At 41.9% G+C, this 68,397-nt stretch overlaps 2 protein-coding genes across 3 annotated transcripts; one reads left to right on the forward strand and one right to left on the reverse strand.

Moving 5' to 3' along the window:
* Positions 1-18,816: 18,816 nt before the first annotated feature.
* On the reverse strand, positions 18,817-47,352 carry IFTAP (intraflagellar transport associated protein). Of its 2 annotated transcripts, none has more exons than XM_086462702.1 (6): positions 47,217-47,352; positions 35,107-35,264; positions 33,622-33,693; positions 32,609-32,663; positions 25,960-26,087; positions 18,817-19,760 (listed from the first exon to the last, which is right to left on the reverse strand). In XM_086462702.1, exons 1-6 carry the CDS (start codon positions 47,317-47,319, stop codon positions 19,608-19,610), a joined length of 669 nt encoding a protein of 222 aa, XP_086318828.1. In that variant the 5' UTR covers positions 47,320-47,352; the 3' UTR covers positions 18,817-19,607. The 2 variants fall into 2 exon arrangements, with proteins under 2 accessions (XP_086318828.1, XP_086318827.1); XM_086462701.1 differs by having other exon boundaries at positions 25,960-26,090.
* Positions 47,353-55,936: 8,584 nt separating this feature from the next.
* RAG2 (recombination activating 2) lies at positions 55,937-60,725 on the forward strand. The gene is made up of 2 exons (XM_086462700.1): positions 55,937-55,972; positions 59,104-60,725. The coding sequence occupies exon 2, from the start codon at positions 59,118-59,120 to the stop codon at positions 60,723-60,725; it is 1,608 nt and encodes a 535-aa protein (XP_086318826.1). The 5' UTR covers positions 55,937-55,972; positions 59,104-59,117.
* Positions 60,726-68,397: the final 7,672 nt, after the last annotated feature.

The raw sequence follows: 68,397 nt of genomic DNA on the forward strand, positions 1-68,397 counted from the left end.
TAAGTATTTGTGTATTCGAACTCCGACATGAGCTATTAATTCACAGAAGTCCCTATATCAAATCCGTATGCTATATATGGTTTTCTGTCACTACAACGCCGCCTTCTTCTTCTGTTGCATTCATTTCCCTCTTTCATTAAGCTTGCTTTCCAGATAGTTGATTAAGTTAATGTCTTTGCATTTGGCTCATGCATTAATCTCTGCTAACTATATGGCATTTTGCATACTGCACACCTTGTCATAAATTATTACTTACTTCATAGTACGTATCACTCTGTATTTCTAACTGCTCTAAATAAAGGTAAAGCAACGCACCAGCTACTAGTGTCTCACAAAATAACGCTGACAGAAGGGAGCCATTCCCAAATAGAGAAATAATGAAGATTTCTTTTCAATCTAAGGGGCATTAGGGAAAATATTTGAAAGTTCAGCAAGTCCTTTGAATTTTAATATACAAGTTTACTAACACAACTCCTAGGGCTGGCCACAAATTCTAAGAAGGATAAGAAAATGTCACGGCGCTACGAGATAAGGAGTCACTTAATCTTCTCTGTCTTATTCCTTCCTTTGTTCAATTCTCTTTTATTAACACCAGAACAACACGTTTCTTTAGGTCTTGAAGTATGCTTATTTATTTCCCTTTGCTGAAGTTCAGTTCTGTAGCGAAAAACTAGCTGGGGGGTTGCACAGCATCTGCCATTCTCTGCGATATGAAACAAAACAAGGAGCTCTTAATGCATGCAGTGAGGAAGGTTAGCTAGGTTTCCTCAGCCTTTCAAACAGGAGGCACAGCACACTGCTTCCTGGATATAGATCACCCCGGTGTCACTGCTTATCCCTCTGGAGTTGTGGGACCTCACGGTTTGTCCTCATCAGGAAGATAAATTTTCTAGAATCGCAGTGTGCACGATGGGAAAAATAAATAAATCAACAAACACCATTTTCCTATCAGTCTGACTAATTAGACACCCTTTCATTATCAAGCAAACAGAAAATTGTATTCATCCTGGTAGTCTTTTATCCAGTGGTACAAGGCAAGAGTCGCCAGCAAAGATGTAAAGCCTTCAGGATACCAACAAAAGCCTTTTCCTCTCATCATAGTGAGAAATTTTCCTAATGTCCGAATGACCAGTCCCCTGTCTGCCTTCTCGTGTGTCATGCTTACATCACCACCTGAAGGCTGCTGTTGCTGTTCCCGTTTTGTTGAACTCCCACAAAGATGTGGTTGAACGAATGTAGCTCTGGCAGGAATCGGCAATTGTGAGCCCAGAGGTGCTCATGTAACTTCAAAGCAAATGATATATGTTTGGTAGGAGTGGTGCTCCATGCTTTAATTGTGGAATTTTCCTTGTATCAGTAACAAGGATACCCACTCAAGGCATCAGCTAGTAAAAGAATGTCACGCAAGACCCCCTGCTCTGCCATTTCAGGTGCAAGTTTGATGATGTTCACATCCACTGTATATTTTCAAGTCTTTTTTTTAACAACACCAGAGTCACATCCAGATGCAAGGCAGGTGTATTTAAACAGATGTGGCACAGAATGGTACCAGTAAGCTCAATACTTGAGCAGCAAAAGTCTAGTCCAAAAAAAATAAGTGCTAGTCAGTGCTTCCTGAGGGCAGAAGGCTTGCTGCAGAGCTAGAGAATGCTGCTTATCTGCTCTGGCTTCCTTGGTATCTGTCCTGCATTCTCTCTGATGCATTGATCTGATACAGCGCCTCGGTGAGGGATAAATCTGGCGTTGCCCTTGTTTCTCACAGGGATTGACACAGTGGCTTTTCTTATGCTTGCTTTCCTGAAGGAATGGCTGTCCTCAGGAAAGATCTATTTCCTCCTGTTCTTAGTTCAACTTAGGAATAAAATCAAAACTTTGTTTTATTCTGTGGATTCTCCCACATAAATTTCTTTTTATCTCATAAGTCAATTACATCAGTTAATCATAAAGGATCTGGCATCATTATGTGATGTATGTGTGGGGCAATATATAAACATCAAATCTTGTTGCTGCAGGCTAGAAGGGAAATGCTGCTTATGAAGTATGTTGTAGGAGCTGAAAAGGCCAGAGTATTTCTAGGCTGGAGTTTAGTAGCAACTTAAGTGTCCTCATCCCCCAAAGTCAGGCAACACATAAGCTGAAGCCAGAGTAGTGACATTTGCAATTATTTTCAAGCAAACACATGTGGCTTCAGGGATAACATTTAAAGAAAACAAAAACTTGGACAATAGACTTTTCTTTCCCTCTCTCTTTCAAATGTTTGGAACAGCAAAAAACTTCTGTTGCAAAGACATCAGTGAGCCATTAATAAACTAAACGTACAGGTACATGCTTTTATCATATCAGGGGGGAAAAAATTCATTCCTTATTATCATCCAAGATGTTACGTGCTAAGGAAGCCTACATTTTAAAGGGTTGGGATAGAAGTTTGGACTTGAAGCTGGGCTGAATTTCTGTTAGATTGATAACGTTAAGTCCCCTTCCCACTCTTCTTACTGGAAGTCTGGTGAGTTCCCAGGAGGGCTGGTTATTGGGAAATCCTTCCTCATGTGAATTTCCTTTCACTTTGTGGTACTGAATTTCATCTAATTCATGTTGCCTCTATTCTCAAGGGAAAACAATGCCCCCTGGGTGGTGTTCTCGCCCTTCTCTATATTGAAAGCACTTCCCAGCATTGCCACCAGTAGATTTTATTGGCAGATGTGTCCTTTTTGTATCACAGATATTAATGAAAGGAGAAATGGGATCATCATGCAGTGGGCAAGGAGTATGGCAGGGAGATCACAACTACTCTATTTATACCCCACAAACTAAAACCCAATCTTTGTTTTCAGCAGCAACAACAATGTTGAACATGAGGGAAAAAGCGTGATTGCTAATGGAACTGAGGGTCTCGAAAGCAGAATAATGGTGTCTGGGGAAGAAGCAAACCCCCAGTGATCTCAGTCAAGTGAACCAGATCCACTTCATCTCAGAACTGCAAGAAGCCAAACAAATGGAGTCATAAGCCAAGTAGGAAGGACTTTTAATATATTTTCAGTCTGGAAAATATTATGTGACTGGGAACAGAAAGATAATACCTTTATGGAAGGGGTAAAAATCAATGCACACTACTGCTGGTCCACTACTCTGACCTAAATAAAGCACGAGAACAGGTATGCGAGGTAAGGAAGAGGGGGGAAATTACGTTTGCATTTTATTTAATAGGAACTAATTTTCTAGATGATAGATTAATACAACTGGACAAAACATCTGTCACAGAATAGTATGGAAAATGTTGTCATATATTTTAAGCATCTTGCAGGAGCTCCCTTCTACTGCTGCAGATGTGCAGACCACCCAAAGCAAGCAGCTTCCAAAGTAGTAAAGCACGAAAAGAAAGTGACCCAAAGACAACGCAAGCTCCAATGGTGTTTGCTACAGAACAGATTGCCCAGCAATCACAAGATAGCAGAGAAGAACAAAGAGAAAGATAATGAGGAGAGCAGAGCCATGGTCTCCACTAGCCTGCGTCACTTTGTGTGAGAACAAACACAGTTTAGCTGTGAGGCAGGATGGGTAATTGTGTTTCTGTGGTCCTGTCTGAACCACTCGTTTTTAATTCCATCCACAGTTGCAGAACTGAATGGAGAATCTCACCCTCTGCCTCTGAAAGAGCTCATATTACACCTGAAACCCACCCAATAAATCCTTTCCATGTACTTCATGAAAACAGGATTGTTCACTCAGCATCTGTATGTGAAGTGCACACTTTCCGTGTGCCATTCCTGTGGAAGAGAAAATATATAATGTACGATGGATTTTGTTGTTTGTTACCATCAAACCTTGACCAAGCAAAACATTATCAGGGTAGAACAGTAAAGGTACGTCAGCTGTGAACTGGTGAAGAGCATTAAGAATCACAATTTCTGTAACTTTCTAGCCCTCCATCAGTGCTCTACAGCACCTGCCTTTACTAGCTATAGCTACTGTATTTCTCTGTAGTGTCTTTCCCTTGCTGAAATACTTCCAGCTGCTCAGTGGAAATGAAACTGCACACCAAGGAGACCTTGCTGGGCATCCCTAGGACTCATCCCTTAATGCCTCAACTGCGACGATGGCACTTGTACTGCCCTTAAAAAAGATTGGCAGAAGATGCTGCAGAAGATCATCGTGCCATTAATACAAGTGCCCAAAGCATTTTTATCCTAAGCAGTAATAGAGCAACTAAATGTTTGGGGGTTTTGCACTTGTTTGAGATGAGGGAACTACTATTTTACTTATGTGTGAGGGGAGAAAACAAGGAAAAGCCAGCAGGAATTGTCCTTTAAGATGTGTAAGTGTTTTGAAATTGATCTTCTTAATGTCCTTCTTTCTAAATTACAAATGTTTAGTTTAGCTGTTTTTCTGCACGTCACAGATGATAATTTTCACAAAAGGGATTTATCATTTTCTTACTAATAATGTTCGAGTTTGTTTCCTGTCAGTTCAAGCTCAGGTTTAAAATAAAACCAGAAAGATGCAGGTAAACCAAATCGCTTAGGCATAGGGGTGGTGCATTCCTCTGCCTTGTGATTGGAAGAAGCTGGGTCAAGGGTTCCTCATGAAATTCATCAGGATTGTTCATCTTCTGTAAAGCAACAAGTGTGGAAAAATCACACAAAGTATTACAATCCCCATGCGCTTTGGACAGAGGTGTTGGGCAAGGGGGTACTTGGCAGAGGGCAAATAGGGAGAAATGAAAGAAAAAAAGCACTGGCCGAAGGGCTACAGGAGCTGTGATAGCATTTCTGAGGGAGGGGAGGTGGCAAGTTGGAAGGAGCTTCACCAGCCTCACAGACAGGCTGCTTTTACAGTGGGAAATAGAACTGAAAGATTAGTAACCATGTCAGCCTGCCCCAGGGAGACGGTGGCACAGGAGGCAGGTCTTCTGGCTCACGTGCAGGGATTGAGTTGGGATCTCTACAGTTCCAGTGAATCGCTCAAGGATGACACATTTCAAGAAAATTCATTACCATGGGCATTTCTTCTCATTCATTTCACTTGCTAAAAATTACTGACAGTAGAAATAATGATTGTAATGTACGGGTTATGTTACGCACCTAAAAAATTTACAGCATTATGTGTCCCCCCTCAATACATTCTGGTCTTGGATGTAGGGAGAAGTAGGAACTACTGAGATACCGAACTCCTGATTAGCAGCTGTTGGCAAATTTCCGTTCCGATTTTTTTCACTACCGCTTCAGCTGTGCCTCCTGTGAATCAATAAAGACGTAGAATTGTAGGGCTGTTGGTCACGTACAGCTAAAAAGGACTTTAGGCATTGGAAAAACCCCACTTAATTTCTCTGCTATTGCTGTATCAGTTACTTCAACACAATTTCAGTGGGTTTAGCCAGCTTTTATTTACAGTAACCTTACCAGCAACATGATCCAAATTCTTGTTAGTTACTAATATTTATTTTTGCTGGCCTGTGTGAGTATGTGTCGCTCACAAAAATCAAGCTAAACCAACCGGTTTGAAAGTACTGATCTCCCAAGCATGAATCTAAGCAGTCGGTTGTGTGCGTCTTACTCAGAGTGCTTGCTCTCATGCTTTGGGATCTGTTGTTTTTTTTTTTTCCATTTTAGTTTACATTTGTGTCTGGTAGAATGGGGAGAGGGAAATAAAGACAGTACGGCCTTGCTTGCTAGCTGAAAAAACATGCATTTTCCTTCTTGCACTCTAAGAAGGTGTGTTGAGCCCTTGCAGCTTTGCTGTTCCCCTGCTTGGAGAGCAAGGTGCACTGTGGAAGGTAGTTTGGGAATACCTACTGCATGCATCGCTCCTGCTACCAAGATCTAGAGTTGAATTCAGACTCTCAGGCCTAGGGATGACAGAACGACCTAGCATGACAACATGTTTAGGCCTAAGAGGCTGAAAAACAGAAGGAAAAAAACTTCATTAATTTTGCGTTGGTGAAACAGAGATGAGATAAGCTGTTTGTCTGCCAGGGTATGGAGCTCAACAAAAGCAGAAGAAAAGCCAGGGAAGACTGTGGCTTGGGAACCAAGGCAGTGAAGCAACAACAGCACACCAAAAGCAGGGCAAATATGAAAGACGACAGCCCCAGAGACCCAAAATACTCGTCAGTTAGTGTTGTCTTAGTTGTGTCAGTCCTCTCCTACTCAGTGTGCCTCCTGTCAGACTGAACAGAGAAGGCAGCCACAGGTGCGTGAGCCCTTGTCTGCTCTGCTGCTGTCACCACCCGAAGGGCTCAGCCAAACCACACCGGCTCCAAGGGGGTTCGTGCCGAGAGGCGGCCACTGAACCCCGAAACTCACCCTTACGTGTGTCCGGAACTTTTCCTGCTAAGTTCTCCTGCAATGCCACCATCTCTTTGTGGACTCTAGGGAAGGTTGTATTTAGGCTAGAGAGCTTTCTGGAAGTGAGAGTCCACGGCCAGCTTGTTTGAACAGTGAAGCTTCTTTTGAGAGGGAGAAACCTTCACAGTTCCTGGTTTCTCTGTGTGTGATGGGTAGAGGTTTTATTATCCTAAGTGCTCCTCTAAGGCAGGTGTGTTTGGTTTTATGGAATAAAACTAATTAGTCATATCTTCTTCCAGTACCAGCTACATTATTTCTGCAAAACTTAAACCATATCAGTGCTTAGGATACATGCAAATAATATGAGTGGTAAAAAGAAAGGAAAAAACGTACCTTAATCTCTATTTTAATGGAAAACACAATCAGTGCTACCATGTACAAGCATAATATTCCCTGGGTAAAGCAGCACTCTACTGCCTCTACCTATTTATTGCTAAGTAAATGAATATTGGCTGGGTAAGTGCCGCACAACAGTTGTTCAGGAGCAATGCAACATTGCCACCATGTGCTCTGCACCAAGAATTGGTTTTACGGTGTCAATAATTACCCTCCTTTCCGTGTTATTTTAGAGAAATAAGAAAAAAAATCAAGAGTAACTAAGTAATTTCTCCCCAACAAAATATTTTTTTCATTGTGGACTCAGGTACTGGGAAACTGCTTAGAGCATTTTGGAACTCTTACGTGATGCTCAGCAAGCCCCTCATTGCTATTCTAATCCCATTTCCCAAACTGAATCACATATTTGCTCTCATCTCTTTAATTTTTCTTGTCCAAGAGCAAAACAATCTTTTTTGTTAGTGACCTTTTTCCTCTCCCTTTGTCAGCTTTCCCTTAAACCCTGTCCATCATCCATTAGTCTCTTAAGAGAGTCAGCCAGTTAGTAGCACCTTGAGAGCTTCTTACCAGTCTGCTGCTCTCATGGGGAACAACTTGGGTCAGGAATTAATGATCCCAGGCCTAAGTGGAAAATTCAAGAACTGAAATAGATGTTGGTTTTTTTTTTTCTGAAAATACTGTCTTTCTTTAATATTTTTGCTGAAACTGTCAAGCAGCATCTTACATAGAGTGACCCAGTGGAAATGATGTTCCAGTTACAGTGGGAATGATTAGCCATACCTGATTGCCTTTATGCATCAGTGACATTTTCAATCATCTCTGACACACTCTTCCCTCTGTTGGAGGGGTTAGGTCTTGGCTGATCCCAGCACCAACAGAGTTCCCAAACCATCTACCTTTGCCTTTCAACAAGACCAGAATGTATTTTTTACCTCTTCATCAAGAAGGCTAAACATTAAAAATAGAACCTTAATGCAATCAAAGCACAGCAGTGTGAATGCATAATATATTTTCGCTATTTTTCACTTGGGAGAACTAAAGAAGTATTTAATTGTATGACACCTGTGATGATACAAAAGACAACTTTAAATAACAAAAAAGGGTTTTTTTGCATAATCCCTGTTGATGGGCTACATTGGACCAGTCATGCCACAGATGCAAAAAGTAAGTATGTGTTTGTACCAGCAGTGTGGAAAACAAACACATTTGTTTTCTCAGACGTATTCACTGACTGCACTCAGTCAATTAAGCCTGATCATCACAGTCAAGGTCACTGAATCTACAGTCCCCAGTGGGTCCAAACGACTGGCACCAACCAGCTGGGGGCAGGGAGGGTCAGGCACTGAGTTAGCCCCTTCACCGCATCAGCTCCTTGCCTGAGCCACGACCAGATTTGAAACCGACCCTCCAGGAGGCCAATCTTTACGGAATGAAGTGGTGCAAACTGCCTCTCTCTGCCCAGTACCAGGTAGTGTCAGCAAAGCCATTCTGGTTACTGGCTTTGCCATTCTGGTCAGTGCTAACCACTTGTACTGGTACACAAGCCTAGAGAGCACATCTGGCAGTGCTCCTTGCATACTGATGTTTCCCAGCCCCATTCTGTCACAACTCAAAATACTAGTTATTAAATCTCAGATTTCTAATTAAATTAAATCCCTAAATAATACAGAACACACTAGCTCAGAACATACTAGTCCTCACACACCACGATCCTGCACCTCTCAAATTCATTTCTAGCACAGGTTCATGTTCATGCTGCTGCAAGAAAGCTTCCTCTCCCATCTCCAGACATTTTGCTAGCGTCCTTTTATGAACAGATCCCTCACCCATCGCCCCTTGTCTAAGAAACCAGAAAGAACAGAGAGCATGCAATGAGAGTATTGTTCCCCACTTGAGTAGGTTTTTATTTTATTTTTATTGTTTATGGCCTTGGGATATTAGAAAAATGTGTGATAATATTTTACCAGAGTTTATACAGCTATGAGCAAGTTCATGAGTGAGATTCTCTGGTGGTAGACCCTTTCCTTTATAATTCAGCTCTTGGATATTTGACTCTACAACTCACTGGGAAGGACCCAGCAGTATGGAAAGCACGGTGCTGGCCAATAAATTCCCAACAAGCAAGATCCACCAGGGAACGCAAAGTTGTGCTAGTTTGGCAAGACAAGTAATTGTACATTATCAACATGAGACAAATGAAGAAGTTTCTTAATATTATTTTCTTTCAACAACATAATGTAACATCATTAATGATACAAGAACACACATTAGCAGGGGTAAAAAAGTAAATAGAATATGTTGTTTCTTGTTACACTTAGAACATTGGAATTTAAAGTACCATTTAAAAATCCTTTTCTCAGCAAATACAACAAACGTAATTGTTTTAGGCTAAGAGCTTGTGGCAAAATCTGGTTTAAGCAGCAGCTAGTTCAGCAGCTGCTGTAGATGCTACCACAACCTGGCTGTCACTAGTCCACAGCTGCACAAGAGTTTGAGGTTCATCTGTCAGCACATGACAAAGAGACAATCACTTCCACTCCTCATTTCAGTCCAGGATCAATAGAAAATAGATCCGAAGCCTGAATATTCCCTAAGTAGGGGCTGTCTTAGGGTCTGGGGGTCCAGGCCAGTCCCCTGTAGGGGTACAGGCTCTGAAGTTTAGCTCAGACTTCTCCAAATTTTTGACCAGAGGAGACATTTCAGACTCTTTGCTGAAACTGGCTTTTTGTTTACTCCATTCAGCCTCTCTTCTATAGAAACAGCCCTAACAGCTTTTGTGTGACATGCTCCGCAATGAGTGGGTAATTGCGTCAACCCAGCAAGAGCATGACTCACTAAGTGAGCAATATCCATTTTCAACAGGGCAAAAATATCAGTGTAGGCCCGCTTAATTGTTCCATGATACAATTTAGCACTGCTATAGCATGTATTAAATTAATTAAAAGGCTTTCCTTCCCGTCAAAGGTATAATCAAGGCAATTTGCTTCCAAATATAATCAAGAAACTATGCAAGGAAAGCTGAGCAATATGAGCTATTTTTTCATGTGGAAAGTTAATTGATTTTCTATCATTTTTCCCCTCTGGGATTCAAATAAAGCTTCACAAAAGTTGTTGTTCTTTCATGTGTAATTGGTCCACTTGAACTTCTAGAGGTTACCTGAAACTAGGCCAGCAAAGTACTTTTTTCCTCCCCTTCCTCTGAGAGATTGTATCAACCATCATTTAAAAAAAAATGACCTAGAGGTCACCAAAAACTCCAGAGTGCTTAAAGCAATTAACATTTAAAACAGAAAAACTTCACTGTGAGGTAGTAATCAGCTTCCTTTCCTATCGAACACATCAGCAAACACCTTTTGCATGTTAATAAGATGGAAGCGGTTTGAAAAAACATACAGTTCTGTTTCCTCAGTGCTTGGCGCCAGAAGTGAAATTCCATCCGGAGAAGAAAGGTTAGGGAAGGTGAACTGGAACGTGGAGACAAACACTCAATTAAACCAACAAGTGGTGATAGGGCTGGGCAAAGGAGTTCTCAGCTAGCAGCCCTCTGGGGAGAGTAGGGTGAGGCAGGGTTACATGGCAGCAGGTGCTGGAACAGAAAATAAAGAACTATGTTCTTCTCTGGGGAGCCTCGTGGTAAGCTGCAGCTCCCTGAAAGTGTCCTGGAGAACTGGCAGCATTATACATGGTGGCAGTAAGAGGACGTGCATTTGTGAAGTTGATTCTGATAGAGCTACAGCGGGGAATTAAGAGGTTTGATATTGACGGTACGTTGGGATTCTGGAAAAAAATTAACTTCCCATATTCCACAGTAAGGTCAAATGTGATGCCACTTACTTAGGCAAAGAGATCAAGGCTGAGCCATGAAGTCATGAGCCACAGATCTACACAGACAAGGGTTTTCTCAAAGCCCCAATGTGGTTCTGATCCGACATTCCCCTTCAAAATTTTAAATTAAGCTGCTTTTTTAAGAGCAGGGGAAAAAAAGCCATCTCTGCCATCTTACTGTGCAATTGTAATGCAACTAGCCTGTTTGGAAAAGCGGAATATTTAAATAATACATCATTTCTCATTTTTGCAAATGCTGAAAGTGATGCTTCGCAAATGGGTTGCCAGCCTGTGTACGAAATCCAGAGTTTGCAGAGATGCTCTGGAACAAAAACAGTCAGACTGAACCTGCACCACTAAACGGAACCTGCACCACTAAACTGAACCTGCACCACTAAACTGAACCACCCTTTTTTACATTATCAGAATTGCAATCCCAAGATGGCAACACCCTTAACAAGTAAAATTCTTCAGACTTCGACCATTCATTCTCACATGCTTTAGTCTTAGAGGGGAAAATATTAATCAAATCCAACCCCTGGCTGATGCAGTATTTTGCTCCTATAGCATATTCTCCAGTATTTTTTTCAGATTTTTTTCAATTGACCTCAGCAAATCAGCTCCACCAGCTTCCCTTTGTGGTACTGGAAGAGTCTGGTATATCGGAATTTCAGCAAGTTGTTTCTCCTAAATTTAACATTACTTAATTTCATTCTGAATTTCACCACTTCTGTTCGGAGCACTCCAAGTCAGGCTTTTTCAGTATCTATCTGCGAAGGATGACTTTGATCCACTGGTTCTGGGGCAGGGAGAGAAACATACCAGAAGAACATACATTTCAAAAATGAAATTTTGGGAAGTACAGGATTGCAAGCAGTACCAGCTAAACACTCACTTGTACGTTTGTGATCAGAGCTTAATCCTGGCAATTAGTCAATGCTCTCAGTCATAAGCGCCTTGTAAAACACCCCATAATGAATAACACTGCCCTCGGCCTCATAGCCGATTGAACCCCCGTAGCTTGTGTGCCAGAACTTCATACCAGTGGGGTGGGGAGGGGTGTTGTTAGGCCAGCTCTTCCGACAACCGAGATTCTCACACAAATATTGCAAAAAATCAAAAGCAAGACATCATGCATCCCATTCAGAGCGCAGGCAGGATCTCTTCCCACTAGCTCCCTTCTTCCTGCTCTCAGGAGAAAGATACCCACTGTGCCGTTATTCTTCATACGGTTTACTTTATTAATGTTCATGAATGGCAAATAAATCTGTGGAATTCAGGAAGCGTTCCACAACCCAAAACAAAGAGCCTTAAATGGATGACAATTTTGTTGCGGGAAATGCTATTCAGCCAGCGCAAGCTGTCAGCACGTTTGACAGCCTGGATTTTGAAATATGTTCGTTAACAGAAGCCTTGGTGGGCAGAGGAGCCCAACTGTAAGTGGCTGACTTAAACAAAGGCAATTTGGAATTCAATTTTCATTCAGTAAGCAGGCTGACCGGTATTTGTATTTTCCTGTTTGTTTTTGAAAGCTTTGCAAATGCTAAGCTTGCACATGAAATGCTAATGGTGCTTTGATGTTTCCTGGCCCAGGCACCAGTCTTCCATCTTTTTTACTTTAAAATTTTCCCCAGCAGGAAATCAGCTCATCGGATTAATGTAGTGTCTTGTCAAGCTTAGGAAAGCTAGTCGCAAATCTGACATTGGGAAGCCAAAAACAAAAATGAGGAGAAGAGGACCAAAAAAACGCATTTCAACATTTCCCTCTCAAAGAACCAATGTGCAATCTGCAGCAAATCTAAACGGTAGAATCAATACTTCCAAGGAATCGGTAGGTTTTGTCCTCTAGCTGAGCTATTCTGAGGAGCATAAGCAGCATAATAAATGACACTTGCTTCTTTCTAAGAATTATGCATATCATACCGCATATTACAAGATTTTATACACATGGGCCAAAAAGAAAACTTCTTAAACTAATGGCTTACTTGCTCCACACACACACCTGCACTCCTGAAACAGTGCCCTCAACCACAGCAGCCACAAAAGAACAAACTCTGCTATAACACATGATCGAATGAGGCTAAAGCCTTACTTTATGGTGTTAGCACTGCCACAAAATACACTGAAGAATCCCACACAATTTTTAATCTCATTTTAATGGCTCAAGAGATAACAGCCTTGTAAATCCACATGAATTACAAAATGATTACACTAATTTTTCAGTTGGGCATTCAAAGGTTCTCAAGAATCGTATGAAGTCAACAGAGTATTTTAGTATGGTTCACTCTCTAGAAAAACACAATTTTCCATTTAATTCTACTATCTTTAGGGCCCTTTCATCCACTCCCTTTCCACAGAGTGCAGTTACTCCAATTGTTGCATTCCATAGTTGCTTTTTTGCACAGGTAAATCCCTAACTGCTTTGGGTTTTGCAGTCCAGATGGGTACTGAGTGGTTGCTTGAGAAATGTTTGGTTGGAGAGTTTCAAAGTAGAGTAGCTACTTCCCCAAATTTTGGGACTATTCAGATCAAAAAGGGCTTTAAATGCATATAGAGAGTTTCTTCAACCTGAAATTCTGTGCAAAGTTAGATTTAGGGATTTGGTTCGGATCTATCTTTGCTTATTATTTTGAAATGTTTATGCAGATAGATGTACTGAACAAGACACCACAGTGCACATAAAATTATAGATCATTAATCGGGGGCATTTTATTATCTGTCCTTTTTGGAAGTGCTGTAAATGATACAAATACTTCTGCATTTTCATAAGGCATTAAAATTGATTTCCATTTTAACTGTGGGGCACTGCGATTGCAAATAAAGTGGCCTGTCTATAAAAACCTTTTAACACTTGCTTTTCTTCTTGTAAACTTGTAATAAACAAGCACTAAAACTATCTCCAGTCTAGCTCCGTGGCATTTAGCAGCTCAGATACCTGCAATGTCGGCTTGTAATGCCTTGCCAGCAAAACACAAGGTGTCATCTCCAACAGCCGGCAATTACAAATTTACCCAACTCATCATCTTTTGAGTCGTCCTACAACTCCGTACCATCTCAGAGAAAACCGTCTGTCTTGTTTTCCCAAGGGATGGGCAGACATTTAGCACCTGGGAGAGCTGCATGTGCCCGAGACCGGCAGGCAGCAAGAGGTGCATCCCTCCGAGAGGAGCCCAGTACACCTGTGGCACCTCGCACCCACCTGCGCTAACTGACACCTCACCACAAGAAAGCTTGCCGCGGTGGGAATGCCCTTCGCCACCGCAGGCACTGGCTCTGCGGCGTGGGCAGCTTGCCTCCCGGGGTCAGCGAGAACCCTTATCACGGGTTTCTTCACTTTGCCAGGCGGCCGGGACACACCGAAGCTGACTTGCAGCCTGTGAAGGAGGGGGGTAACCTTCTGTGCAGCACGGCCCCACAAAGTGAATGGGGTCCAATGAATCTCTGCCCTGACCCTTGTCATTCATCACTGTTCGTTCTTCAGGAGTATCGCATTCGCAACGGTCGTAACACAGATCTCTGCTGCACAGAGGAGAACAGCCACACTCAGCTAACTTGTTCAGGAGGCTGGAGCATGCATGGAGCCCCAGCACAAGGCTGCTGGTCCAGCGTCTTCAGTCGGCATAACTGAAGTGTCTCGCAGTCTCTTCGCAGGGCTGTAAGAATCTGTACCCAGGCAGGACACCAAGCTACCACTCACACTCCTGAGTAAAACTGAAGGTAGAGTGGACAGTGAGGTGGGTTGAGAACTGGTTGAAGGACAGAGCTCAGAGCGTTGTTATCAGTGGTGCTGAGTCTAGTTGGAGGCCTGTGACTAGCGGTGCTCCCCAGGGGTCAGTACTGGGTCCAGTCATGTTCAACATACTCATCAACAACCTCCATGAAGAGACAGAGTGCACCCTCAGCAAGTCTGCTGACGATACCAAGCTGGGAGGAGTGGCTGACACGCCAGAAGGCTGTGCTGCCATTCAGCAAGACCTGGACAGGCTGGAGAGCTGGGTGGAAAGGAACCTCATGAGGTTCAACAAGGGCTAGTGTAGAGTGCTGCACCTGGGGAGGAATAACCTCATGTACCAGTACAGGCTGGGGGTCGACCTGCTGGAGAGCAGCTCTGCAGAGAAGGACCTGGGAGTCTGGTGGACAGAAAGTTACCCATGAGCCAGCAACATGCCCCTGTGGCCAGGAAGGCCACTGGTGTCCTGGGGTGCGTTAAGAAGAGTGCAGCCAGCAGTTATCAACACTTATAAAAAAGGGTGGGTGTCAAGAGGATGGGGCCAGGCTCTTTTCAGTGGTGCCCAGTGCCAGGACAAGGGGCAATGGGCACAAACTGGGGCACAGGAAGTCCTGCCTCAACATGAGGAAAAACTTCTTTTCATTCAGGGTGACAGAGCACTGGAACAGGCTGCCCAGAGAGGTTGTGGAGTCTCATTCCCTGGAGATATTCAAAGCCCACCTGGACGCAGTTCTGTGTGACCTGCTCCGGGTGAACCTGCTTTAGCGGGGGGTTGGACTAGATGGTGTCCAGAGGTCGCTTCCAACCCCGACCATGCCGTGAGTCTGTGATTCTGTGTGACAACAGGATACAAACCAGTCTGCTATCCAAGCAGACACTTTGTGACACCAAGCGGCTGTTTAGCCACACCATGACGTACACAAAGTTGCTGAATAACTAAGAATTCGGTCCTATTTTCATTTCTGCATTTAGTGTTGCATCACTGACTGGGGGAGTCCACCTTTATAAGAAAGTGTATGCTTTTACAAAGGATGCCAGATCTTTAAAACACTTCCAAGATAAAGCAAAGTCCACTTCCAATCCTTGCCAAAATGCAGAGGGAAAAACAAAACTTTAAAGGAGGGAGGAATCTTTAGTAGTCATGTACGTGACCAAGTGTCATGAGTTGAACAGGACTTGAACACCTATGTGATATTTTTGTTAAAGGAAAAAGCAACATTCTAAGCGCACACCACTATAGAAACTCCAAAACGACCTGTGTAAAGCTAGGAACCGAACTGTTAAAGATAGGGTTTTTACACTTCATTTGCATTGGCTCTGCCTTTAAATATTTGCCCATAATGATAATGGGTCATATCCATAGCTGTATATTCAGTAAAGTGAAATCAGGAGTAGATTTGGCTACATATTCTTTCAGCTAAAGCTGTAAATACCAGGGTCCTGTCTGCTCTGTATGAATACAAATGTCCTCAGTGGACTTCTGCCAGTTTATAGCAGCAGAAAATCAAGGCCAGAGGATCAAAGGGTCTTTTCCGTAACAGCAGGGATTTGTTTCCATGCCATCTTCTTCAAAAGGTTCTGAATTATCTGGCAAGTACTCTCCACACTAAAATTACCTTCTTTCAGTGGCACTGTGTGTATACAAGGTATATAATGATACCTTTATGCATTAATAGAAATATATTTAGAACCGTAACAATGTCTGAGTCAGATTTGTCTGCATCTCTTTTCATTTCTTCAATTTTTATCTTGTTCTTTCACAACCATTATCTCAGCAAATTATTACTCCTCCTTTTTACACCCACAAGGAGTAACTGAGCATTAACAATACCCATGCATGCACCACAGCCAGCCAAGGACACAACTCTTCAGATTCCTTCCCCAGTGAAGGACTAGAACACTTCCATAAAATTCAAGGAGTTCCTCCCCAGAACTCAGGATCCACCAAGACTGTGGCAAAAAACAGTCAGTAACCTCCTGGTAACACTCAAGACACCGTGAGTTCAATAGCAGCAAGCTCGCCGACTGATACAGGTGCGTAGCTCTGTTGCACTTCAGACATCAATGAAGCCACAACCACACAGGGATTAGAGATGCATCTCACAGCCTTTGCTTCCAAGGGATTCACCCAGCATCAGAGATTTGCAGTTCAAAACCCTCATCAGCGTGGTGGGGAGAAGCTCGTATTCCCTTCTGTAGTGGCCCCTGAGTCGATTCCAAGTAGCACTCTAAGTTTCCTGTTCCATGTGTGAGTTTGGCCCTTAATTCTCTCAGAAAACAGGAAAAATATTTAGAAAAGACCATAAATAGAAAAGGAGAATGTCCCTCATCACCCCCTGCTGAAAACATTAAATAATAAAAAGAATACAAGATACAAGAGGAAAAGATATATATTATTCAGACTCCAAACCACCTCACAAACACTGCAGCAATTCCAGGTAACTAACTCCATTTACATGTATAAAATTTAACATGCACATAAAATATGCTCTTAAAAATGACAACCTGGCAATGGAGAAGAGGAAAATATGCCGCCTCTGTGAAAGATAATCAAATGAAAGGTACAAGCCAAAAACAACCAGGGGCAGGCCAATAAAATGTCATGTTCAGAAAATGTAGCCTGCATTACCTAATCACCTAATCTATGATATTCATCTCTGTTAACAAAGAGCAAAAATCTAACTCATGAGTGGTGTAAATGTATGTGAATTATCCTCGTTTCTCTGTGTAAGGTGGATGTCTCTAAAGAGTTCCAATTTTGTTGGGTATTCTGCAGCAAAGTGCTTCTTTATATCAGATGGAGCCATATAACGACTCTACTGAATGACACTTACGGAGCATAACAGGTACTCCGAACATTCAGTAAGAAAATTGGAGAGAAGGAACGGAATGGCTGGATGTATCCCTGATGTACAGGGAAAAACTGGTAATAAAATGAACAGAAAATGCACTTAAGAGATTTCCAGGCTGATTTTGCCTGAAGATCGTTATGAAACAGAGGACAAGTTTTCTTGGCAGTAGGATTCCAACAGGACTGATCTATAGTTTGTCAGCCTCACACCTTTCTAAAAAAAAAAACCCACACCAAAAAAGTGTTGAATTCGTCATTCCGTGACTCCACAACAGTTCACCTTTATTTCTGGTTGAGGCTTTGTCTGCAGGATAGCCAGCTCCATACACAGGTCTCTCAGACTGAAGGTTCCTTACACAATCTTTGCTGTACATGCATACATTAAGAAGATTGTCTCCCTTATTTTTCTGCTGAGGCTTTTAAAGGCTGACCTTGCTATCTTTCTACAGCTGTTCTCAATTTCTTCCTCCCAAATTTGCTCATGGAGCTCTTCCAGAACCTACTACTTATTCCTCCATTTATACACATTATCTGTGTCTTCCAGAAGAAGATGAATTAATCATTAGATCTGTTCAGGAATTTTTAGCGGAATGTTTCACTGGAAAATTTCAGTTGGATCTGAAGCACTTAATTCAAAATATCTTGGGTTTAACCAAACACTTCATTGAATTTTGAATTCAAATGAATTCACATTTAAAACAAAATCCAAAAAAGAAGATGTTTCCCAAACAGCAGCAGAATCTGCTATACAGCCAACTGCACCAAAACCCATTTTAACCTACAGCACAGGCACCCTTCTGAGTGTAGATATTAACAATAAATTCTCATTACCTTCTACCAGCAAGGTCCAATACAGACCAGTTTATCTATACAACATACCTGTAGTTTTCGATCACTCTCCTTAAACATCTTCTCTGAGACCACTTTCTTTTCTGCTTTTTGTTAACATCACTCTCAAATTATATCCCCCTAACGAAGGTAAACACCATTCCTCAAAACAAATGTTATTCAAGATTTCAGTGGTGTGTGATTATGGTCTACAAAATTACTGATCCAGAACATTTCCTCTGGAGCACCAAAGCACTCTTCTTTGCTTTTATAAATTGCTGACCATGGAGAAGCCAACCGGCCACAGGGATTTCATCCAGAGCCTTTAAACAACCTGTGCCTTGGTCTCTAGCCTGTCCGCTCAGGCACTCTTCCCATAGCCATCGTGTTAATCACTCACTTCAGAAATAATGGAGGGAGGCCAAGGACAAAGCGTGGTTCAATAAACTTCAGCTAATGCAGTTATACCAGAAAATGACCAACACCATGATTCAGTTCGTGATGTTCAACCAAGCTCTACAGTAAGCTGAAAAAAATGAATCCTGAGCACCTTGTAGCGAGAGTACATACCGTACCTGGTGTCAGAGATGCACGCTCTTCTCTCCCACCCCTACTACCTGCCCTTCACTCAACTCCAGAGTGTGCTGTATGTCAGTGATGCTGAGCATAAGCCATAAGCTGGTATTTGGAATCATCTCCTGTAAAAAACTGTAAAATCTGACCGCCTTTCAGTGCCAGTTCCTTTAATGGGTGACATCACTATTTTTTCCTCTGTGGTTTTTTATAGCAGTTCATGTTTTAATTGTTAGGAGTTGCACCACGTCAATTTTGATCAACTCAAAAAGTTTATTGGAAACAAGAATATTTATTTCTCTGCAAAACTGAAGTAACTCAAGAGACAGAGAAAAAGCCCAATATTCCCAGGTTTATTCACTCACACAGCTCTGTATACTTAAGTCTTATGATGATAGGGAAACGGTTTATAGACTGATTTGTAAGCTACAAAAAGCTCTTACTTGCGTTACTGAAAGAACTAGGTGAGAGGCAGCTTTAGGAGTAGCTTTGCACTCATCAGGAACTACGTCAGTACCAAGTGTAAGCAAGAGTAACCATGTTCTGCATTCCACCAGCTTGTTTTGGTCCTATGGAGTAACTGCTCCGGCACACCTCGCCTGAGCCAACACAGGATTCAGCCCACTCAAGGGTTTTTTCTACAAAAGGGCATTTATGGCTGTCATTCGAGGCACCCTTCCAGCCCCTTGTACCACCTGGAAAGCAACAAAGCAGCTGAGCACTGGGGCCTAAAAATATTAAAGGTCACCGATCTATACAAAAATCCCGTTGGGCCTAGGGCCAAATACAGACCTCCTCAGCGAACCCGAATGCCTAAGCAGATCAGCGTATAGGCATATGAAAACGTGGGGAATACTTCCTCCCTGGCTCAAGGGCTGCTACACAAGCAATCTGGGTGAGCATCATCTTCCTGTTCGGTGTTTTCATTAGGACTAGGAGGAGGTACAGCGAAAGGCAACCTCGGGCTCCAAGGCACCTTGGTAGAACAGCCAAAATTGAGGATGTCATTTACTGGCCACATGGATAAAAATGCTTAATAAGGGTACAACGGAGAGCTAGGTCTACCCTCTAAAAGTGTTATTTTAACAGCAGTGCACAGACGGCCTTTGACTCAGTCTTCAGCTCATGCTGACTTGACATCTGTCCCCATTTTCTTCTCTTCAGACAGTTCTAAAATGCCCTTCAGCTCAGCTTCGGAGAACTTAGGGGTCAGTTCCACACTGTCGTAATCAAATTCGTCATCAATTGAGAACGGTTGAACATCATCCCCTAGTAGCTGTAATGAGGAAAAACAGATAAATAATATTGCTGCAAGTGATGATAAGGGAGCTCAAAATATAAACTTCTAATTAATATTTAATTAAACTATTTTTTCTGACTCTAGCACTCTCAGCTGATTAAGCTCTTTTTAAGTAAAAGAACAAATTCAATTATTCAATTTGACCTACTTTAAGCCATTTAATATGCCCCATTTGTACTGTACTGTATCTGAATGAGTATCATTAGCTAATTTTGCTCAAGGCAAGGAATCTGAAAACCTCCCTTGCACACATCTATTACATTCCTGCCACTTGTAGCAGCAGGACTGTGGGGATATGGACAAGTTATGTACAGCTGTGTTAAATTTCAGAGACAGACTCCATATCCTTAAAATTTGGGCTAGTATTACACAAAGCATCAGAGTACACGCATCCGATACTAATGTAACATGCTTCCCAGCCTGGAATGAGCAAAATGACACCTAATCAATTTTCAGCATCCAACAATTTCACCATCTCAGAGATACGGAATTGGCTGGTTTGGATTCCTTGCATGATGAACATAGAGTCTTACTGCATTTGCCAATATCTGCTTTGTTGACATCATGTAGCATTTCCGTATTGCTTCCCATTGAAATACCTTAGAATAAACGCTCTGCCTATAAAATAAAATAATGAAAGCAAATAACTACAGGAGGCTGCATGCTAAGAAGCTGCAGGGGGCCATGACACAAAAGGTTTATGGTAAGCAGCTACATAAAATTCATTCCAGAGCTACACAGGAGACACATCCTCGCTGCCCAAACCGTACAGGAATGCTCCCTATCCTTTGAGAAGTTAATACAAAACATCCAGAAATTTCAACCATAACAGATAGCACATCTTCACAAGGGCTCCATGATTCAAAGACTTACATACCTCAGTAGCAAATCAGCAAAACATTTAAATGCATGGCTTATTTTCTCAAACTTCTGATGACTCCTCCATGAAGCCCATGACTACTGACATATTTGAAGTTACGAATGCACTTACTTACAAATGGGAGGGAGAACACTTAGCACCTTTTGGCCACTGCTCAGTTTGAAAGGCACAGTATCCCACACAATTGCTGGTAAATTTGGTAAGAAGCTGCAGTGACACAGTTAATGCCATCTAGTAAGTCAGACAAGTGGTAGCTGGATTCCTCTCCAGTGGCCCGGCACCTGACAGACATGGCACCAAGTATCTACATCCTTTATCAATAAATTGCAATATTGCCTGATTGATCAGGAAATATTTTTTCTGGTTTTCTATAATTTTATTAATCACCTGTATTGCTTAATGTTCTAGGGACATGGCTTACATGGGCTTCAACAGATGCCAGTGGGGGGAGATTTAGATGAGATATTAGGAAGAAATTCTTCCTTGTGAGGGTGGTGAGACACTGGCACAGGCTGCCCAGAGAGGCTGTGGCTGCCCCCTCCCTGGCAGTGTTCAAGGCCAGGCTGGATGAGGCTTGAAGCAACCTGGTCTAGTGGAAGGTGTCCCTGCCCATGGCAGGGGGGTGAAACTGGGTGATCTTTGAGGTCCCTTCCAACTCAAACCAGTTTGTGATTCTGTGATTCTATGCTGCAGCATATAAATCACCCCAGATGCGGACCTGCAGACCACAGGCATTTACAAATGAGAAAAACAAACTTCGTAGATAGAGCTGGTCCAGAAAATAGTTTTCATTCTGCATGCAAAGATTAGCTCATTTGCGGCCACAGACTATCCTGGGTAAGCCATCATCAACTTTTATAAATAGCACATTCAGGAAATGTTTACATGAGACAAAGCCTGCACACAAGCTCTCCTTCCCATTAAGGCTAAGGTCATTAAGGCCATTCATCTTTTCCACAGGCAAAGCCTCCTAAAATCCCATGCCAGCAAGGATACCAGCAATTGGGTAACAACTGGTACCAGCACCTGGGCTTCATTATTACCTGTCTTTCTTCTAACACACTATGTAAGGTGCAAATACTTATCAGTTAGTTTGGTTGTAACGATATGTGTTACAACATCTATAGGTAACAAAGCTGAGAAGAGGTTAAATTACAGTGACCCTTCACAGGGATGCTACGAAACCAAATCTGTTCCTCCTCTGCCAACACCATTATGGAAAGTTTACATACATTCACCATGTCCTTGTGTTGACCTTCGTGCCATCTCAGGACCATTTGATGCAGATGCAGAGAAATACTGGGGAAACTTTTGTCTAAAACACTCGACCTCAAAACACTAACTGAAATGAGATGCCAAAGTAGAACACACTCAACTTCACCATCAACGATTTTTCCGTTACCCACTCATGCACATTTAAAAAGTTTGTTCACATTGCATATTTATCAGCGGGCTTCATCTCTCAGATGAGTACTTGAAGCACTAGGGATTCTTTTTTTGTTTCTTCTCCCAAGAAGCCGTTCACTTCACCCTTCCACACAGACAAGCAATCTAAAATTTTCATACTGCAAAACTGCAATTTTGATCTATTTCAAAAGGAAGTTATTTTGCAATAGAACACTGAATCCTCTGAGCTGATCAAGTTATTATCTTGTTATTTTTGCCTAAGAAGCTGAGAGAAATATGTGAAATTCAGGTGTCTAATTCAACATCCAATTGAAATCTTTCTGAGAGCTCTCTGGGAATAGAATTATGCTCTATTAGAAAACTACCAGTTTGCTTAAGAGTGCTCCTGTGATTTACTCTCTGAAGAAAAAATCATTTTCCTTTACAGTTCCTGCATGTCCAAATTAAAGGGGGAAAGAATGTAATATTCATATTAATAACTGAAGCATTTTGCTACAGGCTGTTTTACAAAGTTATGTTATAAATAAAATATCTTAAAGTTGAGACTTTCAAAAGTGTATTAATAATTGGCAACTCAGTTCTTTTTGTTAATCTGTGTGGAGTTACAGTTAACTGAACCACTCCTCTCCGTCCTTCTAAACCCTTTATTTCTGTGTAATTATGGCACTCTACGATTCACTTGTTCAAAGGATGTAAAGCATGCACATACATTCACCAATGACTTCACTGTATACTCAAGAGAACCCTGCTAGCTCAGTGAGTGAAAAAGGGGGGGAGGCATGTGTGCTATTATCTAACAGGAACATAATACTGAGTACTGAGGTACTTGGAAAAAAAGAAAAAAAAAAACTTCTCTTGAGCCTGGGGCACTGGATTGGGAGTCAATAACTCTTGGCCAGTTTTCCATTTCTGCTTCATCATTCTGGACAAGTCACTCAATCTCTGTGTCTTTCCTGGCCTCAGAGAAGATGTAACTCTTCTACCTCCTTTCCCTTAGTCAATCCTTTCTTTAAGGTCTTCCTGGTTCTTGTTGCATTATGCAGAGCACTTAGCAGAAAGAAACCTCCGCTGAGGCCCCTCAGTAAAACCTTAACCCAAAGGATCTCAGTGGAAGCTGTATTTTAGGTGACAGATGCTGCCATTCCACAAGGATAACGTGATAGGCACGGTAAATACTTTTTTTGAATACTCAAAGTGAAGGCAAGCAGAGGAGAAGAGAAGGGTAGAATTCATCTTTCCTAATCCCAGCCATATAAAAATTAGGCTTCTAAAGTAAGGTATTCACTTAGCCAAAAAAGACCCAGCCTGAGAGTCGGCCTGTGAGGGGAGACAGATTACCTCTTAGGACAAATGCCTACAGTAAGTGGGATGAACCACTCTCTGGAGGTGCTAATCTCCCCCTCTTGATGACAGAAGCACTAAATTAGACCAAATTTAAAGCTGCAGTTAGGTGAGATGAACCCCACTTTGAATGCACGTTAACAGTGTGGATGGAAAACACGCATTCAGCTGCACTCGTGTATGCAGGGGGAAATAAGAACAAATAAAAACCCTAGGAAGCAGGCATTAAGACATACTGTCAATTAAAAAACTATGATGTCTTTTACGAAAGAAAGTATTAAGTAGGAATGAAGTAGAGAATAAATATCTGGGTAGGGAAGGTAAATGTTCTATGATAACGTACTTCAACCGTGGAGCGAATGCTGTTTCGATTTGCAGCAGCCTGTGGGAGGTCATGTATGCTGCACTGTCAATATCGAAACCCAGGAATACATTGTGTCTAAAACCAGGGAAGAAAGATGAAGCAACATTGGTGGACGACACAAATCATTGGCTGGGTCATTCGCTAAGCCTCTTCCCAACAGCTTTTGAATAGAAAAACACTTTCAGGCAGACAAGTTGTTCTTTAACAACTAGCCAAGTTATACCCCGGGCCTTAGCAGAGGTTCTTCTTTTAAACATTCCCTAGCAGTACATTCAGAGATGCAACCTTCCCCCGAAGTCCTTCACAAATCTGTCCATAGCATAGATATATGACATCCTACATTGCACCATGAAGCTTGCTTAATTTTCACAGGGAATGATTTTCCATTTCCAGCCGACTAGGCAGCCACATTCTGTTGCCTTTCCCTAACAGATTTGTTTTGATTGACAAAGAACAGTCTCATTGCAAAGCAGGGATGTCTCCGGGGAAAACCTTTTTCTCTTTCTAAACTAGTCCTGCCATAAGCAATGCAAGACTTAATTTTCAAGACAATGACAATTTGAAGCACTGAGGGATTTTAAAATGAACCTGTTCAGTCTTGACATTTCTAAAAATCAGGCCACAGTTCTATTATCTAAATGAAGGCACAAATATGTGTATAATTTAGGGGAGAGACTGCATTCATTTTGAGTAGCCTGGCACCAACCAGACGGTTGTGAAAATCGTCAGTCTTTCTTCTTGAAAAATGCAGCAACCCTTAACCAATGTAATAATACTCAAGATTCTCTTTCATAACCAAACTTTTCCTCAAATGGAAATGAATTTTGCATGCGGTGGGATCTTCATCTATTTTTCATGAATCCTAGTTTAAAGAGTCATATGCAATCCTTTATGAACACTGCAGGTTGCTGCAACCCTCCTTCTTCTTTGGTTTTATACAGAAGTTATCAAATGAGAAAACTATAAAACCTCATTCTAGGGGGTTTTTGTGTGACGATGGATATTTCTCAAGGCAAAAGCCTTGAATTATGCCAATCCTTAGGGAAAAGAGTAAGTATTTTTATTCACAGAATGGTGGGTATTAAAGCTTGAAAGGTCATTTTAGAACATTTACTTTTTCCCAAAGCAGACTTGTTCCTTACAGTAAAGAGTTTATTGCAAAGAACTAAACACAACTGAGCTCAGGAAAGGAGGCACCATATGCACTGTTATAGCATCAGCCCTTCATTGGTCACGCGTCATTTATAAACGTGATTTAGGCCTCACGGGACACCCATAAGCATATGAAACTATCAAAACTGGCCCATTTTAGCTGGAAGCTAACTTCAGCTTCTATTACAGTGATCAGGCAGGGGAAAAGAGTGGTGAAGAATTCTCCGCAATAGAAACATTCCCAAAAGTTAATGCTCACGCTGACTATTGCAATAGGAACTAATGACTTAAAGTAAGCCTGTCAGCAACCCACACTTCTGTTTGAAAATAAGTGAAATTCTGAGGGAAAATGGCAATTCCAAATTAATGCTTGTATTGATTGTATCTGATGAAAAGACTCGGGCTCCATAACGCAAACCTCTCCGCACTAGACCTAGACAATGCAGATCCACAGCAGCATCTCACTACTACTCATTCCTGAGAGGACAAATCCCAATTCTGATCACAATATATTCTAAAGTCTTTTTTTCTTTTAACTGCCACGTTAAAGGGACCATTCACCACCTCCTCATTGCAGAAGATGATTCCTATATTCAGCCCAATGAGAACTGCAGGATGGTGTAAGATCACGAGATCACTGGAACATTAAATGGTCCATCATTCTACATAAGTAATGATTTGTTAAAAGATCAGGAAGTGCAAGAGCTCACTTGAATATTCTGTGAGTTACATCACTTAAATATTAAAAAGCCCACATACTGTTCGAAGTATTAAAGTACACATTATGAAAATGTAGAATTATATAGTAGCAGTGTGCAAGATAAAATAGCACCTTTCTGTTAGAGTGTTTATCTCAAGCCTTAAGAATTCATTATTAATTTAAAAATTAATAATGTGATTTGTTAACTCATAGCAATTCCACACACTCCATCTATACCCCTCTGTTCTTGTGGAAATAACAGTAGAAGCCAATAGGTAAAGAACACCACCCCAAACCCCCCATGTTTCAATAAGTAAGTCTGACCTCATACCTCTTGGGCTTTGCTGTCCAACAGCTGTGGACCCAACAAGGTTCTGAACTTCAGTGCAGAAGGCTTATCCAAAAAGGGTGTACAGTAAGTCACTGCCTGTTCCACCTCTCCTGGGAGAACTAATGACCCTGCTGAATAAAAAATAGTCACCTTCAGCCTTCCACTCAATGTATAAATTAGCAAAGTCTTGTGTAAAATCCTGTAGTGTTCAGACACAGGCAGAAGCTTGTTAGTCAAAGTGTGCTGGACTTGTTGCATAATATATAACATTAAAACAGATCCATGCAGTCCTCAGCTAAAATCTAGATAATAAAATTTATTATACTACGGAAAAATCAAACTTGGCTGAAAATACACAGCTCTTCTTCCTTGAGGACACTGAATTAAAAATGTGGATGAAGCTCCTAAATGCAGAGAACACCTGGGATTAGATTCAGCACTTTCATAACGAAGAAGGAAGGTCCTGAGCAGAGATGTCTGCAGTAGGACTCATAAAATACCAGGCTGAATCTTGGTCTTGCCACCGATTAGCTGGGCAGTCTCATTCAAGTCTCTTTTGCTAGAGTTTCACCACCTGTACCCTGGGCAGAAAGAATCCTTGCAAAGCACCTTAACATGGCTCTCCAAAAACATTAAGTAAAAGTACCCGGGAGAAGAACTAATATTCCCCACTACAGTGCCAGATGACTGCCTTGTACAAGGGCATCTCATGGATGTTTCTTCCTCCCCGAGCTTTCCAAGAAGAGAGACCTAAGAGGACCTCCCTCTGTCTGGGACACAGCAAAATGTACCCTTTCCCCACGGACAGGGTTTGTCCCACAGTTCACAAACGCACAGACGTTCTGAATCACTTTTCCTTTACATACTCAGGCAAAATGTTCATACGGGAACAGTGGGTTTGCCTTCTGTGGCAGCTCAGAAGGATACGCCTCAGGTTTAGAAATATCTTTTAACATGAATCAATCTCAGCTCTGCTACAGCACAGGTGTGTCCATCTTGTCTCAGTAATGCCTTTATGAAGGAACTCAAGGGGACCATATGTCTTGCAATTTAGTCAAAGGATTATGTAATCACTATTTTTTCTGGCTCATACACAAGTTTCCTTACATCTTTATACTACATTTTAGTAGCTTGACTTGCCCTTGAAATCTCAGAATAAATTCTCAAAGGGTTGCTTAAATGTCAGTTACTGGAACCACTAAGAGGTGGTCCAAGGTGAAAAGGAAGAAGTTGCTATTTATCTCTACCTGCACACTTTCACCACAGTAATGGAGTTACAGAACTATCATTCTCCTGTAAATCTGCATTTGAAAACAATGATTTCCTAGATTAAAAAATCCATGATCGAATTCTTCATTTAGTTGTCTTCTGGGAGTTGTGTACTATTTCAAAGCTAGAAGGGCTTTGGGCTCATAAAGCAGAATGCTCTGTCAAAAAGAACTGAATTTGTTCCCTCTGGGTATCTCATTCCTGGATTTTTGTCTTTAGGTGCATGACTCACATATAAGTGGTTTCCAGTTTTCATCCCTATTCTCTGGGTTGCTTATATCTATCTGTAGTCATCTGTGTGCTTTCAGTACTTGTTCTCAGCATGGCATCTGCACCCGTTATAGGAGAAAGCTTTCTAGAAAGAACAGTGCAGACCACAGGTATATAGGATCATGGAATCGTTTAAGTCAGAAAAGACCTTTAAGATCATCGAGTCCAAACGTTAACCCCATATGCCACGTCTTCACATGCACTGCAACAGCTTTTGTCGACCTTTCATAACTTGGGTCACAACTGTTTGTAGGACAGAAGGAAGATGTGAACGCTCACTTCAAGGCGATGACACCTTCTCCTATTGTTTCAACCTCGCACCCTACATACATACCCTCGCTGAGGAAGGAAAGCCTGGACATCGGGAGGTTTGTATCACCTCCTGACATAAACACTGATTATTTCTGTACCAAGAGCTTCCCCCGCTCTCAGCAGACCAGTCTGCGGAGAGAAGATGAGGAGGAAGCGCTGTTACACAACAGTCTGGCAATGGCTCAGAAAGACTACTCTTAAAATTTATTTTTGCTTTTAGCAAGAAGTGCTTGTCATACTCAGAATGTCAATTCCACTATTTTAAGGCTCGTTAGTAATGCAAACAATGTTTCAAATTCCCTTCAATCACCCCATAAGAACGTGGTAATCAACCTTTGTTTGCCAGTAGACATGCCAGAAACGAGCTTTGTCTCCATCCTGGCTGCATGACAGCGTATGAAAGTCTAATCGGTAAATGCTGCTTTCCCTGATAATGTTTAATCAAGAAACTCCTTCAGAGAGAAAAATTAAGGAGTTTTGACAGTCCTCCTCAGTGCGAGCTCCCAAAGGAACTGTACGCTACTGTAAGTTCTAGCCAGTATCTCACAGCTGGCTTAGGCTGATGCTACAGCACTAGTGGATGATGATCCTCATTAAGCTGCTAATTATGTTCTCTGTGGAGGTGATTAATTAGCAACAGGAAAGCCTTGGATACTGCCAAGGGCACCATATCTAGAGATAACTAAGCAGACAGCGATATCAAAAATCTGAGAAGAGATTTTGAAATGTACCTCTCCGATGATTTAGTCCAGCACACTTTAATGCAAGCATACCTGGCAACTGAGCCATTCCCTTCTCTTTAGTCCCTCTCCTCCCTCAATTGACAGACCCACAGAAAGTGGCTGCTAAATCTGCAAACTCTGCTGAATTGGCGTTTTTCACTCATTGTGTACCATTGACATCAATAATCAAAAAAAAGAAAAAAGAATCTATAGGCACAAACCTGATTTGAACTTTCAAGAGTGAAGAAGTTCAAAGTCTTGTCCGTATCTTTAGCTTTACTGTAGCCAAATGATGCCCAGCTACAGATACACTAAGACAGGTTTTACCACTTTCAGACACTACATTTCACAAAGATGCTTTTGATGGGGAATTGAGGAGGGAGGCAGTGATAATGAAAAAAGCTTAAAAGCTAAATTTTGCTGTCTCCTCTGTTTCTCAGGCTTCAGGCTGTTAGCCCCAAAGAGCTGCCTAGTGTGAAATCATCTTGAGGCAGTGCTAAATGGATTGCAGAGACTGGAGGAGAAAAAAAGAAAGAGATACAACAGTTGGGGGGAGCCCCATGTTGAAAAGATCCACATTAATTTAAGTCTGAATCCTCTTCCTCAACCTGATTTTTCTGGACGTAAATATAGGCTCAAAATATAAATGGAATGGCACGGATTATGGAAAATAACAGATACAGCTATAATTTGCCTAAAGAATTATTTAAATAATCAAATAGTTATGCTTGGCCTCAGCTTCAAAGTAACTGGGTCGCATGGGTTCTCCTCAGCCTTAGTGGGGTGGCAGAGAACTGGGACCTTGAAAGACAATTTTACAGTACCTCAGGGCTCCAGGCTGGATAGGACAAGACTCTGATATCCTTGCCTATGCAGCCTCACCCGTATATTTAATTAGTCCTATTTTAACTTTCTCTTGTATTTAAAAAGTAGCATGCTCAAGGTCTCTAGACATGCTTTTTATATATTTTGTACTTTATAAAAACACTGCCTATTATTACCTAACTATCCTTCTGGCTCTGCAGCAAGTGATTTGCCACCAGTCCTGGAAAGGAATTCTGTTGCCAAAGCAGAGGCACTAGGCATTCTTCATCCATCCCTTGAGAAAGCCTGACCATCTCTATTGTTGCCCTAAGCTACTTACAGTTGCAGATTAAATTCAGTGAGAAAGAGCGATTAAACAGTCCACTATACATGCACTGTCTCCACAAAATGCATTAAAGCTATGGTTTAGGGCAGCGATTTTACTTTGCCAACCATGGGTTACTATGCCAAAGTCCCACAATGCAAAGCACTGCCCTGGTTTCAGGCTTTCAAAAGCCCAGTGCTGCCTAATGCAGACAGCTACAATGAGTCTGGACACTAGCCAAACCTATGGGCTGCTTTTTTTTGGTAAGAAGTAGCTGTATTAACTCACACCTTAAAAGCCATTGGTGTTAGGAAAGTAAGTTGAGAAAAGAAACCCCACTAGGATGATTCTTCCGGGACATCTCCCAAAAAGCATTGGTTTAGAGGGGATGTTTTAACGCCCATTTTCTCTCATGCTTTTCACACTGTCAGCTTGGAGCCACTTCCCCCGAAGTGTGAATATTTATTGTATTAATGGACTGTTGCTAACTCAGCTAACTGATCTGCCTTTTAACATCCACCAAATGAAGTATGGAGAAACTGAGCTGTTGCCAACCACAAGGAGAGAGAAAAGCCTGTCGTAATCCTGCTAGCCAGTCATGATACTTTTTCTGTGTGTCCGAGCTTGTATTGCCACTGTGAAGGCTTACATCTATCATTTGATCTGACATACAGGTGGCAGCATTTAAAAAGGCTAGCAACAGAATGTCTTTCAAATTCCCGTCACACTTTGCCTCACTTACAAACTCACTGGAATTCTTCAGAATTAATCCTTTGTTAAGGTGGTCAATACAGATATTATTTTATATTACTTTATTATTGCAAATAATAGAAGTGACACCATTTCATGTTTTAATTTGCATTTTGTTGCTATGGTTTCTACAAGAGTAAGATTTTACCTCTCTTATTATGAAACCTATCAAGTGGATTTTGACATGTAAGACAACTATCAGACTGTAAGTCCTATTTTCTGCACTTAGGAGTCAAGGGGAAATCTTTCATCTTGACTCAACAACTCCCTCCACTGAAGCAGCCCTGGGCAAGACCCAGGCTGTGGGTTTCCCAGATATAAACTGGATGCTGCTCACTTTCCTTACAGAGTTTAGAAGGAATAATTAGCCTCTGGTTATGCTAGGTTTCCATGTTATATAATGCAATCTAAATGCTTGATGTTGTCAGCAAGCACTATTGATTGCTTCAGAGTTGACAGGGCTTCTTGCTGCTCTGAGGCAGTCTGGGCAGGGAGCGCTGTCTCCTGGGAAGAGCCAAGGAGAGCAGAGACTGAAAGCCAAATCAAACACCACGTAAAAAGCGAGTAGTTAGCACCCTGATAATCTACAGCAGTGGTGGCATACTGTTATGCTTCATATCTTTATCATCACCATTAAAAACACTAACTGAAAGGCTTTCCCGAGGTGGCTTGAGCAAAGTGCTATTCAGACAGTACAAGCAGATGATCCTTTGTGTAATTCTCACCTTGTTCAAGGGCAGGTTGTGTTACTAGGGGTTTCTAAACGTATGGAATTAACGTTTACTCTCCAACACACACAAACACACAGAAATGACTGAAAAGCCTGGACAGAAGCAAAGTCTGGCATGGGCCAGAACACGGCGAGCTGTCCCCAGGCTCTGGCAGAGCTCGTCTTTCCTCACTGCCGCACTTGGTATTTTAGTGTTGGCCTCCTTTCTCATCATCCAATTTGTGGCCTGTTTTGAACTAGAGCTACCTAACAGTACTCCCATGAACCAGACACAGACAGCTCTCATTTCATTATGATACAAGTGAAATGTGGGTTCAGACTACCACCAGTAAGCCCCAGGTTTTTTTAATCAATATTACCAGAATTTAAGACATAAACACAGAACAATGTCCTGTGAAGGGAAAAATGGGCACATATGAACACTGCACTCAAAAGAAATCTTTGGTGCCTGTACCTGATACAGGACTGCTATCTTACTCTCTCCTTCCTGAAACGCCCAGGTGGGAGAAAGAATACTTGCTGTAAACCTGACTTATGTTAGTTTATTATCTTATTGTGAGTTAAGTTACAGCCAAGCTCCAAATATAATCCACTGCAAGTCTTTAAGCCCTCTGACTTCACAGGAATTCTGCACATACAGAAAGGAAAGACTAAGCAAACCTTCAGAGGATTAGACAGACTAATCAAATAGCAACAACCAAGGAACCGAGGACCAGAGTCCTGCCCTGTAACAGCTTCCTTCAATGACCTTAGGCAAATCCCTCAATCTGTGTGGCCTGGTTTCTTTGTGCACTCACAGGCATAGATGAGGAAAATGGATTTAATCACTAAAAGGTCATCAATTCTGGTGGTAATAAAGACCACACAAGCACCTAAGATAGATAAGCAACTATGGACACGAGGTTTCTATTTACTTTCTAGAGGTGGGAGAGCTGAAATTATTATAGATGTATAGAACAGTTCAACACAACTCAAAATGCTCATAACTGGAATTCTTAAAGCAGTTCACTGTGAATTCAAAATTAGTCTCAACTATTTTAAGCCCAGGATGAAATCATTTTAATAGGCAGGGGCAGCATTTTCATTAAATATTTCCACTTTATAGAACTCTTAGCACCCATATTACTTGGCGGAGAAACTTTTGTAATCAAAATAACTTCAATACAAAATAGGAGTGCAGAAAAATGTAGGAATGTTGCTAACAAGAAGTGTTCTGCAATCCTGAAAAACCTTGAAAAAAAAACATCTGACCAGGACACAGTATAATAAATATTCCTTATAATTTATTGTTTTGGAGAGAGTGAGGAAATGAGTATTCTAATTGGAACAATTTGGGGAATTTTCTAGCAATAGAAGAACCGAGGAAGAACATCTTTTTTAGAGGAGAAACAGTTCTTTAAATAATATCCATACACTTGCATCGAAAGACAGACAACGCTAGCGAATATGAAGGGGTGGAAAACCTACCACTGCATGTCTCTTCATCTGTGTCTATATCTTCCAAATCTAAGTATTTGTCCACCTGCCGTAAAAATCCCAAATTGGAAAATAGATTAAAATGTATGAATTTCCATTCCTTATAGTACCATCTAGAGCAAAGAAAAAGAGCATTAAATTGTCTGCTTCATCTTCTCCATTCTCCCCTGCATTTTTCCAAGAAACCATACGAATTTTGTTTGAAATGTGTAACCCAAAGGAAATGCTTTCATGTATAGGCAAAGAATTGCTGCCAATTGCTGCCAATCAACTGCAGTGATGGGAAAGAAGCTCAAGCTGTACAGTAACTTTTTCAGGAACTTAGTGGGAAGATGGAGAAGTAAAATATTTTCATAGGAAAAAGAATACATGCTAAGTTACTCTGCAGTTTTGCAAGCTCACTGCATATGGCACAGAGACAGTACACGCTGTAGGCGAAGTAGAGCTTGATCCTTCTCGTTTGATACTAATGGTGAACTGAATGGGAAATCAAAAAGCTATGAATTACTACACATTTAGTATTTCATCTGGGACATTGCACTGGCGCTTTTTCATGCTGATGTCACTTGAAAACGGTCTAAACTACCTATAACATACCAAGAGAAAAGAAGTTTCTTATTTCAGGTAGCACTCTGAGTAGACGCACAGGGTGACAGTGAAAGGCCTCTCCCAGCCTACATGCAAATAGTGTTGCCATGGAGGATCCCCTATATGCACTAAGTAGTCTTCTGTGTTTCCACAAAAGAATTAGAGATGCTCTTAGATATTTTTTTCCAACCTGATTTGACACCATTCTCACAAACATTTACATAACCTACATTTTAAAAGTACATACTTATTAACATTTGAAAGAAACTTTGGACAGCGATGCTCTCATCTTTCTTTCCCACAGATGGGCAAGAAACACCTCGACAAAGTGCAAGTACTTTGTAAATGAATAAAGCAAAAATCAGTCATGTTCAGCTCATAACCCCTACTTTGAAGAAAATGAAAGAAAACCTCACCTTCACTCTTTGAGCTGGACTGAGATCGTTCCCATCAGAGCCACCAGCCTTCCAGCTCTCATCCACCACTGTCTGTAGACAGACAGGTAGAAACACTTACGTGTATGAAATAGGACCAAAATCACAGTCAAAGCTCCTGCTGATTTACACATACAGATCCTTCACAGCATATTTACAGGTTTTTAAAAAGTCAACGCAATGCTCCTGAAAATAGATCCAGACTGGATCAATTGGAACAACAGTGCAAGTAATCACAAGGTGCCTGAAAAGCAGCCTTTAGACCAGAAGCATTGTTTTCAGCAGCAGTTTTTTCCTTCTTTCCTTCCCTCAGGGCAGGCTTAAAGGTTACAGCGGCCAACTTACTGCATTACAGCCTCCTCCGGCTACTGCACTAGAAATTTTTCTGATGCATTCTACTGTTACTGTGTTCGTTTCTTCAACTGCTAATGTGACAAAACTGTGCAGCCATGCCTGCAACTTTTTTTCCATAGCAACAAAGACAAGGATTAAGAAGTTCCATTAAATAAAGGATAATGGAAGTTGCACATTGCTTTATGGGGCAGAAAGCCAGCTCAAAGTGGCTAAAGTAAGAGACCTGAAGACTGTCTGTCCCAGTGAGGCAACCATATCCTTCGTGAGAAAAATGGCAAAAAGATTCCTGGCGTTATTATTACACAATCAATGGACAGAATGTGATTGTTCAAAAGCCTTGCTTGATTCCACCTCAGAGGCACAGGCTCATAGGGAGGAACACGTCAGCTTGTGCTCTTTGGCTGAGGCCTGGCTGGCCCATCATTTGAAGACACTTAAGGGTGTTGCTCTGCCTATTGCACAAAGTGCCCTGCTACTTCTTTTTTAATAAAAAGTTTAATGAAGGGAATTTTTGAGTACAGGCATGAGCACTGCTTAGTTATTTATTATTCAGGCAGGAGGGCAGAAGTTCTTAACACGTGGACCCAGATTTCCATCTCACTCTCTCCAGATGATGTCTGTTGTTTTCCTGTCCCTACACATTAAATCCCTAATCTCATATGTTTCAGAAGACTAAAAATGCCTCTGGCCTACCTACTTTTCCTTTAGGTAGCTGAAGCAATCTAGCTTCAGTAACACAGAACTCAGTACTTCCTAAAATCCCCAAGAAACAAAATAAATCTGTGCATGCTGGCATGCATACTCTCAAGATTTTTTCCTTTTTGCCAACTTCTATCGTTTACTGCAGTCTTCAGTGACAGCATTACAAAGATCCTTGCTGGGCACCTGATTTATCATCCCGATTATGGCAGCTCTTCAGTAGAGCAAATGCCACCGCCAAGCATGAATCCTCCAGGTGCCTCTGTAGGCATTATACACTTAGGCAGTAATTTAAATATTTGCCTCAGATGGGATAAATACCACTAGCCTCTAACATTTGGACAGTGTATCTCCCCTTATTTTCGTCTGGTTTAATGTGGTGCTTGTCCACATGGACAAATGTCAACTCATTACCTCATTCTCATTTGGCATCTGTGGTGGAAGAGACACACACATTTCATTGCTTCTTCCAGGTGAGCCATCCTGTTTATCTCTGTTTGATAATTCACAAGTAGAAAAGGTTTTTCTTAAGGAGCTCACTTTACTTCCTTGGATGGTCTTCCCCTCTTCCCCTGCAAGGAGAATCACACCAGATCAGATAACACAATGCACTAGCCAAGAAAAAGAAAAACGTGAATTTCATTAGGTCTAACACTGACTTATTTTACATGTTCTCCTCTCGTGCTCAGAGCTTCCATGTGCATCATATACATTTAGCTCACAACCTTTACCATAAAAGCGAATATGCAGTTTGAACTTCAGTTGCACAGAGTATCACCTGTTCCTCAAAGAATTCATTGTCTCAGAAGCTCATGCAATATACAGAAAACATGTCAAAACAACCTGAGAGCTGAAAACACCCCAAAAAGCAAGACAGTAAATAAGGATACATCTTAGCTTTTATTTTAAAATTTTAAAACTTTGTTTAAATGCTCTCTGAATTCTGCATAAAATGGCACATAACATCTGTGCCTGTGCCTTCATCTGCCACTGCAAACACCAGCAGGCAGGAAGAGTTTCTTCTTTGCAGCAACACTGTAAACCCCACAGCAACAGCACAGTCAGTAGAGCTATTGCAGATGTACATTTTTAGAATTAAACCCAGAACACCCCCCCCCCCCCCCATTCCCCAACATGAACACACACTCCCAACACTCACATCTAGTTTTAAAAGTCCAGCAGCAACGGTGCTTACATGGGACCTGTGCTCACAAAGTCACTTGGTATGTTAAGTGTGCACATTTCTTCACATATCTAACCCATGGCACACCTTCTTTAGGCACTGTGGCTTCCAGAGTTCAACAACTATAGCATGCTCCTGACTTAGCTCACTACCGGTTTGATTTCCTCCCTTTATCAGCAAACTGACCCAGTGGGGAAATTTTGCAAGTAAAGAGTAAATATTTTTTTATTGGGATCAGACTAAGACACAGCAGTACGCCAGTGGCGTTCCATTGCTGGAAGTTTAGGTGCCGAGATTAAAGATTAAATACAGATGTTCAAACGGGGTTTGTTCCCTCGGGAGACTCATTTGGTCTTGAAAGGCAGAATGGAAAGATGTTTTGCCAGTGCATTGACAGAAGACTGGAGTAACTTCTCTCGTCTTCATTTTATACATCAATACTGGCTAATTTGGCCCTCACTGAAAACAGGGAAGTATTCAGAGATAGAACTGAGTCCTTCAGTGATAGCTTGTGACATCTTTCAGACCTTTAACAACTCCTTGGACAACAAGGGCAGTTGAGACAACTGGTAACGCTTCTGGCTGTTCTACTGGCCAGCTCTACGGCAATGGAGCAGCCAGCAGAACAGGACACAGCTAGCGATCATCAAATGAATTCTCAACAGTACAGGCTGGGTCTAGGAGCTGATTACAGATCGGTACAAGTATGTGCATGGAAGTATGGATTTCTGAACCCTTGCTGAATAGTTTCTTTTCCTACAACATGGCAAAGAAATGAACTAATCATGGCCAGAATAAAAATGCAGGATTTTTTATTTTAAAAGTCCTATTATCAAATATGGAGCAGCTATAGGACAATCATTTCAAATGAACTTCACACCTCATGTTCCTAATGAAAAATAAATGCTAATTTAAAAGTGTTTCTTGGGTTTAGCTTGGAAAATCTACTTTGTAACAATAACAAACACTGCAGTGCATTTTTAAAGCATAATTATATGTTACAAGCATTGAAGTAATTCTTGTGGAGAGTTTTAATGCTGCCCTTGGCGTTACACTGAGCCATCCGCCAAAGAGTTCTTAATCCCCAGGGACAGCTCTGTGCTGAAGTTACAGTGACACACAGAAAGGGCTGGCAGTCAGGGCACAACCTGAAGGCCACATTCATCACGTCAAGGTTCATAGAAAGTAAACTGCACCAGACCAGAGCAATCTCGCAAACGATTTTAATGTTCAGACCACAAATGGATCCTCTGAATAATTCCTAAATCCCAGGTCTCTTGATACAACATCTGGCTTCTCCCTGCTTTTTTAGCAAGTACTTTACTAAAGCATATTTGGAAACAGCAGTACATACGGGCAATCTCTTCTTCCTACACACTGTCTTTTTCAAGCCACAGGAATGAAGCAGAATTACACAAGAAACCCTCTTTTCAATTCTTGTCAGGTAAAATGGTCACCCACTATTTGAAGATATTTTTACTGTCCCCCTACTTTATAGGAAGAACCAGATGACTGGCTCAAAAAGCTTCAAGCTTTTGTTATTGTCGTGGTAAAACAGGATGGACTTCTAGCTTTATACTAAGAACTGACAAGTTTTACATCGAGGATCAACAACCCACAAAGGATATTAATGTATTTTCGGGTACATGTGTATTAGCAAATCATGCAGCCAAACACGGGCAGACCTGCAGAGCGACGATACGGACCGAGGAGCCAGTGTCCTCCCTGTGCACACCAGGAGCCTTTAAGCACGAGAAGTGAGAAGAAGCTTCAGGAGGCCATACGCTTTTCTCAGCCAGATCAACAGAGAGACAAAAGGCCTCATCAGCTGGAATGATCAGCAACGTAATTCATACAGCCCACAGGCTCTGAATAAACAAGCCTACGCCTATCTTGGATACCACCGTGGTCATTCTTCTGGGATAGAAATCAGATCATCCTTCTCCAAAATATAGGTTCTGAATTCTCCAAATAAAATAATATCACTTTTAGCATCAAAAGACCAACAACACATAGTTGGGCAGTTATAATTAGACGGTACATATGAGCTGACAAACTTATTTTATTTGGTTATGAATTTTCTGGACAGCTGAGCTATTGTCACAGTTAAAAAGCTGCATAGATTAAAGGAGCTAGTAAGATACCGAGTGCATTCACAGTATTTATGTGTCATTTACCAACCCCAGATTAGAAGCATTATCCCTTCTCCTAAGACATCAGTCATAAACTGCTGTCAGAAACTTTTTCCTGGTTAAGACCATTGCAGAGTTACTGGGCTATAGAATATTAAACATTACATCTGATGAAACATTCACAACTGCAATGTGATCCTAGATTCATGACTGCAAGTGAAGAAGAAAAATTGAGAAGGAAAAGAAAAAAGTCTAAGCAACCCAAAGCAGTTGTGAAACTCCTGCTGTGGACAGAAAATCAGCTATGCCACACAAACTAGAGGGGGGCAGGCAAATCAAACACTATGTCGTGCCTCAAGCACAGTCCCTCAGGGCCAGTAATATCCACCCTCGAATGTCCAAAGTAACTACTAATACCTAGAGTTTCTCAAGGCATGCATCACACAACTGGCTCGCTTGAGGCAGTAACAGCCACAATCTTAAAAAATATTATTAAAACCATACACATAAATCATTCTAAATTTAAAGAAACTACAATCTGCAGAGACATCACAGCTGTATTCCTTTGACAGTGCTCTGAATTTCAACTATTTCTGTCCTTACTTTTGAAAGAGAAGGGGAAGCAGGAAGGCTCACATTCAAGCCAGCAAGAGGATCACTCTGCCTCCCTCTCCCCTGACCAAGTGATAATTGACTCATTATTCACAGTCAGAGTTCTCAACCTGCCAAGACCCAGGTGTATGCATCGGCCTTTGCAACTTCCAACAAAAGTCCAAAAGAAGGGATACGAACATAACAAAAAGTAGCAGAAGAAAGCTGAAATGATGGAAAGATTCCCATATTCACTCTGCAGACAGTTCTTCCGTCTTGCTTTTTAGAAATTCCACTGTCAGTACCTTAACAATGAAATAACAAGCCAGGTCTCTAGGAAAGTAAATCTGAGTCACTCAAGAGCAGTATCCATCATAATTGTGTGTCACTGAAAAGTATGTTGCAGACTTCGGAAACATATTTCTATCAGAGAGTATATCCAGCTTGATAATTTTTTTTCTCTCCCGCTATCTATCCTCTATATTGCTTAAAATTCTCTTTGTCTTCCAATTTGGAAGGGAATCTTTTGAAAATGCCCACTGATCACCCACATATTTCAAAGAATAATGGAATCACTCGTCACGAAGCCAGAGAAGAGAGCTACCATGATTATCAGGGAAAACTTCCCGTCGGTGTAATCTGTTAGATGAAATAGTAGCCCCAGAAGAATAATAAAAGTCTCGTGGTCTGAAGCATTTCAAAGCCAGCCCAGACGCAGCAATCAGTAACATACTGTAGAAAACCTGCCTTGGGATAATACACTGGACAAAACAACACAAACTACCAGGTACTTCCCACCTTTTTTAAACTGAATGAATTAATTCCAAAATTGGGTGAGAATGAGAAACCGGCCGCTTTAACTATAGAAAAAAAATACAGCAAAGCTACTATTGTAAGTTCCAATTTACTTCTTTGTCCTCCAAACACTGGACTGAGGGCCAGAAGAAGGCCTGGGAATCCCTTAAATCCCTTCCAAGTTGTGCTTGGATGGCAAACCTGGGATACAAATAATACAGGGACTGTGTGCAGGACTCCAGAACAAAAAGTAGTTTTACTCACAGGAGCATGATAACTGTCTTGCACAGAGGTCACCAGTACAAATGTCATGTTCATTCACTATTCTTCAAACCCACCATCAGCCCACAGCCACGTTTTAAAGCAAGAACAGCCCTGTCCCTGAAATGTTTCCATAAAATACCACTTTGAGACGCTCACAAGATGGTAACTTACTGCGGAGAAGTATCTGTATTTGCAACTACATAAATCACTGTATGGTGCTGAGTTTGTTTACCCGAAATACCAAGATGTGAGAGGAAAAAACAAATTTCAAGGACAAAAAGCCAATTTGTTGGGAAGATAATTTTTAAAGCCTCCTATTTCTTTTCCATGATTTGGTCGAACCAGCTCCCAGGTTTTCTGCAGTAACCCACTCAACACTTGCAGCATCGTGGTTTAAAGCTACTTAGCCTAGAAAACCTGCTCGGATTTACATTCTTGAGCTATCTTCTTGTTTCCATGTATTTAATGACACAGACCTCTGTAAATCAATGCACTTTGTCCAACTTTTCATGACAAAAAGCCCAAGTATCCCACACAGTAAGTACCTGGAGGATTTCAGTATTAGCATGCTGCATGCCCATCCGTGAGAGCAGTCCAGGTGCCACACAGGCACCTAAACTTCGCAACATAGGGCTGGTTTAAGAGTTTTGGGGCATCCTGCCCATCCTCCTGCTGCCACCCGAAAAGGCAGTGGATGCTCCATAGACGCTATATCCTGTCTGCCAACCCTCAGCAGCTGAATTTTCTATCCCCTAGCTATCTGAATTCCTAAAGTCCCATTCCCATCTTCCTCAATGAAAACCCTCACTAATTTTGATGACAGTGATCTCGCAGCAGCACTGAGCAAGCAGAACTCTTCTGTCAAAGTAATTTGATCTACACACTAGTGAAAATAACTTACTTGCCTAAGTGTGCACATTAAAACTTGTAACGCATCTTGAAAGTCCAGCATGTCAAACATTGTGGTGTGCTGTTTCTACACTTCACCACCAGTTAACAAGGGCATTTTTGCTGCTGCATTCCCTTTCCTCCACCACAATGCCTCCCCAGTGTAACTCACTCATCTCTGTGGAATTCTTTGCTCTTTACACCAGAACAGAGACCCAGCTGCTGCAGCCTTTTCCCCTAATGTCTTTGATCTTACCCTGATTAAATGGCAAATAATTAGCAAAAAGTACTGTTTACCGTTTTTACCCAACTTTTACTCTAATCAGTAATACGGGCTTGATGCTTTTCTCAGTAATGCCAGTCCCCTACAGAAATGTCACTCACCACGCCCTCAGCCCGGATAAATATGTGTGACACGGACTGGGACAAGTCACTTCAGTGGGACTATTTCTGACTTAAAAGGGTGAACTCTCAAGCCCCAGTTATGACTTTGGCTGCCATTTTTGGACACTTCCCTTCTGGCAGTATGTTTAAAACCAGACAGGAACAGACTTTTTTTTGTATGTGCTTCTTCGGGGGAAAGACGATTGACTGTTACTCCCAAGTGTATTTCGGTCGCTCTCACACACACGCTTTAGCTTAATGTACAGCAATACTTCCCCAAAACTAACTCAGCTCTTAATTTTCAGAAGACATATATATATATATATACAGAATAACTGTTCTTTTACTGTGTCAGTAACTCTCCCTTTTTCCTTCATGGCACCTCTATGTTCTGGTTTTAGGTAGTGCTTCTCTGTATCAATATCTATGTCTCTGTTGTGCTTTAGATAGTGCCAGTGTTAGAAACGGAGCAATATTTCCTGTTTATACCACATTCAGCCCAGCTGATCATTTAAAAATATGTATTATTCTTCCACAGTTCAACAGTGCTGTTGCTGGATACCTCCTCCAGTTGAACACTATCATGCAGTCAGTTAAATAAGGCAAGTGTGCACTTGACCATTTCAGCAGCCTGCACGAGCAAAATCCTGCTTTTCCCAACACATGATGATGCAAAGTAATCTTTACAAAATTCACAAAACCATGCCAGAACTCTTAGAGCAGATCCTCAGCAGATATTAACCAGCACAGTCCTACTGAGGGATACCTTAATATCTTAATCACTTCTTAATATCTCCCAGGGATCTAGGGGTATCTGTCGCTACTGAGCCATGCCAACATACTGGATCAGTTTTCTAGTTCTAACAATGGGGGGGGGGGGGGGGGGGGGGGGGCAGAAACCAGCTTTGTAAAGGCACAGGCTGTACAACTGAGAGTATTTTGCAATTATAATTTGAAAGTGCATTGGGATATAAAAGCTGGAAGACTTATCCAGAAGCTGACAGAGGTGGGCCTGCTTCCAACGGCGTCAGAAAATCAACGATGTCCATTGCAGAATGCACCCAGTGTTGTACTTCAGAAATTGTGTTTAGGGATAGTTTAGGAAGAGCTTTAAACTAGACAGTAAGTAATGGGAGAATACTAGTTCAGTGTACAGGAACGCCGTGCTTCTTTCTGAGTCTTGGCTACAGTAAGGCATACTTTGAACCTTAGCCAACAGAAACAGCACGTATTCATTACTCAAATAAGCACTGCATTTGTTACACTTGCCTTTTTTTTTTTCTTCTTTGCAGTCAAAGCAACCACAAATGCGCTTAAATCCATCCTCAGCACAAGGAAACTACATTAAATACATATGCTAGGAGCACCTTACGAGAGCAGGTGATCTACTAATCAATCAGGACAGAACTGATTTTGAAAACCTTCTGCGTACTTGCATTCTGGAAGAATCCATCACTAGCAGGTAAGCAGATAAGTACTGTAAGAAACAAGTAAATTGTATATAATTAAAAGCATCTGACATATCCATACAAAGTATTCCTTCCTTAAATAGTATCATAAAAGGACGACAGCAGGTGGGAACAAATTATTAAAATGCCAGAGAGCCCAAGAGTTTCAAAAATGCTCGACTTTGGATATAAAGACATCTTCAAAAGGCCTGATTTTTTTTTTTTAAAGGCAGATACCGACTTTCTTGCAATTAGGCATTTCTATGTGATTTTATAGGGACACAGAAAAGCATACACTTCTACAAAGAGCTCAGCACTATAGTGGAAGTGAGGTCACTTGATTTCTGTTTCCAATTGTCCTGTTAAGCCACTACATGGCTCTGATCTGGGACGTTATTTGCTTCCATTTGTGTCACTTCCATATCTGGAAAAGAGGGCTTCCTCACCTCTCTGCAGTGATAGGAAACTGAGACAACAGCTGTATTTAGCTGATGCCTTTCAAGGCAAGGACATGAACTAGAGCAAGAGTTCACTCTGTGGTACTGCTTTTTATAGCAGTACAGAACTCAACCGTAGCCAATATGGCGCTAGAGGATGGAAGCTGTAGCAAAGTATCAACGGCAAAATTACTAAGTATTCCTCTTCTCTACATTCTAGAAAATCCAAGTTATGCAACAGAATGAAAATACTTTTTTTCCACCTGAAACAATCTCTAGAAATTGTTTAGTAATAACGGCATCACAGAACAGAACCAAGAACTGCTATCAGGGAAGTACTACGGTTCAAGGGCTGTCAAAGCCTCCAGGAGTCAGAGTGCCTCTGCCCTTATCTGGGGCTGCCAGTGAGCTACTGTGCAAATGAACACCCGTCAGTTCCCTTCTCGATGCCTAATATTTTTCTGTTTATAAAATGGAGGAGAAGTACTTTGCATAGCAAATACCACTGAGATCTAAGGACAGCAAATATCCATAAAACAGCTCAGCTATTATTACTTCAAAAATTATCTATTATGTTTGCATCCCTACATTTGGGGTTTTTTCTGCATTTAGGGGCTCTGTATGATATTTGATTTTATACTCTATTGAATGAAGGTTGAATGAAGAGAGAGCTACCAAATTTATGATCAATAGAAAATTGCAAATTTTTCCTCCCAACCAATTCTTTCCAATGATCCAGCACAACACATCAATAAAAAGCTCTGAATTGATGCTGTTTCCCTATTTCATGCCCTATTTAAGTTCCCTGGGGATGACAGATTAATTTAATTAGTTTTATTGAACTGTCTAGTTGCTTTTATTGGCAAACCCACGCATAGGAAGGAGGCTGCAAATTTCTCTTAGGGTTAGCATTGTCCTACTGGTCCATTTTTAAAATTAAAGTGAATTTACTGTCATTTCTTATAGAGTTTTCTTCTATGCTTTCTGCTGCTAAGACCCACATTTGTAAAGTGGCTCCACTGAGACTTCTGTAGGAAGTTTAAAGTTGTTTTTCCTAAGCGTGGTTAACAAAAAAAGGAAGCAGACAGCTACCATCAAATGGACTGTGAACTGAATGCATCACTCAGCTTTCATCAGGGAATGCTATCAATCCGCTCACACACAGAAGACAACTCTCACATGCCACCGAGAAGGAGGGAAGTGGTCAGCCACTTCCCAGCCGCCCCCACCTGACAGCCTGTCAGGCACACACAGATGAAAACAATAGTGCTGAGGCTACGGAATGTATAGCCAAGGTTCAGTTTGCTCAGAGACGGGTGGGCTCAGAGTCCACAGAGCGAGGTGTAGGAAAGAGAGCAAAATTAACAGCAGGAACGGACTGAATTTGATTCCAGTGGTCAAATGCCCAGGACCATGGGAAAAAAGGAATCTGAACTTAGGCTTGGATAAGGATTTTCTTCATGACAGTGTAGTTCTACGCAGCTGACTAATCCAGGAACCCGTATTTCTAGAGGTGGGAGGGGAGTAATTTAAAATCTAGATGAAAAAATTGAAGCTTGGACCTTTTGGGGGTTTGGTTTTTTTCCTATATTTTTTGGAGAAGGTCAAAGGAGAGATTTTATGCTCCAGTCAATTTCCCAATCTTCCTCTGAGTTCAGAAAAATAAGCAGATACTGCCTTCTAATTTTGGACATCATAGTTCCCTCCACCAGATTTCAAACACTCTTCCTAGGATTTGAAAGAGCCTCTCACCCTGTGTGGCAATTCTTTTAAAAGTGGGGATTGGCTCTATTTCCATGAGATTTTGTCCAACGTGTTTAGTTCTGGAGACCACTCATCAACCACACCTACAGAAATCTGTGTCATCGATTCCTTACAGATCCAACTCTTCTGAGGCTTCTTCAACTGCACAGTCAAGAAATCACTCTTAAGATTTTTCTCTGGACTTAAAAAACATAGCGGGGGTTGTACAACCTCAAAGCAAACACCAGTCAGCTATTTTATTACCAGAGTGGTTTTGTACTCAACACTAAAAGAACAAACTAACAGACTAAATATGTAACTTGGCATAAGCATAAGGCGGGTCAGTGATTCTAACAGCAGCACAAATTAATGTATTGAAACAAATGACTAATAAAATGACTCCTCTTACCCATACCTTTGCTTTGGATTTACAGAATAGCTGGTCATTTTTTTCCAGATGCTGAAAACTTCTGCAAAGCTTTATAGCAAGCGTGAAAAATTTCACCTTTCAGGACCTGTGCTCTAATTACTAGATTATATTCCCATGGGTTCACCAGCCCTTTCACCTGTCTATTCATCTTGTTAATAGTGTCCTTTTGACACTTTGAAAGCTCTAAGCAGGAAAACTAAGAGACTTCACTAGAATCTTAACCTAGCCATCCCTCACAGAATCAATAAAAAGGGTCAAAAATTTTGTCAGTTATGGAGGAAGGGCTCTCATACTTTTTAAATACTATGCATTTGAGATAGATCGGTCATGTTCTGTTGCAGTATGTATGTTTGAAATGCTGAGCTCAGAGTTTTAAAATGACATTTAAGTATGTTTATCCATGTTCTCGTGAAACCAGAGGGATCCAATTAGTTATATGTGTGTCTTCTGTTTCCAACATCATGACAGTCAAAAATCTATCAGATGGTGATGTTTTTCAAGGATTTTCTTTGAAGAGCTCCTATAATTTACACACGCAACTTGAATGGGCTTGGTTATTTGTGTATACAAATAGCTATCTCCATATCTAATTGAGCAGGACTGCAAATTCTGATATTATGGCTCATTGTACAAAGATTTAGTGTGTGGATCAACACCATTATCAGGCCAAACTCAGAAAGGTAGTCTGAAAATGCTCACATTTTGCTTGACAGTAACCATAAATATATCTCCACAGTAAATACCTGAACTCATACATAAAAGTGAAAATTTCTGGAGCCTATTAGCAGACACAGCCTTATGAAGCTATGACAGTTGCTTTTTTTTTAAAAAAAAAAAAAAGTAAAGCCAAACCACTATTTTTCAAATGCAAAATCAAGGAACTAAGAATGTGATATTTTATAAAGTGTTTTGCAGTGTTATGATGCTAAAATGCCTTGCGCTTTAAGTGGACTTTTTGCAGGTCATTAGTTTATAATGCAATCATCACCTTTGGGTATTTTTAAAGGAAAATGAAGGTGGGAGGAAAACAAGCTGAGCTGGTTTGTTTATACCAGCATAGGACACTGCACTTCTAAGCACTCGATTCAGATAAACTCTACCTCCTATGCAGTTTTAGAGGCAGATGCTATATAGTGACAGTGAAAGTGACTGAAATTCACGCCAAGGATTTTTGCAGGTAGCGCCATGATATGCAGCATGCTTCTAAGATAGGAGCTATCCCCAGTGTACCCATCATACATAAAGAAGACCAGAACCTAATTTTCAATCCTCTTATCTCATCCCCCAGTGGTTCCTTTCTCTTCTATTTTGCGCTGGGAAGAGAGACAGAAGGTTGCCACAAGATTATTTCTATGGCAGCTTCGACTCCCCCACTAGTTTTTTGCTCAGTGCCTGTGACTGACACTTAGTTCTGCCTGAAGGGCAAGGACAGGACAGACTTCTGAGTGCAAATCAATGGAGCATGCCACATGCTGTAATTGAAAAATATAGTGCTTCTGCAATAATATGAGGACATCATTTTTAGTGCAAAGTCGTGGTGAAGAGAATTGTAAGTGAGAAATATGTAGCTCGCATTTATTTTTACAGCACCTGACTTAACATGGCCAAAAGAAATGAACCTGAGCTACAGAATTTGGATCCAGACCTGAACTGCCTGTAATTCTGCAATGCTTAGACCGAGGTTAAGCCCCACCTTGTATTTCATCTGCAGAGCATGAGATCTTTTCAGCCTAATCACCCTAATCTGATGTCCTGACATGCCTTCATCCAAATCATGTTAGCCCGGCACACACGACAGCACAGCACAGCAAGCTAGCGTTAGTAAACCCGTGAAGGTACCCAAACCGCACACCCCCAACCTTAGACAGTCTTGTACTATTAAGTACTTTCCTTAGGCTCTTCTTCTTTTATGGCAACTCCTCTAGCAAAACAATTCAGGGCGTACTTAGGAAAAGCCCATCCTTCCAAACAGGGAGTGCTCCCCCACTCCCTAAAGTGAGCAAAAGCAGATTCACCACCTGCAGAGCCCTCCCTCACCAGCCTGAGAACGAAGCTAAGGGAAGCTGTCCTTAGGGGTCCCACTGCTGACAGGGGAAACAAAAGCATCACGAGGATCTGCCTAAGGTCACAAAGCAAGTGAGCAGCAGAATGACACTAAATACCACTGCTTCTCCTTTGACCTCCCCTTCTGGCTGTGATCCCTAATGGGAGGTTTGGGAAGTGACATACCTTTTGAAAGATAAGTGAATGTATTTAGAAACTCTTCATATGACTGCTCATGGCTATTAATGAATTGATCAAGGATGCTGTTGTTTAACAGTTGCTCTCCCATGATCCCTTGACAGTTGAACAGGTATAGCTGCTTTAGTAGGCTGCTCCTGCAACAGAAGGAAAACAGACGTACATATCTGCAGGCAGAAAACTAATTAACTGAAGAGTCTCTGATTCACACAGATGAGCATCAAAATGTCAAATTTTTCTTCTCTTCTTGTGAAGTTCTGATCTTGTCAGTGGGACTTTACACAGTATTTCCCCCAAAATTCAAGTGGACATCATAATTTTAAGTGCAAAGGGAGAGACTGTGATCATCTATGCCTGAAATTCATGTCCTTGGATAATATTGGCCACAAAAGTGCCAGCCTCTCTCAGTGGCCTTCACCCCCCCCTCATTTTAAGTTGTTCAGCCTTACAACCCCTGCCTTCTTCGCAGAAGCAGTGACGCCGCTCACTAGTGCACTGGATTTAACAACAGGGACACCTGTACGTTCAAACCTTGGAGTGAATCCATCGCTCTGCAGGTGCACTGCTCACTCTACCATCAGCATCACCAAACCCCGATTTTGGAGGCCATGTGAAGTCCCAATGACGTGGGTGTATGCTGCAACAGCACACAGGGCAGGGAGGGTGCGATGAAACTGGACAGCCACGCAAGAAGGCGAGGACCACTGCCAAGAAGGGAACAAATGCTGCGAGCTGAAGGAACCGCACAGAGGCTTTTCTGGAGTTGAAAGCCCCACTCCTCAGTCACGCAGCAATAGCTTTGCAGCCCGCCTTCATGGCTTCACCAGAAGCAACAGCCCTTGAGCAGCTCTCAGTGAAGCATGCTGAAGTTAACCTTGCCCCTCACTTATGGAAGCTGTGTTTTTAACAGCTGTGTGATGCTAAATAGTTAATAATATTAGTAATTTTTTGTACACACAGGACCAGACTACTAGAAACAGAAAAACACAGGCGAGGGTGTGGACACATACACCCGGCACATTGTCTCACATGGTGGCAACTTACCTAAAAAATGTAAATGACCAGTTTGCATACATAACTGTGATAAAGATGTAAGAATGCATTATACACTAAGTGCTTGATTTTCATGTGTCCCTCTGTTTCTTCTCTTGATTTACCACAGCATTAAGAAGTGGCTTTTGAGAATGAAAGCTTAATTCTTCAGCAAAACTTGACATCAGCTACACTAAGGAAAGGCTGCTGACCTGATTTTAAAGTTAAATAAGATAGAACAAGAATTGTTCAGAGCCCAGCAGGAAAACAAAGCATGATTTCTAATGCAAAACTCTGATTTTGTCAGATTGCCAGCTTGTAAAGATGACTAATGTCCTGAAGATACAAAAACACAGACACACCCGCATGACCTAAAGTTCAAGTTTTCTAATGTTTTACAAAAAACAAACCAGTATTAATCTCTCTGTGGACTGACCAAGCAAAATACAATTTGCCAGACTCTCGGAGTGCTTTATGCAAATTACAGCAGTTTCATAGGGAAGCAATGCCTTCTATTCCTCATTATTGTTCAGTTATTACAGTCATTATTTGAGGAAAATTTCACTATATGAAAGACTGCAGTGATTTGTAAGGCTAGTGTCAAAGAAAAAAAAAACCCACATATATTTAATCAAGAAAATGGTAATAACAACCTTCTGGTTTTCTTTGGCATCTGGCATCCAGGATCTCTAAGTCCTTTATAAACACTAACGAGATAAATGTCACAGCAGTCTCATGAGGAAGAGCAAACAAATATTATTCCCAATAACAGATGAAGAAACTCAGCCACCAAGAGATTAAATGATTTATAAACAAATCAGAGGAGGGCTGGCAGTAAAGCTTAGATTCCTTTACTTTCAAATGCTCTAGGAAGTTAGGAAATTGATAAGCAATTTGAGGGAACAGTTGTATCCCTAGCAAGCTGAATGGCAGCTTTCTCAGTGAATAGCATGTCCTACAGCCATCGGGTCACCAGCCTGAGATTCAGCATCCAGACCGGGTGACACCAAAATGCTACAGCTCGATTCTTACTCTGCTGCGCAGCCTCTGCTGCCTACAGAACTAGAGAAATTTCAGATTTCCACATCCTCTGCTGGCTGAGCTGTAGAGGAGCAACAGCGCAATGTCACTTTGGATAAACACAGGGTTTGGTGGTTATCATGGAAGTTAGCTGGGAAAGAAAACGATGAATTCAACTTGACAAAGTTTCAGCCAAACTACAACTGCAAAGTCCTGAACATCAGCCTCATGAAAAAGCAAGCACTGGATGCTGTTAGAATATAACCTAATATTTAATACCTGATATATGGAGATCAGGAAGTTATCCCTAAAGGTTTTAAAGATCTATTTCACCGTGCCTATACATTTTCACCTAGCATGCACTTCAATATGCTATGTACGCATTGGGAGAAGGACCCTCAAAACAGTATTACTTTAAAAAAAATAGCAGAGAAAATTCCCTGGATATTGCAAGCATAGGAAAAGTGTACTTTTTCAAGACTAACAGCTTTTTTTTTACCAGAAAATGGATCAAATCTTTACCCAAGTCAAAGCAATAAATCCAGAGTAGCTCTCCTATACCAAATATAGTTGTTACAGGCATGAGTAGATGAGATCTGCTATCAGCTATGTCAAATGCATTCATCTTGCGTTAATCAAATAAAATAGCTTGTAATTCATAGGCCACATTTCCTTATTTTTTCTTTTGGGAAAAAAAAATAATGTATTTTGGAATGTGAGTTCACTCAATTGTTCATATTTTAATAAATTCTAAATTGGAAAAGAGGGAAGAAAACTCTATTTGTCATTTTGGCATGCATCCTTCATTGCTTTTTATGAAATTTTCAGTGTTTTGCTTCAAAAATCTAAAGCAAGAAATAAAATGCAAAATGGACTACAGAAGAGATGTCCAACACAGACCTATCTTCCCTTGCAGGGCTGTTATTCACACCTACAGAATGAATCATCCCCTCATGGAGAGGGAAAACCAGCCAGGTCCTACTGGAAGCCTAGGTTCTGTGAGAAGAGCAGCCATTCACTCGAACAATAATGAGGGGGGACTGGCAGCTAGAACTACCTGTCCCCCCATCTTCAATTATCTTCACCTGAAATGACAGCAGGCGCAGAGGGTGGTATTTGGAGAACATCTACTGTCCCTGAAATGGAACACACGGGTAGGACAGATGGTACAACAGAGGCGCTCAGAAACCTCCCTCAACCTATCAAGGTTTTGCATTTTTCATTTTCATTCCACTTTGGTTTTCTCCTGCTTCCCACCTACTTTATTCCTGAGTCTCTCTTAGATTAGCACCATACTGTGTCAGCCGCAGAGAAGCTTTGTGATGTGAACAGCAGAAACCAGGCTGACCAGAAGACTCTCACCTTTGCTAAGGTGCTAAGTGGCGGATTCCACACAAGTGAAAGGCTTCAGCAATCATCCAGTTCACAGCCTCAAGGCAAGGACTCCCTTGAGCTGTCATGAAAAAAGAAAAAAATGTGCAATAATGGATTGGAATCACCCACAATTTACGAACTGGATACAATCACATCTCTACAAATGAAATGACCGCGTTATTCTGCTAGAGAGTAACTACCACTGAAATCAAAAACTTCTTTTTCCTGAAAGGCATCAAGCTAACGTGGAGGTTTCAAGGAAATTAAGGCAAGGATATCTAACCTTCCCCCATGCTGGCTCTGGATTGTTTTAGAGTCAAGTATCAGTAAGTGATGCATTGAGGCAGCAGCTATACTTTCTTCTTTTTGCACTTCACTCCTGCTCATCCACCCAAAATACTGTAATGAGGTTTCTTGAGGTGATCACTCATTAAGCCTCGCTGATCATCAGCAGATGGTGCAAAATCAATTTTATTTCTCAAAATGCAGTCTTCTTCACAGCAGTTGAAGCCAAACCAGAAATCTCAGCATTGAATCACAGAGGCAGGTCAAGTGAGTATTAGCATGATTCCAATTATGCAGCTATTAGTTCTATTAAACAATAAAAACCGTGGTGGAATACAGGCTTCCTGGTTTACACTGCATTTTTGAGTGCTTTATTATGATTCTTTTAAATATCATATAGGCAATGAAAGAAAAATCACGATTCTGAATTTTTAAATGGACAGAGCAATAAGCTAATCCGCTCTACAGACACACTAAATTTTATTTTTCTGGAAAAAAAAAATACTTCACTAGTATTTCTGCTATCGGTTAAAGTCAGGTTTCTACACTCTGAATTTGCTCTCCCAAAAGTCATTCTCAATAAAAAAAGAGATATTCAGAAATTTCCTAGGCTTATGGGAAACGTCACTAGGTACACCCGTTCTTGAGATTTTATAACCTATGTCTGCAAGAAATCAGACTGAATATAGATACATAATTTTTACACCTTACGTTCTGTTACCACCGGACAACACCTGATGTTCTTCCCTATAGACCTAGCACAGTGACACCTGTCACAACCACCTTTTTCCCAAAGGCGTCTTTAACACTTCAGATCTAACTAACCTCTCACAAAAGCCATCCCACTCGCTCACAACCCGCAATACAGACCCGAGCACAAGCATTTGGGTAACACCTCTCAGCCATAAAGGTTTAATCTGTTTGCATTAAGGACCTCGACTCTGGGGAACTCTCTTGGCCTGCCTAGTCCAGCAACACAAAAGCTGTCGCTAGTGATGGGGTGGGCTGGTAAAGGCCATGCAGAGATGATCTCTGCAGGCTGACCGCTCAGGAGTCAGGCACTACCGCAGGCATGCAGGCAAGCCTGAAGCGTGCAGGAAGATGTCAAGGGACCAGGGACCAGAGCTCCTAAGGATGCTGTGATTCAGGACATTGGAGTTTCCTCTCCAACCTGTTTCAGGAGCTATGAAACAGCATGCTCTTAGAAAAAAAAGTAACATCCCAATCTGCCCTCTAGACAGTAGCACTGCAGAAGTCCCCCCATGCAATATATGTACCCATATATTTGTGTAAAGCTTGCTCAGGGAAGCTGGTTTAATCACACACAAAATGGGTGACCTAGGTCCTGTATTGTTAGCAACCGAAATGAACTCAATCTGAAGAGCAGGGACTAGTACTTTTGGAGGAAAAGTATCTGATTTGCACCCCTTGCTGTCTTACTACAGTTTGTCAGTGAGTCAAGGAGACTCTAGAGGAGCAGATTTGCTACAATATTATTACAACAATAAAGAATGAGGTAGCACCTTTGCAAAAGGAGTAAGCCTGTATCAGGCCACTGCGGTCAGAATCAATTTAAGCCTATCTAAGTGCTGGCTGCTCCCAAAAAGGTCACCACCCTCCTCTCTCCCTTTCACTCCTTGTCTTTTCATTCCAGCCCATCTCTTGGCCAGACAAAATGAACTACAAAACCTGAAACTAAACTGGGCAAATGCGTATGTTCTGTTTTCAATACACGTTTTCTGATCTGCCTTACAGCCCTATCGTGGTGAGCACCTGCCCAAGGGCACAGTGGGAACACGCAGAGGGAGCAAGGGAAGGATGCAGGATTGAAGCCTGTCCTTAACAAACGTTTGTCACTAGCTACAGTCTGTGGTCACTACCTTAAAAAACACCCCAGGATGGCACTTTGAAAGTGGGCGACATGAAAGAAGCGATTCTGGGAATTCCTGCCCTGAGAAAGACATACAACATTTTCAGCGGGGCAGGCCAGGAAGGTTACCCACTTTCAGAAGGCAGTCAACTGTTTCCTTCTTGCCTAGACATCTGCGAAGGTACAGTTGCAAAAGACAGCTCTCCCTGCTCTACTGTCCTGCCCTACTTACCCGCTCCTCGTCCCCGCCACCCACCACCTGCGGGGAGGCAGAGCTCCACGAGCGAAGCCGACAGCAGCGAGCTCTGGTCACGAGCAGGTGCGGGTCAACTGAACTACAGGAACAAACGAAAAGAAAAAGTTTCAATTACAAAGGGCGAAAACTTTCAGAGGAGGTTCCTTGCGGCATCTCTTCAATTTAAGGTGATCTGCAACAGCTAATCCTGTTTAAATCAACTGGATATTTGCCACCGCCTTCAGCAGGAGGCCTTAAGGGCACACACTTAATGCATCAGCAGTTTGTGTGGACAGGAGCTGCATCTGCTTGCCTAAGTGCATTACTGAGCCTCAGAGCCGACCTCTGCGGTGGTCAAAAACATGTCCTCTCATGCCCTGCTCATACGAGCTCTTAAGGAATATATCCAACAGCTTTAATTGCAAGCAAGGACATTGATCCTGTTTGACTTCAGTGCTATTATGTCAGTCCCAGACATGATCAGAAGGTTTTTTTGATGAATTTCCAATAGCTTCAAGAGCGCTGCTTCCTTTAAAGACCCACCTGGAGGCCTGTGAGAGGGTAACGCTTCCTGTGCACCAAGCACCCCTCCAAAGTACAGCTCCTGTCCCCTGGAATGCCATTGTCCAGGATTTGACAGTCAGAGCACAGCCAGATTCAATCAGCTATCTTAGATGAGGCCTCCAAATAAAGCCCTGCCCCTCACGTGTTAAATACTGTTTACTGACGGTTTTAGATAAGACAGAAAATTGAAGACTGTAGGATGCTGGACTCCCCTTGCCGTTTTTTCACAGGTTCCAGCCCATGGGTCCTGGCTGAATATCCAGGATATTTGCATTCTGGCTGGCTAACGCTACACAAATGACTCAGGTGGCCTTCCCTTTTCCTGCTAAGCTGGAGTGCGTTACTGCAACCCACAGGGAGCCAGGTACATTCCAGCCCAGAGATGACTGTGTTTTACTGGCAGAAAATGTGCTGAAAAGCCTGGAAATAGCTCAATGCAATTTGGAATTATTTGGGATGAAGAAGATGTAAACCACATATTACTTTAAGTAATTAATTGTAGAAGAAAATCAAGTGAAACAAAGTATTTCCATAACAATGAGCAATCTGCTGAAAACACACTACCTATGTCAGTGTTATTAAAACAGAAACTGTGCAGGAAAAGTCTACTTATTCATTTTTGCATGGGTTCTCTGCCAAATAAATCCAGGATGCAAATCCTAGATGTTCTTGCAATGACCTGGACAGTTCTGAACATGACTTTACTGCCTTGTAGATGCATTATTCTGAAGCTACTTGCTGCAGCTCCTCCAAAGCAGTTTGTCACTGACAGTTACAGAAAGACCAGCTTGGACAGCCCATGTCCTCATCCAAAACTGACATGCTGCTGCCAACAAACTTTAATTTCTCCATCTTCTCTGCCACAGTAATTGGAAAAAGACTTTCTAAAGATAAGGCATGTCAACTGGCAGAAGGAGAATAAAATGAATGTAAAATATTAAACGAGACACAACTGGGGGGCTTGGACTTTTCACTTAAACATTTGTGTCTCTTTTGCCAGTAGATCTTTGATCACAGACCCAAACAAGTGTCAGACTATGTCAAGCACACTGTCAAATATCACCTAGGTGCTACTGAAAACAGAAATAAATGTGACCTGGATGCCCTTAAATTTGGGGGAAATTCTTCAGCACTCAATTCTGCAGTACAGCCTACTTTTATCTTTGTTTCAGCAGAGAAGTAATAGGCCCATATGGATCCTACAGGGCACCGTGCCTTAGAGCTGCCGTATTTCAGACGAGACATGTCACCACATCCTATTCGCATTACAGTTATTCAACGCCTCAGGACAATTTTCGCAAACATTCGGCATGTTTGCCTTGCTGTACTAATAGAATTCCATTTCAAGCTCTTTCTATTTCTGTTCTCACAGGAGCTTCAAGAGGGAGATGAGATATTTCTAAAATACTGCACAGCAGATGTTGTAACTCAGGAGTGGGTGAAGTAGGGCCAGGAAAACAAAAACAGGGAGCTACGAAGAATGAATTGGTTTCCAGGTTTTTCTGTTTATTTGCTGTGCTATAGTGTGCAAGCAGCTTATCCTCTGTGCTCCAGCACTGCCAGTCGTTGAAAGGCTATGTTCCCAGAAGACTTTCCAGAGTCTAGTTATTTTTTGCTGGAGAAAAGCGCTGTGAAACTGATGAAAAATGCCACAGAAGGGTGCAAAGTTTTAATAGTCTCTTAAGGGCTGACCAGAAGGCCACTGAAATAGAAAAAAATACATTCCTAATGACTTCAGTGGACTCTGAATTGGACTTCTGGTCAGCCCTCACTCACTGGGTCACATGCATTTGTCATTTCCTTTGCTCTGTTTCAGTGTCACTGCCTACTTGCAGCGGAGCATTCCTGGGGAAAGCAGTAGGACGCCAATCTGCAGGAGTTTTCTTTTACCAGCTATTGAAATTGGGGGTTTTTAACTCAAAAATTAGTTTAGACTACATTTTTATGTTACAATAGCACTGAAAAATTCCCAAGAAGTTCATGAGGTTGACAGGTTTAGCAGCATAAAGAATTAAACTATAAAGGAGCGTATGCTGCAGACATTTACAGAAACAGACACCCACTGTCACGCTGGTCTGCTTCTACTGCAAAGAGTTAAAGCTTTCGGAGGCTAGTGGGTTTCTTGCTGTGCCATCTGAAGACAAGAGAGGAAAGAAAAAAAAAAACGGTCACAGCCAGTTAGCCACAGTAGACCGAGTTCTCAGGAGCACATCTGCAAATTAAGCAGATAGATTCCCCTCCATCAGGCTGCCTCTTCATGCCACAAGCTCCCTGCGCTGTCAGAGAAGATTCCTCAAACTGCTCACATTTGAATCCCAATTACATAGAAAGATTTTGGAGGACGCAAAAAACGCTGTCAGCCAGGTACGTCTAATTTATTGTTTTGCCCAAAGCAAACTTGGTTGATATACTCAGCAAATGTTTTGAGAAATAATATAGAAAGATTTCCTTCCTTAAGCCTGTCTATGGAGGTCTTCAAAGCTCTAGGAGTGTCTGGATATGATTTTGATTGTGAAGAACTTGGGAACAGCACTTGCTTTTCAGGGCTACGCTTTTTCCTTTTGCAAAGGGAGATGCTGCAGATCAGCCAGGGAAAAAACAAACAATATACAATTTTGCAAAATAAATTTAATTCTACCCTAGGTATCTGTGTCCATGCCAAGTTAAAAATAACTGCAAACTAATGACAGAGATTAATGGTCAGCAAGGAGCATTTACCACTTCAGGCTCCACGCTATCCTGCAGTCCCTTCTCAGTGCCCAAACAGTGCTGCTCAAATACCTTACCTTTGTGTAAAAGAAAGGTGCTTGGGGTTTGCTACAGCTGATAAGATCAAATCGTTCATTAGTTGGTAGCATTCAAATTACTGTGAAATTATTATGAATATGGTGGGGTTTTACTGTTGTCAAACATTATTATGAAACGTCACAGTGAACAACAGCACTGATTATTCATTGTTCTCATGTTTAAAATTATGTTGTTGCTTCATCGGGTAAGAGGCACAGCAGACAGGTGAACACACAACTACTACATGGGGTCAAAGAGAACACTAAGTAGTAGGCACAGTTTGGGAGAGACTCAGTGCCTAACCACAGGACACTAGTGACATTTTATAAACTCTAGATTTACTAGGACCTAAGACATAGGACCCGGGGGAGACTTGCCACCTTCCACAGCAGCAGCTAGAAGAATATCCAAAGGCAGATGAAATGTCACTTGATGTTTCGGCGCCTGAATCCGACCCCTTGTTTCTAAAACACATTTATCCTACGCTTCTCAGTGAATGCTCAGTACAGTTTCTGAAATAATACCCCACATACAAAACTGTAACGATGTCCATCTATCTCCATACTTACATTAGCCAGTGCATTTAAAAAGCATCTTCTCTCTTCATTTGATCCTTCTGTAAATAAATCCAACAATGAATCTATCTAAAGATTAATTCCTTGCCATACAAACAACTATTAACCGAAAAAAACCAACTCAAAATCATGTTTGATTTTAAAATAAACTAGGGGAGAATATTTGTTTTCTTCTTTCTATTAGCTTAGCTTCTGGCTCAGGTCCCTACAGTTCCCTTCGCAAACACAGGGGTTAGAAATACAATGCTGAGATTCTCACTTATTTGTATAATCCTTGGAGCTTCACCTTTTATAAAAATACTGGCTATGATGAAGCATGACTCAAGCCACCAGACCTGGTAACTGTTCATGCAACTCCATCCTTCTTGATTTATCCATCTTTACTTCTCACAGTGTCTGTTTCCCCTCCATCGTGTGCTGCGCCACAACAGAGGCATCTGCCCACTTCCCTCCGCACTGGCACTACTGCTAATCTGACTCCACAGTGACATGGTCTTGAGCATAAAGCCACAAAACAACTTTAAACCTTTTGGTTATAAAGTTAGATTTCTACCTTTGGGTCTCCCAGAAGCTGCTCAGGGTCAGAGGAGTGTTGGCCCGAAGGACTTGGTGGTGTTGGAAGGTTAGAGGCAGGGGTCAGCACAGCCAAAGATGAACCACACTGTATTAACATCCTGTAATTAGCATGAAACAACCTGGAGAGCCAAAGCAACTCCAGCAAGTGCCTAAGGAGCTACTTCCGCCAGAGAATCTAGGACAAATATTCTCTCCATTACTTCCTGAACTGCTTGCTTATGCGAAGTTCGAGAAATATTAAGGGATGACAAGGAGGAAATGTGTTTAAGTGTGTCTGTTTAACCAGTGAGTTCTGTGTGTCCATCAATCTCCCTTTTAATCATTGTCATTGGTTTTTTCTCCACTCTGTACCTGCAACAGTTTCTCCAGACAGTGTACTCTTCAGAACTGAGTACTGCTCAGTATTTGGGAAATAGTTGGTGACACTGTGGACGCTAATAATTGACATATTTGAGATTCTTGAAGTGTATGTAAGAGTGTAAGATGAATGCTAACATTTCAATTAAATTGTTTGCCATTTTTAATGCTCATTAGACTTCAAATATAAACCAGCAGTCAAATGTAGAACACTAGTGTTACAAAACAAAGAACAGTAACTTACGGATGTGCTCATGGCATTTTCAGTATGGAAGACATAGTGCTTTTCTAAAGATCCTGTAAAAACAAGGAAGCTAACATGAAAGAAGAGACAAAGGAAATCTAACCCAGTGAACTCAACTTAGTGCAAGCTTCTCTAACACCAATCTTGAATGGCTGTAAGAAACAAGCACCAGAGATTCCTGTTTAGCATATCACCTGAAGGCAAATCTCTCCTCACGCGAGCCCCCCAGACCGCGGCCCCAGGGACGGAGCGGGGCGTAGGCCGGCGGCCGCCTCCAGGCAGGCCCCCAGGGGTCGGCGCTGCGGCCGGAGCCAGGGCCGTGGCGGATCTCCTTCCCTGCGGCACCCGGGCGGCTCCATCCCGCCAGCCCCGCGCCCCCAGCCGCCCCGGGGCGACAAACGGGCAGGCAACACCCGCCCGGTGCCCTTCCCACCCCTGGTCCCTCCGCCCGCGGGCGCCCCGAAGCCGGATGCCGCCGCCATGAGAGCCACCCGCTCCCGGCCCCGGCCCCACTCACCGCCGCCTGCCAGCTAACCTCTCCGGCCCCGCTCCCCCACGGCCGGGGACGAGCCGAGTGGCGGCCAGGCAGCCCCGCGCCGCGCCGGGACAGCCGGGCAGGGCTGGGCCCTGGCGCCGAGCGGAGCGGAAACTACCGGCCCCAGCAGGCCGCGGGGCCGCCGTCTCCATGGGAGTGGCCGGGCCTGGCGCGGGGGCGTCGGGCCGGGGCCGCATAGCGAAGCGGTGGGGTTTGGGCGCTGGCAGGCTGTCGCTGGTACGAAATCCCGCACCGCTGGTGTCCGGTTCATGTCTTGAGTTGCAGAAAAGGGTCTGGTTTTGTGCGTCAAAGTGTGACCCTTCAATACGATTTATTCAAGCCCTGATAGACAACTCCCATAGGGTCTAAGGCGTGTTTTCACCTTGTTTCTGTGGTGTTTTGGTTTTTTTTTTTTCCCCAGACACTGACCACAGTATGGCCCAGTCGGCAGACAAAATGTCACTGCATGTGGTGTCGGCCGTCAGTAATTCGTCCTTGCTTCAGCCGGGCTTCTCTCTCCTGAACTTTGGTGGACATGTTTTCTTCTTTGGGCAGAAAGGATGGCCGAAGAGATCCTGTCCCACTGGTGTTTTCCACCTCGATATAAAGCAGAACGAGCTCAAAATGAAACCTGTCTTCTTCTCTAAAGACTCCTGTTACCTGCCCCCTCTCCGCTACCCTGCCCTTTGCAGGCTCAGGGGCCACACAGGGTCCGATGAGTACCAGTATATAATCCATGGTGGGAAAACACCTAACAATGACCTTTCTGATAAGATTTATGTTATGAGTCTGGTAAGCAAAACTAGCAAGAAAACCACGTTCCAGTGTGTTGAGAAAGACCTGAGTGGAGATGTCCCTGAAGCTAGATATGGGCATACGATTAACATCGTTCATAGCCGGGGAAAAAGCATGAGCGTTATATTTGGAGGGAGATCATATACCCCTCTTGCACAAAGAACCACTGAAAAATGGAACAGCGTAGTTGACTGTTTGCCATCTGTGTTTCTCATTGATTTTGAGTTTGGATGCTGTACATCATACATGCTTCCAGAGCTTCAAGATGGACTTGCTTTTCATGTTTCAGTCACCAGAAATGATACAATCTATATTTTGGGAGGCCATTCACTTCAAAACGACACCAGGTCCCCCAGCTTGTACAAGCTAAAAATTGATCTTCCACTGGGCAGCCCAGCTGTGACCTGCACCATCCTGCCAGGGGGGATATCTGTGTCAAGTGCTATAGTGACTCAAACCAGCGATAGCGAATTTGTCCTTGTTGGTGGCTACCAGTCTGACAACCAGAAACGGTTGGTATGTAACACCATAGTTCTGGGAGACAGTAAGATAGACATTGTTGAAAGGGCGAGCCCGGACTGGACACCAGATATTAAACACTGCCGGATCTGGTTTGGCTGTGATATGGGCAAAGGGGCTGTATTGCTGGGCATTCCAGGGGCCAACAAACAGTTAATCTCAGATGCAAACTACTTCTACATTTTGAGATGCAAAGGAGCAGAAGAGGACAAGGAGGAAGAACTGACAGCGCGGATTTGCAGTCAGACATCGACCGAAGACCTGGGAGACTCCACTCCATTTGAGGATTCGGAAGAGTTTTGGTTTAGTGCTGAAGCCAATAGCTTTGATGTTGATGATACTGACACTTACAATGAAGATGATGAAGAAGATGAATCAGAAACGGGCTACTGGATTACCTGCTCTGCCAGTTGCAATATTGACATTAACACCTGGGTCCCTTTCTATTCGACAGAACTCAACAAGCCTGCCATGATCCTGTGTTCCAGTGGGGCTGGCCACTGGGTCCACGCGCAATGTATGGATCTCTCAGAGAGCATGCTCCTGCGTCTCTCAGAGGCAAATGTCAAGTACTTCTGCAACGAGCATGTTGACCTTAATAAAGGGCTACAAACTCCCAAAAAGGCGTTATGCCTGAAAAAGCAACCCATGAAACCGTTACGCAAAAAGACAACCATGAAGTTAACAACGCCAGCAAAAAAGTCCTTTCTTCGGTGGTTGTTTGAATAGATTTACACTGCTGATTTGTATTCACCTAGGAGGAAATGAAATCACAGTCAAAGACAGCTAGTAATGGTTGAGGCAGAACAGGTTATTGGAGCTCAAAGAGATCTTTTTGTTTAATTGATTTTTATTATCTCCATATTTCAGTTACATTTCAAAGCTCATGAATTTATGTTGTCTCTTATGTGTGTATGTTTGGAATATCCGGATAGGAACCCCGTCAGAGAGGGCATTGTGCAAATACACAGCCAGATACTGGTAACTGTCTGCTGTATTTTACAGTATAACTTACTCCCCAGTTATCCCCAGTGAGTTTAATGGAACTGCTGGTAGGATGAGACATTATCCCATGTACTCAGTGCTGTTAGCATAAAGAACATTATATCACCCATTTTGATTTTTCATCTTGGTGAAATTGGCCTGATTTATAGCTGCGTCACTCCAATTTCATGTTGGTGTAATGAAATAAAATTAGACTGATTACTCTGGTTTTAAACTAAAGTGGTGGCTTAAGTCCCTTGTGTCAGAAATAATGAAATACTCAGACACAGAGGGTCAGTTTTCTTCAGGGACTTCTATTATGGAAAGCTTACATATGGAGCATTTAATTCTGGATGGTTAATTTTTAATTTTGAGATGTATTGAATGATTGTGTGCCAGTTTGGCCTACAGTTGTGGAATATCATCTCACAGTAAAAATCAAATTGCTTTTTTAAGACACTGTGCTCAGCAACTGCTTTGTGTTTGTATTTTTAAAAATCTAGTGAGCTAATAAAGTTTGTGATAAAAACAACTGCATTTTATTCACCTGCTCATGGGGTAAATCAAGCACTGTAAATCCCAAAATCTACAAAAGGACAGTGTGTGTGCTTGGGAGGTCCAGGGGCTAGCTTCACAGCCACCCCATGCTGTGACCTCCCATCGACTTCAGAAGTTCCCTTCTGATGAACAGGACTTTTATCATTTACTCCAGGTCCTCCCCTATGCATTTCTTTCTCTGCTCCCCCAGGGTGACTGTGTAGAGTATGAAAGCTTAAAAGTGCAAGCTGTAGCTCGGAGTGCCTCATTGAGCCAGTGGAGCATTGTGAGGGTGGGAACAAATGCAGCTGGCTGCTCAAAGCACAAGGAGAAGATTGGATTCAGATTGAAAAGGACATTGTCAAGGTTGAATAGCCCAAGAGTTTACTAAGTTTTTTGTGGATTCTTTTATTGGCTATTTGTAAAGCCTCATCATTCTTGACTTTATTTTTTATTTTTATTACTGCTCCAAACATCTTTTCAAAAAATCAATACCATCAGCTCAACGTTTGTGAGCCAACAATAATAGCTTAGTATTCACAGTCCAGCTCTCATGCCAGACCCCTGAATGAAAAAGAAAACCAGGAGCAACTGTCAGCCGTTTGATCACTGTGTGCTGACCCCGAGCAGCCACTCCTTTACAAAGCAGCACGCATAGCATTGGATTCCTGTCCGCACAGGCGTGCGTGGACAGTACTCCCCTGAAAACCTTCACAACTCAGGCTAACAGCAGAGCAAAGTCAAGGGTAATCACACAAAGTTTCCATTTCCAACCTTCTCGTGTGCTGAGGGAAGTTGTAGTTTGGGTAGAGCTTGTAAACGGAAGTGTGTCACCCTGACTCCCCTCTCACCAGTCTGTTATTGGTATAAATTCAGAGATTTCAATGCTGGCTCCCCCTTTCCTTTATCACGCTACTTTAGTGAGCTCAGAGTATACAATGCTATATGTTTTTCCAAGGAATAAATGAATATCATGCCCATGTAAGATCCCTTCGGACTGGTGAAATTCAATAGGCAACATCCCCTTTGGTAGGTTAGTCATAGGTCTTACTCAGCTGAATTATTAAAATATACATTCATCACACACTCTTCGTAGACTTCATCTACAACAACAAAAAAATTCACAGCGAAATTAAAGCCACATCATCACAACACCAAGAAAGGGGGATAATGTACTCACACAACGGAACTCCACCCCTCATCCCTTCACCACTTTACAACAACACAAGATTCCCCACTGTTATTGAACGCCCTGGCAATGTCTAGTCCGAGGTTTTGCCTGTTACCTCCCCCAGTCACTGTCATTATCTCAAATTTCCCAGACTCCACATTGTGTGACAAATGTGTCTGCTAGTGCAGACGAAAGGGTGGAAACATTTCCCAAAGGGAAAGCTTGACACTGGCCTGGCAGAAGGGATGTTCATCCTGAGATAAAGCCTGGTGGCTGAGGTGCTGGGGCTGGGGTTGCAGTACGTTGGGAGCATCTCTGAATTTCCAGCACTGACTCCTGCACCCACAGTGACTCATGAGTCCCGAGGAGCCACAAGCAGGTATGCCTTGCGTGTGGCAAGCACAGGCACACATTGTGGCCCCTTCCAGTTCTTACCTGGGTCGTTGTTCTTTACTTTAAGGCTGGGGCTATAAAAGAAGCCATTTCCTGTCAGGCTTTATGATATTCCTCATCAGGCCCATAACATTAGTGTATTGTATGTTTGAGCTGTGCTTTTTTTAAAATGTATGGTTTATTTGAGTGGGAGGGAGAAATTGCCTGGTCAAACCATGTCCCAGCCTCACAGTGAAGGGCAGTACAAGCCACAATAAATCACAGTTCAGAGACTGTAGCACCTGCAGGGAGAGAAACTCCTAAGTAAAATATAATAGTCCAAAGAACTCAAACATAAAGAGATATATGAACATCAGCCTGTAAAGAAGACACTTGACATAGCGTTCAAGACTGCAGAAAGTACTTAATTCCCTGGTAATTCTGATGACAATTTTGAGTCCTGTACTTGTTAAAGCATTGATTGTCTTCAAAACCAGCTAATCAATACAGGATGTTTCTTTCTCAGGCAGGTTAGACTTTGAAGATAAAATGAAGTAGATCTGTGTGCAGCAGTAAATCTCTATTGTATCTGCATCCATCTGACCTCTGTGTTTTGTAACCACAAAAAGCAGCATCAGGGTTCCCAGCTACATTTTAGTAACACTATGTTGTTATTATCAGCTTTTATGAGAATAATATATGGATTTTACTGTTATTGAAAGGTGTTTGGACCCTGAAGCACTGATTAATCTACAGGAAAAGCACAGCACAAACTTTAGTGGTAGCACTAAAGCATGTGTCGTAGTTCAGAGTGACTCGTTGCACCAATAGACCATTGAAAGAGGTGGAAATAATGCAAGGGGAAGCCCAAAGCAAAAGGAAAAGATTGAATTCAGATTGAAAAGTAATCTCTAAAGTTATTTACTACTAGACTCAGTGCATTAAAGACAGAAGGGCTGGCTTGCTTCTTTTTTTTTTTCATGACTGGAGGCTATAGCTCCCTCCGTATTTGATTTCCTACCCCCTCCCTTTTCAAAAAAGACTTAACTTCTGGGAAGGGCTTGAGCAAGAGCCTCTGAAAATCAAGTTCTAGTTTGGTGTCTTGACCTTTGAAAATTGTGACTCCAAAGCCCATTTTTTCTTTAAAAAAGTCAAGACGATAACCTTGTAAACCTTCCAATTTCTCAATACGTACACATATACGGGGAGAGCAGGACAGTGGCCGCTACCACAGGGGTGCAGGACCTCCTTCGGGTGGTAGTTCTTTTGTATTTCCTTGTCCACTGGCTCAGAATGCCCATCTTCAGAGGAAGAGCTCGGCATTGAAAATACACCTCTTAGCCTCTCCCCTGATACTGCTAGCAAAGGGAGCTTTAAAGGCTAATTAAATCCCTTTGAATGTCTCTTTTTGTGTTACAGACAATATGAAGCTTGATGCAGAAGGTGGAAAAGCTCCCACACTGAGGAGCTGCAGCTGGACAGCTGTTTGAAAGTTATGCCCTATTCAGTCACCTAAAACAGGACTCTGAAGAAGAGAGGCGATAGGCCTCATTATTCTTCATCTGAACCCAATTCTAATGCATGGAAAGTAAAAGTCAGCCAGTTACTACAAATTTAGGAATAATGGAGTTAAATCATACTAATTTACCAGGACACTCTCTGAGGGCTAGTTTTTTGTTTTATATGGGTTCTGTTTTTCCCATCCAACACTTTTGTCCTGGTTTGGGCTAAACCAGAACTAATTCTGTTTTAGTGCTTTAACTTTACAGTTAAATCTCCTCTAACTAACTGCACTTTCTGAAACAGCAGCAAGTTTTTCCAGACAGTGACTGCTTCTAGCAGTGATAAGGCCTGATGTTTATAGTTCGTACCAAGGAATGGTGTGCAGAGGGGCCCTTGCTTATACTTGTTCTTATAGAGACGAAGGTCACTGCTAAATCTTGTACTCCATGCTGGAGTGCCGGGAGTGAAAAGGTTCGCAAGCACGAAAAAGGTCACACCTGCAGGGAAGAGCGAACCAGACAGGTGACCCAAACCTGACCAACAGAGTATTCCATCCCGTATACGTCATATTCGGTATAAAGCTGAGAGATCACAAGGGTCAATCTCTCCTCTTCGATGGCCGACATCTGAGGAGGACTCTGTCTATTCTGTCATCGATCCTGATACGTGCATCCCTGAATCCAGTGCCTGAGTCCAGCTCCTGCATCCCGTTCCTGTCTGCTGCCGAGTCCAGCCTGGGACTGCCCCAGTGCCAGCCCTGCAGCATGGTGGTGATGTATCATCATCAGGGTGGGGGGAGTTTGGTTTGGTATTGGTTTTGTATCTATTTGTATGTATTTCCTTATTTCCTTATTCTTATTATTATCTTTTCTTTTACTGTTATTATTTCATTAAAGCTGTTTTAGTTTTCTTTTCCAAACTGGAAAGTCTTTCTCCCTTGTTCTCTCTCCTTTTTGCTTTTGGGAGGGGAGAGGGGTTAATAGAGAGCATCTGTCATTTGTTAGTGGCTGGCCCAGCCTCAAACTGTGACAACTTTTTACTCAAGGTCAGATGAAAGAACTATGTTGGTGACTTAAAGTTCAGAAATTAGATGTCAAATTACCTCATTGCACAAGGAAATCAGGTAGCTTAATTTGCTTATCATTAATTCCATCCAAACCAGTTGGTTTACATAAGTCTTTTGACCCTGAGATACCATTGCAGGGAAGAAAGAAAGATTTCCTGAAGTGGAATAAAAGGAAGCCTCAAATCATGAACTGAAAGGTAGATGGGAACTAATCTTTTCAGCCCAGACAGAATTTGATGCAAAGGCTGCACAGAAGCCTGCAAAGAGGCATAATGTGTCAGCGTGGACATAACAGCGCAAGGCTGATTTTAAATGACCACTGGGATGGTATTTGTAAGTGAAGCAAAATCCATTTACAGACCAAATAAAACTGTTTTTAAATTAATCTAGTTTTCTGCCAAACAGTTGCCTGTGAGGAAAGGTGCTGCGGAGACTCATCGAGGAATCTTCGTTTGTGTCATTTTAGTGCCTTCCAGAACAGGGCTGGAATCACAGCTGCCTCTGGGTAGTAGAATAGCCTAAACATGAAAAGCATCCACAATTTGAATGAAAAGTAAGACCGTTACCATGAAATTCTGTGCATGGTTGAAAAACTGGTGAGAAACGCAAAACCAGAAACTTGTAAGACCTTTATTTAAAACAGGTTTCATGATTTAAGAAACTGTAATACAGTAAGAAAAAGTAAAATTATGAAGCCGTGCAGTGAGACAAAGAGCAGAGCTCGGCATAGTCAGCAATTAGGATGCTGTACGTATCTGAAGTTGTTTCTGAGCTACCTGACTAAAAGTCAAAGCTGATTTGCTTGAAGCCAATAGAATTATTCCTGTGAGGAAAAAAAATATACGAGACCAGAATCATAGCTTCTAACATAGTTCACATCGTTTCGTAACATGGCAATCCACAGTACGAAGCCCTTGAATCAAACAAAACAAAACAAAACACATAATGTCATTGTATAAAAACTACAGTCAATGCAATTTCAGAACAAGAGAATTATTTACCATAGATTACTGAAGGATTTGTACAAAGTATTAACGTAAAAAAGAAAATGTGAAGATTTGAAGGAGTATCATGAATAAAAGTGTCTCCGCTTTTCTAAAGTCTCTTCAGAACCAAAATGTTCACGACAGACTGTGTAACCAAGTGATGCACGTGTGGGCTGTCAGAACTGGCGTGCCCTCCGACGTCTGGCTGTGGGCACGCAGTGCTGTTGTTGTGTCCTTGTTTGCAAAACTTCATGGGCAGGTACCTCCCCTTTCGGTGCTGCTTGTTCTAATGGGTTCGAAACCCTCAAAGAGAGTCTTTTGACTCACAGAAGTTGTCAACAATGGGGAAAAAGAAGATTGAACTAGATTCAAGTCTAAAGAAAAGAAAAAAAACCCTAATAGTAGTAGTAGTCCTCTGTGTCAGCTATCCTGCCCAGAGCTGGTAGAATGTGAAATGTGTCTTGATGGCTTAATAATATTTCACAAAAGAATATTTTCATGTGCCACTGCCTTCCTCTGTCCCTGTCCAGGTTCTGTTCAGTCTGATGAGTCACCCCAGGACATAAGCCTCATCTCGAGAGATCACACATATACGGATAAAACTTACTGAACCCTTTTGAAGGCAGTGAGACAAATCACTTACTGCTCGATCAGCAGCTTGTTAAAGTGAATTTGGGATCTGAAAATGTTAGCAGAGTCACTGAAATTACAGGTGCAAAATGAACCAAGTCTGTTCTGTCACTCCAGTGGCACATTGGCGTTGCAAGGAGCGGCTCCGGATTGCTCGGGGGTAAGGTTCCATCCTGTGTAAAAGGCAGCAAAACCTGTATACGCCACTTAAATGGAGTGACAATCACCATGAGGTGAGTCGAGATTGTTAAACCAAACCCTAGGTTATTCAAGCAGAGTCAAGGATAAAACGTAAGGTAATGCAGTTGTCCCAAATATACATACAGATTAAAAAGAAAAGGTGCAACTCTCTGCATAATGAAATCTATTCCAACCAAAAATGCAAAGTGTACCTGCCTTTACTGCTAAAGGACGCTGTTTATACGTGATATTTATACTCCCTGGGAAACAGCTGTACTTGTCTGCATTTATTGGTAAAGAATGTACTTATGTAAACCTGCTATTTATGCTCCATGAGAAAGACTTCTTTTATTCAAAGAACTGAAAAAAAATAATTAATCTAGAAATGAACACTCAGTAAGTGCAGATGTATGTGGTACACCATACAAAACGTGCTGTCATCCTTATGACTGCTTAGAAAAGTAAATGTTTTAAGTAAAAGGCATTGTTTCCAACTGCGAATTTTGACATAATGTTAAACTATGTTTAAAGAAACCATAATAAAACAAAATCCTAAATTACAGAATACTTTAAAAAATAATATTTTAATTAATAGAATCAAAAGAAAAATAAGAATAACATTAATATTTTTACTGATTACTAACACTTAACTATTTTTTGTTGTCCATAAATGGTAAATACCAGACCCTCAGAGATATAGTAAATAACATGAAGAAGATACTACTGAACAAACCCCAGACCATTGGTTCTTTAAGTTTGTTCTTCACTTACACTTGCAAACCAACTTCTGCCACCTCAAAATAAAAACCAAAAGCGGATTCATTTAGATCTGTGCTTTGTCTCTGCATTTAATCTTGTTTCAGCAGTATTACTCCAAGCACAGTAGTGCCTCAGCTGTAGGTGCAAATCAGAAAGGCCGGGTGGTTTCAGGGCATCTCAGGTACTTCTATTTCATGAATATGTCATTGAATG

Source organism: Leptosomus discolor, chromosome 3 (assembly GCF_034619465.1).
Source record: "Leptosomus discolor isolate bLepDis1 chromosome 3, bLepDis1.hap2, whole genome shotgun sequence".
Taxonomy (NCBI): Eukaryota; Metazoa; Chordata; class Aves; order Leptosomiformes; family Leptosomidae; genus Leptosomus; species Leptosomus discolor.

Bases quoted from the DNA above. Each gene is read 5' to 3' on its own strand.
- IFTAP (XM_086462701.1), bottom strand. From the start codon at position 47,319: ATGGGAGAGCAACTGTTAAACAACAGCATCCTTGATCAATTCATTAAT. The intron at 33,694-35,106 runs GTAATGAGTTGA...GTCTGTCTACAG, and splicing joins AGATGCCAAATGAGAATGAG to ACAGTGGTGGATGAGAGCTG. The intron at 26,091-32,608 runs GTAGGTTTTCCA...TTTTTTATTCAG, and splicing joins AGATGAAGAGACATGCAGTG to CAGGGTCATTAGTTCTCCCA.
- RAG2 (XM_086462700.1), top strand. From the start codon at position 59,118: ATGGCCCAGTCGGCAGACAAAATGTCACTGCATGTGGTGTCGGCCGTC.